This window comes from Astatotilapia calliptera, chromosome 12, assembly GCF_964374335.1.
Source record: "Astatotilapia calliptera chromosome 12, fAstCal68.1, whole genome shotgun sequence".
NCBI lineage: Eukaryota > Metazoa > Chordata > Actinopteri > Cichliformes > Cichlidae > Astatotilapia > Astatotilapia calliptera.
This window is the reverse complement of record NC_137433.1, coordinates 6280732-6352820: the sequence shown is the minus strand read 5'-3', so window position 1 is coordinate 6352820 and position 72089 is coordinate 6280732. Positions and strand designations below refer to the sequence as shown.

Below are 72089 nucleotides of genomic sequence, written 5' to 3'. Positions count from 1 at the left end.
ATGCATATACTATTATATATTGTACATATATTTATTAGTTTCAGATGTAGCCATTCTTGTATTTTGCTTGTTTACATTATTGTATTTTGCACAACTCTGTTGCTTGTGAAGCTCGCACACAAGAATTTCACTCACATGTGCTGTACCAATGTACCTGCACATGTGATGTGACAATAAAAGTGATTTGATTTGATTTGACATACAGTGGGGCAAAAAAGTATTTAGTCAGCCACCGATTGTGCAAGTTCCCCCACTTAAAATGATGACAGAGGTCAGTAATTTGCACCAGAGGTACACTTCAACTGTGAGAGACAGAATGTGAAAAAGAAAATCCATGAATTCACATGGTAGGATTTGTAAAGAATTTATTCGTAAATCAGGGTGGAAAATTAGTATTTGGTCACCTCAAACAAGGAAAATCTCTGGCTCTCACAGACCTGTAACGTCTTCTGTAAGAAGCTTTTCTGTCCCCCACTCGTTACCTGTATGAATGGCACCTGTTTGAACTCATCTCTGTATAAAAGACACCTGTCCACAGCCTCAAACAGTCAGACTCCAAACGCCGCCATGGCCAAGACCAAAAGGCTTTCGAAGGACACCAGGAAAAGTGTTGTAGACCTGCACCAGACTGGGAAGAGTGAATCTACAATAGGCAAGCAGCTTGGTGTGAAAAAATCAACTGTGGGAGCAATCATCAGAAAATGGAAGACATACAAGACCACTGATAATCTCCCTCGATCTGGGGCTCCACGCAAGATCTCATCCCGTGGGGTCAAAATGATGATGAGAACGGTGAGCAAAGATCCCAGAACCACACGGGGGGACCTGGTGAATGACCTGCAGAGAGCTGGGACCAAAGTAACAAAGGTCACCATCAGTAACACACTACAACGGCAGGGAATCAAATCCCGCAGTGCCAGACGTGTTCCGCTGCTGAAGCCAGTGCATGTCCAGGCCCGTCTGAAGTTTGCCAGAGAGCACATGGATGATACAGCAGAGGATTGGGAGAATGTCATGTGGTCAGATGAAACCAAAGTAGAACTTTTTGGTATAAACTCAACTCGTCGTGTTTGGAGGACGAAGAATACTGAGTTGCATCCCAAGAACACCATACCTACTGTGAAGCATGGGGGTGGAAACATCATGCTATGGGGCTGTTTTTCTGCCAAGGGGACAGGACGACTGATCCGTGTTAAGGACAGAATGAATGGGGCCATGTATCGTGAGATTTTGAGCCAAAACCTCCTTCCATCAGTGAGAACTTTGAAGATGAAACGAGGCTGGGTCTTCTAACATGACAATGATCCAAAACACACCGCCCGGGCAACAAAGGAGTGGCTCCGTAAGAAGCATTTGAAAGTCCTGGAGTGGCCTAGCCAGTCTCCAGACCTCAACCCCATAGAAAATCTGTGGCGGGAGTTGAAAGTCCGTGTTGCTCGGCGACAGCCCCAAAACATCACTGCTCTCGAGAAGATCTGCATGGAGGAATGGGCCAAAATACCAGCTACTGTGTGTGCAAACCTGGTAAAGACCTATAGTAAACGTTTGACCTCTGTTATTGCCAACAAAGGTTATGTTACAAAGTATTGAGTTGTATTTTTGTTATTGACCAAATACTTATTTTCCACCCTGATTTACCAATAAATTCTTTACAAATCCTACCATGTGGATTCATGGATTTTTTTTTTCACATTCTGTCTCTCACAGTTGAAGTGTACCTCTGGTGCAAATTACTGACCTCTGTCATCATTTTAAGTGGGGGAACTTGCACAATCGGTGGCTGACTAAATACTTTTTTGCCCCACTGTATTAGAAGCTGGCAGGACATGAAGAATACCAGGTACTCTAATCCTCTGAGACAGACATGAAATTGTGCTGATCCTAATTAGCAATTTACACCTCAAATTAAGTCATAATCGGGCTCAGACAAGTTCATGCTGTAATTTGTGCGACATTTAAACATTTATGGCGGTTTTAATGGTTAATCACTGGACTGTTATTGTCTGCTGTGCTTGATTTGTCTTGTGAACCTTATAATACGCCTTAAATACGTTTCACAAGAATTCTAATCCAATTAAATTTTAAAGTTATGCAGCTCCATATCACAACAAGAGTTGTCTAAAGCAGCTTTACACTGTAAGGTAAAGACTCTACAATAATACAAAGAAAACCTCCAGAATTAGACAACCCTCTATGAGCAAGCACTTGGTGACAGTGGGAAGGAAAAACTCCCTTTTGACAGGAAGAAATCTCCGGCAGAACCGGGCTCAGGGAGGGGCGGCCATCTGCTGTAACTGGTGGGTGAGAGAAGGAGCTAGTAGTTGAATTTCTGCCAGTCATCTGATTATTGTAGCATCTTTATCCTACCATGCATTGGCTTCTGGCGACTGTTACTTTGATTTGGTGCGATAATCAATAAACCTGAACTGGGCTGGATTGAATTAGCTGGCTCTGCGACTAGCAGCCATTTCTACACACTCCGCCTCCTGCCCTCTTGCAGAAAGTTTTCAAATTTGCAAGAAGCAAAGCATCCCCACTGAAACAGTACAAGTAAATCTTCATTTTATGGGCACAGAGAACATAAAATAGTTCTGAAAAACCTTGAAAACTTTGTTCATTTCTTTCCATTCTTGTCCATGTCTTATATTTCAGAGCCTCAAGCCAAATTACAAATTACAAAAAGGGGTCAGTTTGTCTTAATTACGCATGTTTCCCATGTTCCTAATGAAGTCTTTGATGGGAGATAGCGTATCAGTATAATGTTAAAGTCCATTTATGCAAACAAGTCAACCATGATGTGAACTGCAGGCATATTTTTCTTAACCAATCTTCCAATGAGCACAAACTGGAATTTCCATCCTCTTAAATGATTAAAAAATTATTTCCACCTGCTTAAATTATTCTGCTTGCACCTGTGTATTACAAAGACATCCGTGGTTACTTCCACAGAAGTAAAGTGAAATTAATTAATGAAAGACCAAGACAGACTTTAAATTCATTTGAAAGCCTGATGCTTAACATCGTCCACCCCAGCTGTGAAACTCAGAAACCAGTCTTGTTATCATCTATCGTCCACCTGGGCCTTACACAGAGTTTCTGTCTGATTTCTCAGACTTTATATCTAATTTAGTTCTGAGCTCAGATAAAATAATTATTGTGGGTGATTTTAACATCCATGTAGATGCTAAAAATGACAGCCTCAACATGGCATTTAATCTGTTATTAGACTCAATTGGCTTCTCTCAAAATGTAAAAGAACCCACCCACCACTTTAATCACACTCTAGATCTTGTTTTAACATATGGCATAGAAACTGAACATTTAACAGTGTTTCCTGAAAACCCTCTCCTGTCTGATCATTTCCTGATAACATTTACATTTACAATAATTGATTACACAGCGGTGGAGAGTAGACTTTATCACAGTAGATGTCTTTCTGAAAGCGCTGTAACTAAGTTTAAGAATATAATCCACCCACTGCTATCATCTTCAATGCCCTGTACCAACACAGAGCAAAGCAGCTATCTGAACGCTACCCCAACAGAGGTCGATTATCTTGTTAATAATTTCACCTCCTCACTGCGTACGACTCTGGATACTGTAGCTCCTGTGAAAACTAAGGTCTCAAATCAGAAGTACCTGACTCCGTGGTATAATTCTCAAACACGTACCCTAAAGCAAATGACTCGTAATCTGGAGAGGAAATGGCGTGTCACAAATTTAGAAGATCATCATTTAGCCTGGAGAAATAGTTTGCTGCTTTATAAGAAAGCCCTCCGCAAAGCCAGAACATCTTACTATTCATCACTGATTGAAGAAAATAAGAACAACCCCAGGTTTCTCTTCAGCACTGTAGCCAGGCTGACAAAAAGTCAGAGCTCTTTTGAGCCAACAATCCCTTTAACGTTAACTAGTAATGACTTCATGAACTTCTTCACAAATAAAATTTTTATCATTAGAGAAAAAATTACCAACATCCCACAGATGTAATATTATCTACAGCTACTCTTAGTACCATTGATGTTAAGTTAGACTCTTTTTCTCCAATTGATCTTTCTGAGTTAACTTCAATAATTACTTCCTCCAAACCATCAACGTGTCTTTTAGACCCCATTCCTACAAAACTGCTCAAAGAAGTCCTGCCATTAATTAATTCTTCGATCTTAAATATGATCAACCTATCTCTAATAATCGGCTATGTACCACAGGCCTTCAAGCTGGCTGTAGTTAAACCTTTACTCAAAAAGCCATCTCTAGACCCAGCAGTCTTAGCTAATTATAGGCCAATCTCCAACCTTCCTTTCATATCAAACATCCTTGAAAGAGTAGTTGTCAAACAGCTAACAGATCATCTGCAGAGGAATGGTTTATTTGAAGAGTTTCAGTCAGGTTTCAGAGCTCATCACAGCACAGAAACAGCTTTAGTGAAGGTTACAAATGATCTTCTTATGGCCTCTGACAGTGGACTCATCTCTGTGCTTGTCCTGCTAGACCTCAGCGCAGCGTTCGATACTGTCGACCATAATATCCTATTAGAGCGATTAGAACATGCTGTAGGTATTACAGGTACTGCACTGCAGTGGTTTGTATCATATCTATCTAATAGACTCCAATTTGTGCATGTAAATGGAGAGTCCTCTTCACACACTGAGGTTAATTATGGAGTTCCACAGGGTTCAGTGCTAGGACCAATTCTGTTTACATTATACATGCTTCCCTTAGGCAGCATCATTAGAAGACATAGCATACATTTACACTGCTATGCAGATGACACACAGCTCTATCTGTCCATGAAGCCAGATAACACACACCAATTAGTTAAACTGCAGGAATGTCTTAAAGACATAAAGACCTGGATGGCCGCTTACTTTTTGCTTCTTAATTCAGATAAAACTGAGGTTATTGTACTCGGCCCTGAAAATCTTAGAAATATGGTATCTAAGCAGATTCTTACTCTGGATGGCATTACCTTGGCCTCCAGTAACACTGTGAGGAACCTTGGAGTCATTTTTGACCAGGACATGTCCTTCAACGCACATATTAAACAAATATGTAAGACTGCTTTCTTCCATTTGCGCAACATCTCTAAAATTAGAAATATCCTGGCTCAGAGTGACGCTGAAAAACTAGTTCATGCATTTATTACTTCCAGGCTGGACGACTGTAATTCATTATTATCAGGATGTCCAAAAAACGCACTGAAAAGCCTTCAGCTAATCCAAAATGCTGCAGCAAGAGTCCTGACAGGGACTAGAAAGAGAGAGCATATTTCTCCTGTTTTGGCTTCCCTTCATTGGCTTCCTGTTAAATCCAGAATTGAATTCAAAATCCTGCTCCTCACATACAAGGTCTTAAATAATCAGGCCCCATCATATCTTAATGACCTTGTAGTACCATATCACCCTATTAGAGCACTTCGCTCTCGCACTGCAGGCCTACTTGTTGTTCCTAGAGTATTTAAAAGTAGAATGGGAGGCAGAGCCTTCAGTTTTCAGGCCCCTCTTCTGTGGAACCAGCTTCCAGTTTGGATTCGGGAGACAGACACTATCTCTACTTTTCAGATAAGGCTTAAAACTTTCCTTTTTGCTAAAGCATATAGTTAGGGCTGGACCAGGTGACCCTGAATCCTCCCTTAGTTATGCTGCAATAGACGTAGGCTGCCGGGGATTCCCATGATGCATTGAGTTTTTCCTTTCCAGTCACCTTTCTCACTCACTATGTGTTAATAGACCTCTCTGCATTGAATCATATCTGTTATTAACCTCTGTCTCTCTTCCACAGCATGTCTTTTATCCTGTCTTCCTTCTCTCACCCCAACCGGTCGCCTTGAGGCGACTGTTGTTGTGATTTGGCGCTATATAAATAAAACTGAATTGAATTGAATTGAAAGGTGTATATTCATCACGACACGTGAACACAAAGGCAGTCGGGTAGAATCATTTATTTGGTAGCTTTACACAAGAGAAACAAAACAGGCACACAAAACAACGCACATAATTAACACGTTAAACCTGAACACATGATGCAGACTGAACATGAAAAAAGCTCAAAGCGCAGTTGTGGCATGATAGCACACAGTCTGTAATAATCTGCCACTGCAGCAGCTGTTTGCGTGTTACAGCTCCTCAGCTACAGCCACAAGCAACTAGTGTCACAGCTGGTGTGCAAGCAGGCACAGTGTGAAGCAGAGCATGGCATACAGGATAATCTATAAAGTAGCTGCAGGATGTCATAGACTGGCATTCTGAATTTTTTGGGAATATTTTTTTAGCCTTTAAAGCAAATAGGAAAGTTGAGTGTGAGGGTCAGCTTGTCTGGATCACAATGAAACGCCCCAACAGCTTCTCCCTGATATCCAAGCTGCCCACAGGATTAATGCCACTGAGCCTCTTAATACGCTGACATTTTCTCCACTCCAGCATGAGGATGACTTTTACTGTGAAATGCCTCAACAACTCTTTGAGTTCATTAGAGAGAAATTCCCTCCGGCATTATCAGTAGAATAAAATTAATGTTGTTGATGAACTAAAAATTGAATCAAATTAAATATTTTAAAAAAGAATGTATATGAAAGATGCAAATGAGCGCCATGTGCCTTTATTATTCTTGAGTCTGCATCTAGACGTCTCAGCGTTAGTGTTTAGTCCACTGCCATACTCGTTTTAAGGAGCTGCTCTCAAGAGGCTTCTTCACTAAAAAGAAATGGAGATGTGATTAAAAAACAATTTTGCCATTTTCATAAAGGAGTCAGTGATGTTTGACTTCCTGCTGCCAGCTTCCTGTGGCTAATCAAGGAATTAATGGTAGTTTTAGCATAATTGGTCAGAACTTGGTTTCTATAGCAACACGTCTTGCTCTGGCTACAGGGATGGGTTGTAGCAGTCACATTAGACAGACACCCAGTGCTGCTGCTTTGTTTGTGGTTGTAGCTGAGCAGTGACTTTTTTTTCTACAGTGCCTTATAATACAAAAAATAAAAAATAAATGTTTTCACCACTGAAACATGAGCAATATAACTGGGCTTCATAAAACCGTCAGAGTTAAACCCTTTGTGACACGAATCAAAACAGAACCACAGGAAGCTATCGAGTACAAGAACACATATAAATCACAATAAGATAGAGAATATAGAGGCAGAGTTTTGCATTGTAAGCCACACGTATAGTTTGCAACATAGCTTTTGCTTCTCCTGAGTTGTCATCAGGCAATACTGACCACAAGAACACTTTTTTCTGACATCATTAATACATTCACAAAAAAATCAACAGTGATAACAAAGTCACAGGCCACTGTACAGTAAACATCCTCTGTCCATGACACTTGAGCTAGCATGCTTCAATTCTAAAACACGTTTAGATTATTTAATAAAAAGTACACAAAAGTAGTTCCTCTAACCCAGAGTATGGTTACGCCGAGCTCACAACATGATTTCAAATTTATGATGCCGGGGGCCTTCTCGAGGCTCTTCTCAAATACTAGAACAGTTCTGCACATGTTGACAAAGGCATGAACGGGTAACACATTCAACTTGTACTACAACAGTGACTGTGTAGCAATAAAGATGGCATTAAAAAAAGCAACACGAAACAGAGCAAAGATCCAAAACATTCTAACTGTAACATAAAGTACTGTGCAAAGGTTTCAGGCACTGTTTCTCCCTTATTATCCTGCAACAGCTGCTGTATGTGCGACAGAGATTTGGGGTCAAAACTACGACGCAAGTTCAACACACCCTGGATATTTTCCAGTTATGATTCCAGTGAAGCGCCCTAGAACCTACTCTCATTGCTGGCTAAACGATACTACACGTGCCTTACGACGTGTCTGTCGCCGTGATGAGAGGAGGTGGAAAAAAGATAAACTTCAGGTTTCTTATGATATGTTACGGACCAGCCGCTCACAGTTTCAAACTGCTGCTAGAATGGCTAAGGCATCTTTTCTTTCCAAAGTCATTTTGGCTAATGGTCACAACCCCCGTATGCTATTTAAAAATTTTAATTCTGTTGTTAATCCCGGTCCTGATATGCCTTTACTGTATTCACAAGCTCTTTGTGAGCGTTTTCAAATTCTTTTTTTAGATAAGGTTTTATCCCTTAAGCTTTCCTTTTCGTCTGCCTCTTATCCTGTCTTTTCCTCTGAGTGTAATTCAACTTTTCATCAATTTGAGCCCGTGTCGCTTTCGACTCTGAAGCAGCTGGTTGATCAACTAAAAAACACCAATGTTGTGTTTGATATTCTCCCATCACGCATTGCTAAGGGCTGCTTTGATGTAATTGGACCGAGCATTGTATTCTTAATGAATTTTTCTCTACTCTCTGGATCTGTCCCACTGGCCTTTAAGCATGCTGTAGTCCAGCCTATTCTGAAAAAGAAGAATCTTGATTGTTATGATCTTTTGAACTATCGACCAATCTCTAAGCTTCCGTTTCTGTCCAAGATCCTGGAGCGACTAGTTCTCTCTCAGCTTCAGGCGTACTTAGACGCGAACAACATTGCAGAGAAATTTCAGTCTGCCTTTAAGCCACGGCACAGCACTGAAATGGCCTTGCTTAGAGTTCTCAATGACCTATTTGTAAGCATTGACTCTGGACGCTCTGTGGTCCTGGTTTTATTGGACCTTTCCTCTGCTTTTGATATGGTTGATCATAGCATTCTTCTATTAAGACTTGAGCATACTGTGGGTATAAGAGGCACTGCCCTCAACTGGTTTAAATCTTATCTTGCTGACAGGTCTTTTTCGGTTAATTTGGGCAACTTCTCATCTTCCTCGGTACCTGTACGCTGTGGTGTGCCTCAAGGATCTGTATTAGGCCCTATTCTCTTTTCGCTATATCTGCTCCCTCTTGGAGCAATTTTTAAGAAGTATAATATTGCCTTTCATTGCTATGCTGATGATATACAGATTTATTTTGAGATTACTGACGATCTTGATATGTCTTTTCACTATTTTCATGAATGCATGCGTGACATTAAAGGTTGGTTCAAGAGTAATTCTCTTGTCCTGAACGAAAAGAAAACGGAGATCGTGGTGTTTGATAGTAAAATCCCCCACGACCAACTGTGCGCTGCTCTGATGCCTTTTGCTAGCTCTCCTTCTGATTATGCCAGTAATTTGGGCATACTACTTAAATTTGACAAGCAAGTGTCTGCTGTTGTGAGGTCTAGTTTTAATCAGCTGCACCTCATTTCTAAGGCTAAGCGCTATATTCCGCACACTGACTTGGAAAAACTCATTCACGCATTCGTGACTTCCAGGTTGGACTACTGCAACTCTCTTTACATTGGCCTTTCCTCCTCCCTTCTCGTTAGATTGCAGACCTTCCAGAATGCGGCGGCACGCCTTTTGACAGGTAGCAGGAAGTTTTCTTCCATCACTCCTGTTCTCGCTGGCTTGCACTGGCTTCCAATTAAATACCGCATTCAATTTAAAATGTTACTTTTCACCTACAAAACCATTAATAACTTGGCGCTGAGCTACCTCAATGAGCTTCTCAGGTTACACACTCCTGTCAGAGCACTTAGATCTGCTACCCAAATTCTTCTGGAGCAACCTCGTTCTCGACTGAAGTCTCGCGGTGACCGCGCGTTTGCTGTAGCTGCCCCGGTCTTATGGAACAACCTTCCTGTCGCCATCCGGGCGTCTGATTCTATGCCACTGTTTAAATCACGGCTGAAGACTTATTTGTTTAATCTTGCCTTTCCACATTTGGTGTGCACATTTTTATCCGTTATGCTTGTGAACTACTTTTATATCTTATGATTGTCAAGGTTTTTATAATTGATACGTGCCTGGTCCTTCCTCTTTTCCCTCCCATCTCCCTTTTCCTATTTTATTTTTGTCAAGCACCTTGGTATACCCTTGGTTTTTTAGTGTGCTTTATAAATAAAGTTTATTATTATTATTATTATTACTGAGTGCAATCACAAGTCTGTTTACTTAGTGCTACAGTTAACTAGAGAAAACAGTGGTTTGAGCCCGCGGCACGACCATGTGCAATGACCTTGTAGGCTGGTTGCCTTTGAAATAGTTGCTTCAAAGACAGGGACCAGGTCGAAGACCACTCACAGTCAGAGTGGCTTTGATCTGTCAAGATGATAATAAATCATCAGTGAGATGGAGTCACTTTGCTGTCAGTCTGCTAGCAGTTTGCAACTAAATTGGGTCAAGTTGGGTCAAGTAAATTGGCAATTACGTGCAATTTGTTTCCAATAATATGGCAATTAACTGAGATAAACTGTCAACTATGCAGTCTGTCATGCACATACACAGAAATTCACATTAACTACTTACATTCAAAGTCCAGATCTGAAGCAGATCGACAGGTCTAAAGCTACATACATCACACTAACAAAAATCAAAAATACGATGGCAGCTACAATAAACACAGCTGCTGCAGCCAAACTCAGGACACAAAGGAAATGCCAGCAGTGTGGGAGTCTAATTTGCAGAGCTGCACTGAAACTTAAAAGGTGTCGTAAAAGTGCAGAGTGCAGGTCATTCATTGGTGTACAAAGGCTTGGAAATACAGACTGGGGGCAGTCTTCCTCCACAGCACCAGTCCTACTGAAGAGCTGGCCTTTTCCAATAACCAGTGTGACCTCTTAAGGAAGTAACTAGCAGCTCCTTCCTTAAAGGAAAATTCATACATTGTGTGTCAGTGCTTGATTAATATAAAAAGATTATCATGTAACAGATTAATTAAACCACCACCAAAAGTAAGGATTATGGCACAGCCTTAAACGAACAATATCACTAAATACTAGAATTACTTTTTATGCTTCTGCAATGGTTAATCCACAAGTTTACACATGCTTTTATTATCAAAATGATATTTCTAATGCTAAAGTATAATTACTGTTGTTATGCATGAATTTTCCTATTTAGCCAAAAGCAGAAAAATATAGCAAAGCACATTATTATTATTATTATTATTATTATTATTATTATTATTATTAATTTAATAAGATTCCAAATTACAGTTAATTACTTGCATTCCTTAATAGAAATATTAGTTTTGGTGTGATTGTTATCCTTGATTAATTTCTGATTTCTAACAAGTTTTTAACGTTGTAAGCAATTAGTAAAATTTATTTACTCTCTCTACATTTGTAGACATCGGTCTTGCTTCCTCTACCCACTTCCATACGTAGGAATGCAAATTGTAAAGAATTGACCTTTTTAAAACAGTGTAATCAAAGTAGCATTTGCTTTCAATGTATGATCTCTAGATGAAAGAAGAACTCCACATAGCCTGTACTCATAAGCCCAAGCTGGAGAAATCAGGGTTCGACTCTGTCTGTCTGCATATAAGCTGTATTATGAATTGGTCTTTACTTAAATGAACAGAGAGAAGCGAGTGAGGCTAAACCCTTGTCAGAAGAAAATTGTACATAGCGTGATCAGCTACATGAAATGTGTTTTTTATTGATCACTAAGCAATCCGCATGTCTACGTGACTTTTTACATGAACTCTTGTGTGATAAACTTATTTAGCATCTAACAGCTTCCTCTTATCTAAGAACATACAGACTTAGAAAAGGGGAACCTCAGCTCTAAGTTCTTGGAATAAATTTGTTACTTTTGTACACACACAAGCTTGTATAAATAAAGAACGCAGACAGTGACAGAGCGCGAGTCCGTGAGTGCCTCCTGTGAGGACGAGCGCTCTGTGACTGCCCTCGCAAGTAAAGACGACTGTAGTGTTTGTGTTTTCTAACTCAGGTGTCTCAGCTGAAGAACTGTGGGGCGATTCTTAGAAATCCCCTGTCATTTAAATTGGTCCTTCGAGCTCAGCGATGGAAACAACAGACGCGTTTCTGTGACTCCAATCCGAGGTCTGACTGCTGTATCCTGACGTTGTGGGAAGCCAGCACCGAAGTCTGTCAACAGCCCTCTCCAGGTAGAGGAGAAAGTCCTGGGACGTGAATTTGGGTCCAGGCCGGTGAATTAGTTCTGGTCCACGACGCTGGGATCCAGCCAGACGACCTGAACAACCAGAGGGTGAGAAAACACTGTTTAGGTCTAACCCGCCGCAATCGTCTAAGTTTTGCGCAGTAGGTCTAACCCACTGCAAGGGTCCAAACAGGTCTAACCCGCCGCAAGGGTCTAAAGGGGTCTAACCCGCCACAAGGGTTTGAAGAAATAAACACGTGAAATAAGTTTAAGTTCGCCGAAAGGAACTGTGTTTAGACTGGTTTTAGAGGTAGCCGTCAAATACTTCGTAACAAATTAGCGCGCAAATGTCTATGTGTGTATGTGTTTGGAAGTAAGTTGATTTTACAGCACAAATAAACTGCTGAACTACTTCCATCTTTGTGTATCCTGCAAAAGCCCATGTACTGGTGACAAAGGGGAAAGGTTGAGTTCCGCCCACGGGCGTAGATTTGGCATGGACGGAAGGGACACGTCCCCACCAATATCCAGCGATTATCGAATCGTCCCCACCAATAATTAGATCTCTTCGAGTAAAGAAAAACAAAACCGATAGAAAGAAAAGAAAAATGATCTGTCAACGTCTCGTTCACCTAGTGATGCAGAAAGAGTTAAATTACGTTCTCTACTGGAGTCCTACCTCATATGACAAATATGGCCAATGTGATTGGCTGTGCCTTTCAGGGAGCTCTGTTTAGTTTTATCAGCGGCAAGCCTGCGCTGCGAGGACCTGCAAGGAGGCGAGGAGGACGGCAGCAACAAGGAAGAAGCTGGATATAAGAGAGTGTTTCAAAGAAACCTGTAATTCATGTAACCATGAATAACGTGTTTTGGAGGAAACTAACTGCACAACATGCAGCACTATTGGTTATTTCAGTCTCCCAGAGTAGCATTTCTAATTTTGATTGAAACTGTCAGAGAAAACGGCAGCCTCGAGTAAGACAGGATATTAGTTTACAGAGGCTGTTAACATTATATGTCTAATGTTAAAATGTTGGTGACACAATAATTTCATCCTAATGGTACTGACATATTCATAGGGTTAATGTTTGAGACAAAATATCATGAAGTAGTCATGATTTTGCAAATATTCCACCTTGTAGTGCAGTTTGCACAAATTGTTTTAAAAATGCACTCACCCTACAAACATTACTGATGTGTGACTCATCAGCAATGTTTGTATAGTGTGCCTAAAAGGTTGCATAATTTTGCTGAGAGATCTTTTACTTTGTGGTAATCTTAGATGAGTAGTTTTATGGACAAAAACCACCAGGTCATTCAGTGTTCCCTTAGTGCTAATGTGTAAGAGATGTTTGTGTACTATAACTGAACTAATGCTGTTAAGTCCTTAAAGTCATATTCTTTTATTGTCATGACTCTATTTGAAGCTATTTTTATTTTTGTATGATACCTGATTTATATGGAATATGGCTGAAGTAAATAAAGTCTAAAATACTTAGTCATTTTTTAGTAGTAACATTATATAATTCACATATAAAACTATGAATTGTAATTTTAAATGGTTTAAAAGTATGCAGAATAGCACATGTAGGCAAGTATATTCTCCTTTTTTTTATCAAGAAGCAAAGACAAAAAGGAAGAAAAAAAAAGAAACAGGGCAGGGTTCGGTGGTTGAATCATCCGTCCCCACCAATGCCAAAACCAAATCTACACCCTTGGTTCCGCCTCATAAAACTGACACCGCTCTGTGAATAGCGCGGAGTAGAAGGGCGTGTCAGCCACCACCCCCGAGTCAAGTGTACCAGAGAAGGCTCTGCAGTTCTGTGACAATGGGGAATCAGCCCACCAAACTCACTGCTGACGAGCAGTGGCTAGAAAAGAAATGTCCAGGCGCCGGACAAATCAGTGCTTGTAGATGGAAATAGCTTGGGAAAGGGTGAAACTGCAGATCACCCAAAGCCCTTGGTGGATACAAAATATAAATAAAATATTGTAATATACCATTGCTGTTATATAAAAAAAAAAGATAATAACATTAATAATGACATAATATTAATATGAAGAGGCACTTTAGTCAGTTATGATGTGAGGTGGATAATTGTTAGAAGTAGTCTGCATCAAGCTTAAGGTTTGCTAAAATTCAGTATAATGACATATGAAATAAAGAAAATACCTAAACTAATTAAGTGCATAAGAGGCACTTGACCTGCTTGAAAACCTGTCATCCTGGATGAGATTTTGCTGAGATATAGAGCACACCTATAGTAACAACTAATAAGCTAAACCCTGTAGACAACAGCTAAAGCTACAAGATTGAGAAGCTGAATTAAATATGTGGACACTGCTAAGCTAATGAGCAAGTTACACTTTTTTTTAAATGTATTTATTATTTGTATTTTTTTAGAGCAGGAGCTGCATGCTATTAAAGTTCACACATGCAGCTGTCTGTGAGCTCAGTTTTTTCCTCAAACTTCTGATTTGTTTTTGGCAGCAGCTTTTTTTTTTTCTTCTTTTTGTGTCCTGACTCCTGTGTGTAGCAACTTGTTTTTTTTGTTTGTTTGTTTGTTTTGTTGGTTTGCAACACAAATTTGTGATCATACTTGTGGATCACAGTGACACATAATAATTAGGCATATGATTTACTAATGTCTAGTTTTAGAGCTGTGAGCAATGCATCCACATTGAGATTAAAAGCCTGGTCCATACTTTATATGAAGCTGCTATAGAAAAAATGGAACCTTGTGGGAAAAGTTCAAATAAAGAAGTTTTTTAAATCCTAACTTAAAAGTTTGAAATATGTAAGATGTGTGAGATGTGTGAATTCTTTGAAAAAAATAGAAATGACCCAAGATATCATGTTGCATCTACCAAAAAGCAGAAGAAGCATTACAGACAAATACAGTTGTAGCATTGCCTGACTATGATAAGCCTTTCTACCTATACTGTATGTAGATGGAGGAGCAGGTTACATGAAAGCAGTTTTAACACAGGCATTTGGAGAAAAACAATGCCCGCTTGCATTTTACTTGTGCAAATTAGACTCTGTTGCATCAGGCCTGCCTACATATGTGCAAACCTGTGTGATCTCAGATGCCCTCATGTGTGAATTATGCAGCCAATAGTGTGGTGCATTTACCATTAGCAAGTAGGCATCATGTTTGCTGCCTCCTATATAATCTTGGCTCTATCCTCTAGCTTTCCTGGTGCTCCCTCGCCTGATCCACACAGACTCTTTCCAGTAGAATGAACGTGACAGCTCTGTGCTACATATAACAGATAACTAATGTGGAAAATACCCCTACCTGATTCACCTCCAAATTGTCTAAATTTCACACAGTGGCTCTAGGCTGTATATAAAAGACATATTATCCAGGACATGCCGTCACGTGAAAAAGACAATTTTCACAGGACTTGAAGTAAAAACTAAGTACTGCTTCCATAGGAACAAAGAGGGTAATTAGTAGAGATGGACTGATCCGATATTACGTATCGGTATCGGTCCGATACTGACGTAAATTACTGGATCGGATATCGGAGAAAAATAAAAAATGTAATCCGATCCATTAAATATCACGAAAGCACCTCACAAAACTTGCAACACGCCGTAACTCGCCTCAGAACGTTAGCACGTCGGAGCAGTATGCATCACGTGATAGAGCGGCTGTGGCATGCGGGACCTGTCGGTGGTCTGGATAGCATGTGGAGCTTCGCTAGCAACCCGGCATTTCATCTCCGACAAAGTTATCCCCGAGAGAAGTAAAGCAAGTGTGTAAGTCCATCTCTGAATGTAAAGCATTCCTGCGTTAAGCTTAACAAGCAACTGCCTCTTCTTGCTGCTACTTCAATCATGAAACTGCTTAATGATCAGCTGATCAGCTTTTCTGTCGCGAGTCTGTCTCTTTTGTTAGTTTTTGGCCCACTTTGCACCAGAAAGAGGAAACCAGCGGCTGAACAACAGCAGCACGTTTAAGCTTGATCAGCTGTTGTTAGAATTTATTTATTATTACTTTCTACTCGAGGATCCTTTTCTATGTAGCTGACGGCTGGTAACTGTGCAGGGGCGGATCTAGCAAAGTTTAGCCAGGGGGGCCGATAGGGCATGAACAGGGAAAAGGGGGCACAAAGACATACTTTTCTTTCTTATTCTCATTTAAAATGTCTAGCTTTTAATAAATAATTATCTGACAGCCAAAGTTTTAATTTGATGCAAAATGAATAGAAGTCCATTATTGTATATAGTAACTATTAAGTCTAATATATATATATATATATATACCCTAGTAAGCTATAGTACTTTTTCCTTTGTGAAGGTACCATCTGTGCAGTCTGCAATTTTGTTGAAGAAAGATGTTGAATCTATTTAATATTTCTTGAAAAATAATTGATTTCTGTGCATTTTTTTTCACACTGCATCAAATTAAGGTTGATTACGTCGATTAAGCATCATGAGGTGGAGCGTGAGGGGTGGTTCCCTATTTTTTATTTATTTATTTTTGTTGCTGGGAGTTGGAACCCTATTAGTTAGGTTGCTTAATATTTATGCTAAGTACTCTTTAAAATACCAGAATAGGGAGGATGGTGTAGGTTTAAGTTTATTAGATTGATCAGTATTGCTGAACTATGAAACATTTTTTTTTTGCATACAGGTATAACAGAATAGCTTTAGTGTAGTTGTTGTTTTAAACTTGAGTATGAACTTATACAAAATGCAGCAAGATATTTAAAAAAACAGTTTTGTTGATTAAAAAACACTATATCGGATTCATATCGGTATCGGCAGATATCCAAATTTATGATATCGGTATCGGACATAAAAAAGTGGTATCGTGCCATCTCTAGTAATTAGCAGCCACATGCTGTTGATCAATTATATTTGATTAAGTGATTATCACCAAATGTGAGTACCTCTATAAAACCAGAAGGTTGGTCAGTTTGTTGGTCTGAAACATTCATGTGTGTGATAACATGATGCCACCCTCTTCCTAAGAGAGGGCGTTCATGCAAATTCACCCCCAAGGTCAGACCATGCACTGCAAAATGTTTCAAAAAACCCAAGAGCTCTTCAAACCTCATTAGCATTTCAAATGTTAAAGTTCATGGCAGATGAGACCAAAGTGGAGATGTTTGGCTGTAATACAGAGTGTCATGTTTGGTAAATAAACAAACTTAGCATGTCAGCACAAAGAACTCATACCAACTGTCAAGCATGGTGGTGGAGGGTTAATGATTTTAGCTTGGTTTGCAGAACCTGGGTACGTTGCAAAACATTAAATTGAACATGAATTCCTCTGTGCATGAAAGTTTTCCAAAGTCAGATGTGAGGCCTGACAGGGTCTAACAGCTAAAGCTTGGCTGAAATCATGCAATAGGACCCGAGCACAGCAACAAATCTCCAACAGAATGGCTGAAAAAGAAAAGAATCAAGGTGGTGCAATGACCAAGTGTGGCAGGATCTTAATGAACTGTAGCCCAAATTCCTCCACAACACACTATAAGGTGCACTTAAAATTCTTTAGTTTTCTCAAAATTTGACAGTGCGCCTTATGTATGGAATCTGGTTGTTTTTGCTGACCTCAAACCAATTTTATGTAGTACACAGCGCTCAGAAATCTGTCAAAAAATGTTTCAATACGACTTAGGTTGTATTAAGCTACGAAGCCGCAACGGTTGATGGATTGTCAGAGCATTACGGCTACCAGAGTCAGGAGCCTCGCTGACTTGGAGTAATCTGGGTCCAAAACTCCTTCCTCTTCAGGTCCTAAAGTCAAACGAACACTGCAGCATCACTGAGAGTTAAAAACTGTCTAAATTCTTTCATCTTTAACAACATAATCAGCGTTGCTGCTTTGCCAGATGTAACAATTAAGTTTAACATCCAGGCATCCATGAAAACAGAAGTTATTAAATTTAATGGAGTTAGAAGTTACCAGTTAGCTCGCAGGTTTCCATTTAAACATGATAGACCATACCTTCCCAAAGTGTGGGAAGGGGGGGCGCAGAGCCATTGCAGGGGACGCAGTACGAAAAGGAAAAAAACAAAAAAAAAAAACAAAGCTTGGACACTGCTAGCATGGGGCTAGGGTTGCCAACCGTCCCTTAAAATACGGAATCGTCCCGTATTTCGAAACAAAAGTACACGTCCCATATTGAGCTAATAAGGGACGCACTTTGTCCCGTAATACAGTGAGAATCAAAAGTAGTCTATAAATGTTAATGGAATTAATACTTTGTTTGAAATCATAATTGCCAGCCCCTCTCCTGCTTTGTGACCAATGAGCTGACAGCACACTTATGACAATTCGAGTATGACAATTCAGATTACCGCTCATCTCATTGGTCGAGGAAAGGTCGCTTACGGAGAAAATACCGGAAGACAACAGATGACCACAACAAGAAGCATGGCCAACAGGGAAACAAACACCGACACTGCGGTGCAAGTCTCGGACGACAGTAAACCTAAAGCTGGGCAGACACTGTGCGATTTTTTCAGTCACGTTATTCAGCTCCTGCTCAAACTGCACGATTGACTTGCAGGGGTTAGAAGTTGGTAGGTCACGATGCAGGTCTCACACTATACCGCCCGATGCTCTGATGCAACCTGAGTGCTCACACTGTGCCTCCATAAAATGAAGGTTATAACAGAAAATCTGTCGCTCGCTCTCTCTGTCTCTCACTCACACAGACACACCACCACCATCAACTTTGCTAAATTGCTAATGAAAAACATGATCAGGCAGCTGTGATTGAGCAGCAGTGTAAATCCAACAATTTTCACGGTTGTTGTGGTCGTGATAATTTTGTGATGCCACATCGAAAAGGCTCGGATGAGCTTTTCAAAGTTCTACAAGTTGTGCCTCCATCGCTTGTGTCCAGATCACACGCTGCACAGCCGTGCTGCTCCATCTTTTTCACGACGTTTACGTGTTTGCGCGCGAGCAGTGTGAGCGGCTGTGGTGAGACCCTCACGAGCGATTGATGATCGGGAGCTGGTCGTGAGGTGTTAATCACTTCTCGTTACCCCACGTATACTACACGACGCACGATGAAGGCCAAAATCGGTCCGATCACTCAAAAATCGGCTCAAAATGGGCCTAAAACCGCACAGTGTAAGCCCAGCATTAGAGCAGCAATGTTTGTTCCCCTCAGAGAAAGGGAAGAATGGGAAAAGGAAAACACCTGGCTGGAAAAAGTTAATATGGGCATGTGCAGTGAATATCAGCGCTATGTGGCCAGAAGTGTGATAATATAATTTATTTTGTGTAATAAACAACTGCAAGGATAGATGATTACAACAAATACATAAAAGTAATACATAGATGAATAATGATGATGAGTAATGATGCGTAATCATGGGAACAAGCGGGTTTACAAACGGGAGCAGCTGATTACCATTAGAAAAGCTGAAATAATACCTCAACTGAAGCCAATTGTACTAAATGCACTAAATGTGCACTGTTACAAGAATATTTTTCTTTCTATTGTTTTCTATTATTTTAAGTTAAGCAGGACAAAGTTCTTTTAAAGAAAGATTTACTTATATTCTCAAAAGTTAAGCATGACAGGCTTCTGTTTAAGAAGGAGACCTGTTTTATGTGTTAATGTTGTCATTTTGAGCTAAAAATAAATGGCTAAATGATCATTTGTTTCACATGTGTTCATATCACAAAGAATAGAATATGCATCTACTTAAATCAAATTCAAGTCAAAGGGTTAAAAAAAATAATTTCACACACAAAAAAAGAGCTAGAAAATTCACCACACTGGGAAGGGTGAAGACAACTGGGTCGCCCGGCCCTGGCCACGAGGTGTCCCTTATTTATTTTTCAGGGAGTTGGCAACCCTACATGGGGCGCCTCCACAAACGCAAATCAGGAGATGAAGAATCTCTGAATATGTTTCCAAACCAACTTCATTCTAATCCAAAGACTAGAAAACCTGCACAATTAACTTGCACAAGTGCCGAGGTAGGTCTCCCCTGCAGAATTGGTTTTCCCTTTGTCGGGAGCACGCACTGGGCTCTTCAAATCACAGACAAACAGTATTCCACATTCCTGATTTTAAGTTCACAAACACTTGTTGTAATGACTAACTACTCCTGACATTTTGGAGATGTTATCTCTTTATACAGTAAAGTTACAGTGGAGTACAAATAATATCAGGCTCATCCTGCCACGATTTGTTCCCCATGTCTAAATTCCGGACAAACAGTATCCCACAGTTGTTTATGTTTTTGAACCCATTTTGCAGAGGGATTGAAAAATGTATTGATAGCAATGTTGAATATTATTACACAGGAAAAAAACAACTACATGTAAAATAATTACAATAACGTGGCGCACAGCGTGACGTGAATAAAGGCACATACCTTTGACGTTGCGTGAGGAACTCTGTATTCCTCGTCCACACATAAACGCAAAAAAGGAGATTTAAAAATTCGAAACGCCGTTTACGTGTGCACGAAACAGCTGCGTTTTCAAAAATACCCGTGTAGGTGCGGACGTAGTGTAAAAGAGTTAGTAGTTTATTTTCTTACTACCTGTAATTTATTGCAGATTACTTGTATTTGCTTAATTGTTTACTAAATGTTTGAGGTGTGAAATAAACCGCAATGGTGCAAAATATGGGTGTGTGTGGTTGGAGGATGTGTTCGTGCGTGCGCGTGCCGGGGGGGGGGGGGGCGAACATTTTTCTTGTAAAACAAAGGGGGCCTAGCAAAAAAAGTTTGGGAACCACTGTGATAGACCATGTTCTGACTGAGAGATTTGTGAAAAAAACAAAATGTACAGCTCTGCTATCACTTCTAACATAAATGAAGACAGAAAACCAAACAGCATTGACTTTTGTAGGGTTACTGAAGTTGGACTAGCTGGTATATAATGATGTGCTATGTGATCGCTAACGATATAGCAAGGTTAGCATAACCAATACAGTGAAGCTGTAGAATGAAAGCTAACTTTTTTCCTCTCAATAAAAAGTTAACGTGAGGCAGGGCTCACAAAATCGCTAGCCCGACGTCCCGGGGCTAGCGATTTTTCCAGTCGGGCTACCAAAATCTATCTCTGCCCTGCCCGTCGGGCTGTCATAGGAAGGAAAAATATATGTCAATGCTTTTGCATTCTTTTGGAAATGTAATTATGTCATTGTCATCGGTGAGCCACTGTCAATATGTGACATATTGAAATCGCGTTTGAATTTGCGCTTGTTTTTTGCTTTCACTTTGCAATCGCGCGAACTGTGTATAGAGAGCGACAGCACTGATCTGTGAGTGATGATAATTTGCGCACCAATTCCTCTGACATCGTCTTATCGATCATTAGCTTACTATGCAAACATGACAAGTGAAATCTCCCGCAGCTTAAACATGTGAGAGGTTGATCGCGCAGAGAATCGCTGAGTGTTATGTGAGTGTGTGTGTAAAAGCAGCAGGATATATATTTTAGTTCTGCTGAGCCAAATAAGACAGGTCAGGGTGAAGATGTGACCACAAAACGGAAAAGTTATGACAAATCAGACTATAAGGCAAAAAGAAAGTGCAGCTTTATGGTTTCATGGACAAAAGAATTTCTGTGGCTGCAATATGAGCTATATAACCAGGGCTGCACATAAGTGGTCCGCAGGTGCGCATTTGCTGTCAAAATAAAAAACGCGCACAAGATAACAAGTTGCAACGTGTGTTTGCGTACATAAGATTTTCTGGAGGAGGACAGACATTTGTTTAGAACTCTTAAAGATGTCGAAGAAGCTTCTTTAAGCAATTACTTTGGTGTTCCTCCACCTCCAAACAAATGTCAGAAGGACCACAAAAGAAGCACGTATTCTCGGGAAAGTGGTTGCAGGAGGTGAGCTGGCTTCAAACAAATGATGAACGCACAGAGATGTGGTGCAGAATGTGCCGTGAAAATCCCACTCTAGCGGACAACAACACTGCTTTTTATATGGACGCAAACGCGCGTTGCAACTTCTTATCTGGTGCGCGTCTTTTATTTTGACAGCGAATGCGCACATGCGGACCACTTATGTGCACCCGTGTAAATAACATAATGTTCTTCCGGGTGTGTTGTTGGTTTTCTCTCGATTTCTGAGTCGAAAAGCGCCTTTGTTACTGGGACCAGTCATTTTAAGAAAGGCCCCCATTAGAACCCATGAGAAATGCAAGAAATGCATTATTGCTCAGTCTGCAATATCTTTCCCAGAACAAACACCAATTGCAAATAACATACTAAAAATAAACCTGAAAAATCTGTTTAGAACAGCGTACTATGTTGCAAAGAGTGAACTACCACTGGCAAAATTTAGCAGTCTTTGCAAACTTCAAAAAGCAAATGGCCTCGATCTTGGTTCCACTTGCCTCTTACCCGTGACTTCATTGGAAATTTCAAGTTCAGGATCTGACACAGACTGATTCATGTCCTACACAGTTCTTACAAATTCATAGAAATGTCTGTTCAATTAGAACCAAGTATTTGAGTTGATGACTGTAATTTTTATACAGTGTTGTAATTTGTGTTTCAACAATTTTTTGATTAATGTTTTGTTTCCGTTACAATATTATACATTAAAGTATAATATTGTAACGGAAACAAAACATGAAACAAAACATCAATCAAAAAATTGCTCTCTTTCTTATTCGGGCTACTTAAATTTATTTTGGGCTACCAAAAACTGAAGAGTCCCTGCCCGAAGGGCTACCAGGGATTTTGAAATTTTGCGAGCCCTGTGAGGGTTCCCAATGGTTAGCGACAAATGCAATCATATGGTGGGATGCTGTAAACAGAACAAACCTTAGTCAGGAGAACAACTGAGATAAAAGATCCACAATATGAGGTTAGTCATTAATATAATGCAACAACAGTAGCTGTGAGAGAATTCAACATTAATGAATCAATGGTACAGAAGTGGAGGAAGCAAGAAGAATGAGTAAAGTTTGGCTTATCTGACTGTTTTGTTTCACTTAATGCGCCTTTTGTATGAGCAGTGCACCTTATAATCTGGTGCGCCTTATGGTCTGTAAAATACAGTACTTGCTTTAATTCAGTTACTTTATTGCTGCTAAAGGTGGTTCTACAAGCTTTTGAATCATGGGGTTGTGAGAAATGTTCCTTTGCACAGAACTGTAGTACATTCTTTTAAATGGCCAGCAGGAGACGACATCTTTGATTGCAGAAAAGAAATCCAATTGCATAAAACAAGTCGTCAAGTTAGGGACCCTATCGCTCGCTTTAATTAATATCTAGTAAACACTTTCCTGAAGACTTTATGGTCTCAATCCCTTGTTTTGAGTGTGAAATAATTCATCATGATGTTCAAGATAAAGCACAGTGTAATTTAGGCCCTGATTACCTTGTGATGAAGAGTTTGCTACCATATGAGTGAAGTGTCCTTGTCTTCTCAGTCGGATCCACTTCTCATTAAAGAAACGTGATGACACAGTAATGATGTCCATTTTAAGTGTAGTGAAGAGATGATGTTTGGTGATGATGATGTCTTAAAGATCTAGGGAAGTCGAAACATAACATCCTTATTTTACCCGAACCTTTGCACAGTACAGCATGTGTAAAGATAAACTATCCTTATGTTGCATGCTGCTCTTTGGTTCAGGCTCCTGGGGACAACATTTGTACAAGCACACATGTTTTCATCCATATATTTCTATAATAATGGTGATATCTTTCTTGCTGTGGAGGATCACAACGCTTGCATATTTACTAGTTAAATACGTTGCTCTAAAATACATTCTTTTCAGATCAGACCGTCATCTGAAGGATTTAACAGTGGTATTTTTTAATATATCACAGTCTGTAACCAAGCACCTCTATTCTAAAAACAACACTAGATATTACAAGGTATTAACACTGGATAACAACATATGTTCTGAGTCATGAAATTAAGTGCTTGACTTAGTAACAGTAAGAAAAAAGTTTTGTGTTGAAATGAAATCTGATTGGTTTGTAAAAGTTTTTAAAATAATTTTTATAAGTCACATTAATGTAACAACCTTTGAGTTACCCAAAATCTTTGTTAAAGTGATGCCGAATATCACACACAAAAACCTCAGCTATAAGCTTACAGCTTATTAGCCCCATGATGCTTTAGTGAGGACGTCTGAGGCTGCACATCACAACTTTGCCAGTAAATTCTCACTTTAATTTACTCCTATTAGTAAACTTTATCATCAACTTTGCTGGTGATTTTAACAGTTGCTTGCAAACTGGAAAATAATGAGTGAGGAATCACTATTAAACTATATGTGTTCTTACATAATCTTACGTGTTGTGACTGCACAGTGTTTAAAGGGGATCCAGTGATTTTAGTAATGTTTGTTTTTTCCATATAACACGGGGGAAAAAAGTTCTGCTCATATTTTAGCTTTATGCTCTCTTTCCAAACATATCTGCCAAAAATATAATTCAGTCAGGACAAAGATAATGAAAGAAGATTGATGTATTGATGACAGAACAGAAATTTACATGTAAAGTGACATAGACACTTTTAAATAGCAGAGCAACCAGAATATAACCACATGGCAACCAACTGAGCCAAGTCCCCTACTTCAAAGAGGCGGGTTGCACACGGGTTGCAGATGAGTCTGCAGACCGATGCAAACTGATTGTAACATATTGTCTAAGTTAAAAAATCAGACACCAGTTATTTGCAAACCTTAGCCAATCTGCAAGACTGCAGTTGTTTGGAGACAGGTTGGTTCCCACATGTTTGACTTGCTTTAACATCTGAGCAACAGCTGGTGGTAGAGTAGGTCATCTACCAATCAAAAGGTTGGGGGTTTGATTTCTGGCTCCTCCAGCCCATGTGTCGAAGGTTCCTCGGGCAAGATACTGAACCCTGAGTTGGTTGAGGCTGAGGGTTTTGAACACTCAAACTCAACCAGCTGGTTGCCTTAACTCTTGGCAACATTCATTGCAATGAATGGGCAACCAACAATTTTTGTGGTTACAAAGGACATATGTATATTTTTCAACTTAAGGTCATTTTTAGCTTACAAAGCCAATTTCTTCTAGCTACTTTCTGTGCGTAAAAAAATCAGTGGAAATCCCCTTTAAACTGAAATCTATATTTTCAGAAGAAATACCAGCTTTCCCCCAAGAAAAACAGAATGCTATTTTGAGCAAGTAATCATTTTTAAATAATGGCCACAGCCAAAAACTGTAATCATAACACCATTAAGTTATTTGTTCTGGAGCAGATAACAGCAGGAAACTAAAGTTAGCACATCTCACATTCACATTTTGTTTTATGCTGTTCGTTCCTATATAAACATCTAGCACGAAAAGGCAAAACGAGAGTAATGCTGCATTTGTAATAAAGCAACTGACTGCAATGCTGTGGCGAGAGGTTTGCTGTGATTGCAGCAACACTGCATCACTCTGTATTCAGTTTCCCTGTAAGAAAAATGTAAATATGAATCTGGCCCTGCGTCATTATTCATGAGTTTTTTGGGGGAGCTCCTCCTCTTTAATTGCTGCATTTTAGAGAAACCAAACCATGTGCAAAGAAATGCATGTTGGGTACTTTTGTCATCCACATTGGCGGTATCTCTCTCTCTCTGTTGTTTTACTTCAGATGTTGCGCAAATTGTGATTAGTACCATTTCTAGAACTCGTTTTCTGTTCCACTTGTGTGATTTCATTTTAGTTCTTCAAACTCTGTCAGTATCATCTTCCTCCTCCCTCAATATATCTGTGGTTTCATTTAATATCACATTCACTTCATATTATTTCACTTAATTTGTGGACGTTCTAAGGTTACCCTGTAATTTTAACAACTTCCATTTGTTTCACAGGGGGCACACTTTCTGCTCGGCTGGAAAATCATCAGTTGCCAAAGGCAGCTGATTAGAGCCTTTGATACTGATTCATCCACGATCACCACTGCCAGCCTCGACAATCTAACATTCACACCTACCTACGCACAGTAATTGGCTGTGGTGTGTGTGGGGGCGTGCAAGCAGCTTTTTTTTCCTTTTCCTTTTGTCTCCTGTGATGCAAAGTAGTTTTTTTAAGCATAACCGTGGTTTTTAGCACATTACGAGATACACGCTCCATATTTATCAGCTTTACTGGCATCAATCACCAAGACTAACCACTGATTGGAAAATATTTGTAATGACTTTCTAATGAATAGAAAGAACTTCAGCATATTAGAATGAAATTATTAAATGGTATTTGTGCTTTTTTTATTCATCATTTTATGCCACTTAAATGTTTTAGAAGTTTCATAGTATTAATGAGTTTGAGGTAGTTGACCAGTAGCTTCCAGTATGAATCTGAATTTGCTTACATTTGTACATTTGCATGATTGTGGAGGTAGCGTTTCGATTGTTCTTTAAAGGCAGTTTTTCAGTGACTGCTGGATGTCTTCCATTAAAATATTCACGTTTGCTAAGAGGTGCAAAACTAATACACTGATGAAGTGTTTTAGATATTATGTGGTGTAGTTTGTCATTCATAATCATTCACTGGCGCCTATGCAGCATCCTTTATGCTACACTTTTCCCTCCATTTGATGCGATCTATCAAGATAATGTAATGTTTTATTCTCATGTACTGTTTACACAAAACCCTAGGCTACGTGGAACAAATTTCATATCACAAGACGCAAAGCTGAGCTATATTAACTGCCAGATGATTGAATACAAAGGCTAACACAATATCTAATCTGTCTTAGTTTATCTTCCAATATTTTTGGGGGGTGTTTCTATTAATAACGCTCATAGTGGTTTGTTTAAACATGTTAATTTTCACTCTGGTTGTTTTATCAGATGACTAATATTTGGCTGTTGTGCCATATCAGTTTTGGGATAAACAGGCTAAGTGTACAAAGTGCAATGAAGAGCTGAAAAACTTTTTTTGTAACAAAAATGTCTTTGTGTGCTCAGCACAAAGGCTGGATAATGAGATACACAGACAGAAAAAAGGCTATTAGTCTAATTCTTATTTCAAATAAATAGAGACAAAATACCGACCAAGCCTTATGACGGCAAAGATCGTGCATGGATCTTAAATTAGGTCTGTATATTTAGCCTGCATAAATACTGGCATTGTTATCTTTTGATGTGGTCACACGTCTTTGTGGCTCCACACGTGATCAGCCAAACCTTTTGGTAGCAGGGCGAGGACAGACGACAGGACCTGCTTACCTTATTGGATGTTTGTGGTTCAGATACAGGAAAATAATATGAAAGTGACCAATATAGTCAGATTGTCTTTAGTTTATGGACTGTTAGAAGGGTTAGTTAGTCATACTGTTATTTTCATTTCAACTCCTAAAACTTATTTTAATTGTAGAAAATTAACATGTGTACTCTCTAACCATCATTTTAAAGTGTAACCATATTTAACCTGTGACATCAGATAGTTAATGACTGTGTCCTTCATGGGGCGGTAGTGTAACAGTATGGCTTTGTTTCGGGTTTCTCTTGCTAACACTGTAATTATTCAATTATCCCACACCTGATACGGTGAAATTGCCAGTGAACTAACTTTTTCTGATTCTTCTTCATTACTGCTTTTCTTATTGACAGCAGTCATTTCTAACTCTTGATCCGTAAGCGCCCTTCCCGAGTGGACCACCGCACTCTCGACTCTTGCACTCCTATTCACCTCAGCCGTGTCATTCAACTTGTTGTCATTATGGACTCGATTTCTTAGTCCCAACACAAAATGGTTGTGATTAACAACTTCTCTAGAAACAGTACCTTCACAAGGTGCTTGCACAGACCTTCTTTTCCTCCTCCACCCAACAATTCTGCTCCACAGCTGGCTCTGCACAATGCAACAAAAAGGCTTGGACTTGCATATCGCCTCGAAGCCCCTCTTAAAATTCTCATTGTAGTAGCCATAGATGATGGGGTTGACGCTGGAGTTCGAGAAAGCTAGCCAGTGTGCGAAGGGGAAGATGTAGCTGGTCAGAAGGTCTAGCTGGTTCCCATCCAAGTCTGCATAGTCTGTTATCATCATGAGGGTCCAGAGAGGCAACCAGGACAACATGAAAAGCAAAGCTACCAGAATGAGCATCTTTATCACCTTTATCTTTTTCCTCGATACCCTCGGATGAGCGTGTCTCCTGCTTCCTTCCTGGACTGTAACATTGGCCAGGTGCGGCTCCTTGTTTGCAAACACAGAAGAACACAGTTTGACTCCAATGCTTATGTACATCAGTGAGATTACTGTGAGGGGCAGCAGGTAGATGTGTGCAAACAAAACCACTGTGTAGACATTTCTCATCCGAGGGTTGGCAAAGTTTTCGTAGCAGGTGTACAAGGGCAATGTCTGATTGAAGTTGTTATTATATATCATGTAATGGAAAGGGACTTTCTCCACAGTCAGGGCAACTGCAGCAGGACACATGAAGGCCACAGCTAACACCCAGATCGAGACGATGGCTAATTTGGCAACGAACACCGTCAGCTTGGGTCGTAGTGGGTACACAATACAGCGAAACCTGCAGGGGACAAGGAAACAAAAGAAGCATTGTTATGAATTAATGAAATAAACTTGTGGGTTTTCAGAGATAAATATCATAACTTGTTTAATTAATTTTTTTTTAACCCTGTGAGATAAATCCATTACATCACAACTGTTTTACAGGAAGAAGAAAAGAAAAAGTGTAAATTGTTTCCGATGTGTCATTCCTATGTAAAAAGTCTGTGGTTGTATATCAATTGCATTGAATTTTTTCATGTTTGTTAAAAAGTAGTTTTAGGTATGAAATGATTTCCTAGAGGTAGAGCATGCAATACTTTCAACTTCTGGCCAAAAACTTTCTATTCCAAGGTAGTAGGCAACCTGTCTCAAACACTTGCGGTCTGACTTTTACCGACTGCAGTCTTTGTCAAACTGGCAAAGGTTTGCAAATAATTAGTGTTTAATTTAAAAACACAGACAGACTGTGTATTGCATTTGCACATTTTGCATTAGTCTGTGCAAAATAGCAAAAGACACATCTCTCTGCAATATGGGACTTGACTCAACTGGCTGACTACTGGTTGCATTCTGGTTATTTCTATATGAAATCAAGGTTGTCCTAAAAGCAGTGTCCATTTAATATTGCAGTTCAGTTGCTCTCCTGCAGAAACTGCATCATTGAGGAGGAACTTCTTTTTCATATGTATGTCATTTTAGTTGGATTCTAGTTGGAGTAGCTAATTTGAATTTCTGTGAATGTAGATGACAACACTCATCTCAATTTTTGCTGATTTATAACCGTTAATTGATGTATTATCAGACAGATTTTATGTCATTTTGAACTTAACTCCATTCAGTCACAGACCTATTATCAGACTGACTGCGTCTGCTTGCCATTTTGTTGTTGTCTTAATGCACCAAGGTCACGCTGAAGATGACAAATGAATATGAGTGGATGCAGATCTGGGGCCCGTTCTTCGTACCTCGCTAAGTAGGTTAGCCGGATTAGATTGTTGACGATTTCGCGTGATCCTGGATCAGTCGGTTCCCCGAAGCTCATCCGGGACTTGCTGTCATAGCAACAGAGCCGTAAGCGTAAACCTGCTCGGGAGCAGGTTCACTTTATGTAAACAGGATTAGATCGCGGCCACGCAGGTATGTCCGCGTCATCATACGAAAGCAACAGCGATATTCCACCACTGTTTCACCACAAATAAATAACATCAATGTAACTAAAGATAATGCAGCACTTGATCCTGTTATTGATGTCACACAGATACATACAGGTCATTTCCTAAAAAAGGGAAATGTACTATTAACATTCTATTACATGTATGTGATTATTACAGATGTAATTCATGATTCAGAGTAGCAATTGTAAATTACTTCGTGTAATCAAGATGAGAGACCACGGCTATAAAAGCGAAGGTGGATTTGGGAAGTCTGTCGCAGCCATGTCCTGTCCGTATACGCGAGCCACCCATTGCGGAGGGTGCAAGATTGATAAGGAGGGTCCTCAGAATTCAGCGTATATTGCGGGACAGACAGGATCCTTTAGCTCAGCGCGACAGTGTGCTCATTGAGAGATATCGATATTCCCGTGAGGGTATTATTCACTTAACCAACATGTTGACGAGGGGGTGCAGGACCACCACCTGTCTTTTTGTGCTCTGCCCTTTTCTTGGTTGCTGTTATGAACAAACAAACAGAGTATTTCAGGGTCTCTGTCCAAGAGACGAAAAGCAATATAAGTGATAAATATTACCATTCTGTAGAATATTCTTATATTTCACTTTTACTTGTTCCCATGTTCTAGTGGGTCCTGTTGTGGCTCTAATGTGAAAGGGGATATAATATGACAATATAATATAATGTAATATAATATTGGATAATATAGTGTAATATAATAAATCTATAAATAGGCTAAATAATAAAGTGACTGAATAGTGGTATTGTCATGCGCTTTGGGTGCCTTGAAAAGCGTTATATAAACCCAATCCATTATTATTGTTATTGTTAAATTACTTATGAGTTTAATTTGTCAGCAACTTTCTGCCAGCCCTCTCTCCTTGCTTTTGCAGCCTTTGCAGTGTTCCCTTGCGTTTTAATTACACTCTGAAACTCCTGAAATCCCTCACTCAAGAGTTCTTGCTCGAGCAGTATTCGGAAAATACCGAACGCGCTCCTTCGACATTTTCGCCGACCAATCAGAGGCTTGCCGATCACTGTTTCTGCTATCGATGCGTAGCCCCTTTTACGACACCCAGTGATGTCACATTACTGCGTCCAGCTGTAGTAATCGTCAACAGCAGGTGTGTTCGGGGAACCGGATTAGCGAGCTCACGGTTAGCGCGATGATTTGATCTTGGATGTGTCATTTGATCTTGGATGTAGTAAGCGACGTACGAAGAACGGGCCCCTGATCTTCATTTTCAAAAAACAAAAAAACAAAACAGATTTCAAAGGCAACAGGATCACAAGTTGACTGCACATCCTTGCATTAATGTTGGTTGCAAGTTCCTAGAGTGATCTTAGCAATAAGTGACAAAATAAAGCTGTTAAATATTTTGGGTTTTTGTCAGTCTGGGTATGGCTGGTTGGACTGTCCAACTTAAATGTATAAATAAAAACAACGGCGTTCCCAGAAAGGTTCGGGTCCTCTGTAAAATGTAAAAATAAAACTGAACGCAGTGACTTGCAAATCTCACATTTTATTCACAGTAGGCTATAACACAGAAAATGCATCAAATACTTAAACTGAGACAATTTCACATTTAATGGAAGATATCAGCTCAATTTGATACACTTTTCATACCATCAATAGGCCAAAGGTGTATATTTGTCCGCTGCTGTTAGTAAATAGTATTGTTCTAAAATGAAACAGGAATAGAGCAAACATTGCACCACTAGAATTATTATTAGAATTTTTATATATTTGTCCATTAATTATTTCACTGTTATTGTGTTATATTCCATCAAGAACCAAAGAACAATGTGCACTTACCTTTCAACAGCAATAGCCACAAGGGTGAAGACTGATGCAGACACTGACACACCCTGCACAAAGCCGCTCATCTTACACACAGTGTTGGAGAAGGGCCAACCTGTTAAGAAAGCAACATCATTGACAATACAAGGAAATAACTGTCCCAGTGATTTTAGAAATCCTTAACATCAGTCTGATTATATTGCTGCAGGAAGAAAATTGAGGTTGGCAATCAGTTTTTAGACTTCATGCTGTACAATCTTGGACAATGCCATGTCTTTGTTGTCAAACGACAGTAGACACACAAAGTGAGACGTGGCATTTAGAATGGAAGACGTATCCGTTCACATTTTTCTTCCTTCCGCTTCACGGTGATTGTTTCATTTTTCAGCGGCAGCAGAAACAGAGTCTTCAAACACAGCTGAGAGCGTGACTATAGCCTCCCAATTTCTTTTCTATGATGAACGGCAAATTGCTCGAATTGAGCGCGATGGGATTGTAGCAGTGGGTTGGTGTGCTGAAAAAATTTGAAATCAATTGACAGTGACCTCGGGGTGTTGGAAAATTGCAGCTCTATAGGCAAACATTTCATGTCAAATAATACTGTACCTTCCTCACTCCATTGCACACCATCAGGCAGAGGACGTGTGAGGTGCTAAATACCTCTATATGATTATGGATTACAACAGTGCATAATAATGTTGATACTTTTCCAGCATTGTATGTAATTTCTGCAGGACAAATAAGCAGGTGAAATTTCTGAGTTCAAGCAAAGCGGCATTTTCTCCCTGCAGAAACTTGCTGTGGCTAAGAATCCTTGTGTGAGAATGATCATTAGAGCTTATAGGCTGAAAATCCCAAAGTGCTAAAAACAAGAAAACACAAACAAAAGATTTTGTAAGAAAAAAACCCTTAGGGACAAAAAGGTGCGACAGAGGACAAAATATAAAAGAAACTCCAGTCAGCATTGTGAAATGCCTAGAAAGGATTTTTATTGTGAATTTAGGGGTTCACTGGCTTCTCCATCAGACCTCTTAACATAAGTTCATCATTTATCACTTTTTCCTCGGGTCATTTAATAATCAACACCAGAAACCAATCGCCCTAGATTCAACATACAGAATGAAACTTCTTCTCTGGACCAGAGCTCATTTAAAATGGACTGAGACAAAGTTGGAAACCGTTCTGCTGTCAGACGAATCAAAATTTTTAAATTCGTTTTGGAGAACACAAATGTCACGTCCTCCAAACAAAAGAGGAGAGGGACTGTCTGTTATCAGCAGATTTCAAAACCCTGCATGTCTGATGGTATGGGGGTGCATCAGTGTCTATGAAAACCACAGCTTGCACATCTGGAAAGGCACCATCAGTGATGAAAGGTACTGTATATAAAGGTTTTAGAGCAACATATGCTCCCACCCAGAACACTAAACTTCATTCTACAGCTATTGCAGCAGCATCGCCTCATATAAGATGAGTCCGGGTGTTGAACTGACCTGCCTGCAGTCCAGACAGAGCAGCTAGAATCCTACAGTACTGATTGAATTGAATGGATTGTTGTTAAAAGAAGATGGCATGGTCCCTACTGTGTGATGCTACAATGAGCTGGCATTTTGTATAGCAAAATGGCTCAATTTAAACACTTATATGTTTTCAGTTGTGTTGCGATTCGGGTCCCAACTTTGGAATTGTGGATGGAGTTGGAGTTGTATGATAATAATAATTATAATAATGGCAATTCTTTACTGTATTCTCCCGATGGTTCTTGCACAGAGCTCACTGAGCTGCCACCCACACGTTCCACCTTTTGTCACTTCACCATCTGTACATTTAAATGATTGTGAGCAGCCCTAAAATAAAGACAATGACATCAATAGCATGGTTCATCCTCATTATCATATCATGAGACAAGTTCAGCCAATTCCATTCTGTTCAGTTCAAATTTATTTACATAGTGTCAAATCACAACAACTGTTGCCTCGAGGTGCTTTAAATTCTATATCGCAAGGTAAACACCCTACAATATTAGAAAGAAGACCCCCAGGAATCAGACGGAATGAAAAGAAAATGTTGATTGCTGCTATCAATTCAGCATCTTGTGAAATAATCAGACTGCTGTAAAATTTAAAAATAAAACCCGCAGTAAAACTTGCATCTTGCTGTTTGGTGGTGGACACTGCTAGAGGACTAAAGACCCATCGATCAGCAGGCTCATTGCTATGCATCTCCATTCACAAGGTGCTTTGCAAAGTCTTTTTATGGTTAAATGCCATGCCGAGCGTGAAATAGGGATCCACATATGCATTTAATTTATAAAGGGGAATTGTCTGCAGTTTATATAAACCTGATTATCCTTTGACACACAGATTTTAGTCTCTGTGCACATATACACTTCTAGTATGGTCCCATGTGCTGTTTTGTAAATGAGGCCCCAGGTCATTGTTTTAATAATGCATCATCAGAGTCACTGTCACACACCATTGCAACCAAACCACTACAGGAGGGGCTCAATCTCTCATAGTATAAAACACAGAGGACAGGCACTGAGTCACACTAGGCTGCACGGACAACATACTCGCTGTTGGTTTACGTTGATTCACAGCATACTGCTATGTGCTTAAAGTGAAATGCTTATGAAAAACAAAAACTTTTCAGGTGGTGATGATTTATCACCGTGTTTGACACTGGTTTTAAAGGCATCTATAGTATTGTGTGCGATACAAACCTGTAGTAGATGGAGAATTTCATTATTTTCATTCATGGTTATTCATGCTTTTGTCATGGTCCTGGGTCAAGCGACCCAGTGTTTGAGTTTATGTATCTTTTGTATTTCTGTTGTGCCTTAGCTTAGTGCACCTAGTTAAAATTTCTAGATTGCTGTTTAGTCTTGTTCCTTAGTTGTTTATGTCATCTCCCCCTGTACTAAGTCTCCCTGATTCATGTGTCACGTCTGCGTGGTTATGTTTAGTTCATGTCATGTCTAATCTCCATGTTTCCTGTTTTACTTTGAAAGTCTGTATTCATGTCAGTGTATTCAGTTTCACCTCTCCTGTCCTGTCGTTATGGTTCATGTGTGTCAGCTGTGCTCCCATGTGTGACCACTTCCCCTGATCATCCCTCATGTGTATTTAGTCTCTGTGTTTCATGTAGTCTGGGTCGCGTCGTCTGTGTTCCCACCCCCTGTGTTCCGTATCTCCAGCCATAGCCTTTCCATAGTTTGTCCAGTTTAGGTTTCTGTTGAGCTACTACTCTTATGCTGCCCTCACTCTGGTTTGTTCCTTTTCATCAGCCATAATAAAAGGCTCGCTTTTGTTTAATCCACTCCTGTATCTTTGCTTGTGTTTGCACCTGGGTCCACCACACACATTTCCGCACGGTCTGCCTCCGCAGATCATGACAGCTTTTATTTCATCTCGCTTAGATTATTGTAACACTCTTTTTCTTTGTTTGAGCAAAAGGAATCTTGACCGTCTCCAGTTAGTCCAGAATGCTGCTGCAAGGCTTTTAACAAAGACACGAAAAAGAGAGCATATTACACCAGTGTTACGTTCATTACACTGGCTTCCAGTACATTTTAGAATTCATTTTGGTACTGACGGAATGCTCTCCCTCCATCATTACATTGCCTTGACTGTATTTATTCTTTTAAAAAGCAGCTTAAGACTCATTTATTTAGATTGGCTTTTAATTAGATTTGTACTGTCTTCCGTGGAGGAAGCAGAGTCTGTGGATGAGAGAAGGGTCTGGCTGCAGCCTCCGGGGAGCGCCATATCCGGTCGTTAAGTGTTGACGTGACGAATCCTACTTCCGGGCCTAAAGTGGTCTGCGTTTAACTCAATTTTGTTGTAATTTCTACTCAAAGTTGTATGAATCCAATTATAACGCAAAGGTCGCTACCCAATTTATTGACTCTGTCAACAATGTTGAAATGATTAAAAGTGCTGATAGGCTTTTTTGTGACAGTCCAATTACTGAAAAAGAGATATTGGCATCTATTGAATTTCTTAAAAACAACAAATCTCCAGGCACAGATGGGCTGGTGGCTGAATTCTATAAATCATTTTCTTCTCAGCTTGCACCCTTTTTGTTGCAGGTTTATAATGAAAGTATTGAAAGGGGCACTCTTCCTCCCAGCCTTACTCAAGGACTTATTACTTTAATTCCCAAACCTAAGAAGGACCTACTTTTTATAGACAACTGGAGACCAATAAGCCTCCTAAATAATGATTATAAAATATTAGCTCTATTGCTAGCTAGAAGAATTAAATATATTTTGGATGATATTGTAGATGAGACACAGTCTGGTTTTATGACAAACAGACACATCTCCAGTAATATTAGACTCGTCTTGGATATTCTGGACTACTCAGCATTAATATCTGATGACTCATTTATCCTTCTCCTGGACTTCTATAAAGCCTTTGACTCAATTGAGCATGAATTTATATTTCTTACACTTCAGAAATTTGGTTTTGGTGATATCTTCTGCAGAGCTATCAAAACTCTGTATTCCAATGCTAATAGTTCTATTAGAATGAAAAATGGCACCACTTCTCGTTTTAGTCTTAATCGAAATGCCAGCCAAGTGCCAATTGCTTTACATGTAATAGAGGATTTCTCAAAAGGGTCTGGATTGGTCCTAAACTTAAATAAATGTCAATTATTACCTGTCAAAGAGTGTAATGTTCAGAGTATTTGTAATATAACAGTTAAAAATGAAGCAACATATTTACATCTGATTATCTGCAAAGATCCAAAAGACAGAATTTTACTAAATTTCCCCCCAATTATTAAAAAATCTCAAACCAAATAAAATCAATGGTTGCAGAGAGATTTAAATTTAAGAGGGAGGGTATTGCTCTCAAAAGCAGAAGGTCTGTCTCGACTGACTTATGCGGCAATTTCTCTGCATGTGGACGGCAAAACTTGTAAGGATATTGACCGAATGCTCTTCAACTTCCTCTGGAAAAACAGGACACATTACATCAGAAAAAGTGTATTGATGAATGACTATGAACACGGTGGTCTCAATGTTTTGGATTTTACTACTCTAAACAATATGTATGTATGTATGTATGTATGTATGTATGTATACATACATACATACATACATACATACATACATACATACATACATACACACACATATATATATATATATATATATATATATATATATATATATATATATATATATATATATATATATAAAAAAAAAACACCCAGCACGCCCCTGCGGGCGGTTTATCCTTCAAGCTCGGGTCCTCTACCAGAGGCCTGGGAGCTTGAGGGTCCTGCGCAGTATCTTAGCTGTTCCCAGGACTGCGCTCTTCTGGACAGAGATCTCCGATGTTGTTCCCGGGATCTGCTGGAGCCACTCGCCTAGCTTGGGAGTCACCGCACCTAGTGCTCCGATTACCACGGGGACCACCGTTACCTTCACCCTCCACATCCTCTCGAGCTCTTCTCTGAGCCCTTGGTATTTCTCCAGCTTCTCGTGTTCCTTCTTCCTGATATTGCTGTCATTCGGAACCGCTACATCGATCACTACGGCCGTCTTCTTCTGTTTGTCTACCACCACTATGTCCGGTTGGTTAGCCACCACCATTTTGTCCGTCTGTATCTGGAAGTCCCACAGGATCTTAGCTTGGTCATTCTCCACCACCCTTGGGGGCATCTCCCATTTTGACCTCGGGACTTCCAGGTTATACTCGGCACAGATGTTCCTGTACACTATGCCGGCCACTTGGTTATGGCGTTCCATGTATGCCTTGCCTGCTAGCATCTTGCACCCTGCTGTTATGTGCTGGATTGTTTCTGGGGCATCTTTACACAGCCTGCACCTGGGGTCTTGCCTGGTGTGATAGACCCCAGCCTCTATGGATCTTGTACTCAGAGCTTGTTCTTGTGCTGCCATGATTAGTGCCTCTGTGCTGTCTTTCAGTCCAGCTTTGTCCAGCCACTGGTAGGATTTCTGGATATCAGCCACCTCCTCTATCTGCCGGTGGTACATACCGTGCAGGGGCCTGTCCTTCCATGATGGTTCCTCGTCTCCCTCCTCTTTCTTGGGTTTCTGCTGCCTGAGGTATTCACTGAGCACTCGGTCAGTTGGGGCCATCTTCCCAATGTATTCTTGGATGTTCGTTGTCTCATCCTGGACTGTGGTGCTGACACTCACCAGTCCCCGGCCCCCTTCCTTCCGCTTAGCGTACAGCCTCAGGGTGCTGGACTTGGGGTGAAACCCTCCATGCATGGTCAGGAGCTTTCTTGTCTTTATGTCAGTGGCTTCTATCTCCTCCTTTGGCCAGCTTATTACCCCAGCAGGGTACCTGATCACGGGCAGGGCGTATGTGTTGATGGCCCGGATCTTGTTCTTACCATTCAGCTGACTCCTCAGGACTTGCCTGACCCTCTGCAGGTACTTGGTGGTTGCAGCCTTTCTAGCGGCCTCTTCATGGTTCCCATTTGCCTGCGGGATCCCCAGGTACTTGTAACTGTCCTCTATGTCTGCAATGTTGCCTTCTGGTAGTTCAATCCCCTCAGTTCTGACTACCTTCCCTCTCTTTGTTCTGCATAGGCCTGAACCCCCTCAGTGAGATCATTAACATATATATATATATATATATATATATATATATATATATATATATATATATATATATATTTTTTTTTTTTAAAACATTATGTTTATTGACTTTTATATCACAGAACAAGCAAAGAATAATAGTACAGTTAACATGAGATTTATATTAAAGAACATAGTCCCCAAAGTAAACAAATATAAATTGAAAGAAACAACAATAATAATAATAAAAATAAATAAGTAATAAAATAATACAAAACCGATGCACAGCATGGGTAAAACAAACAAAGTAAGACACGAATGAAAAATAAAAACAGCAAAAACAAAGAAACAGATAACAAAGAAAACAACAACAACAAAAAAACAAAACAAAAAGAAAACCACACACACACACACAAAGGAACCCAAAACTCAGCACCAAGTATCACTTTCTAAATTAATTCCCTTCATAATGTCTCAGACACTCAGTTAAAGGTAACCATATTTCTTCAAAATCTACTCCCTTTCCTCTGACAATATAAGTAAGTTGTTCCAATACAATACATGATGCCATCTCCTTCACCCACATATGACTTGAGGGTACATCCACTTTCTTCCAATACAAAGATATTAAGCGCCTAGCTTGCAGGAGGCCAAAGTCAATTAATTTTAGCTGTCTGGTGCTAAAGTCACAGTTCTTTGGATATATACCCAACACACACATTTTTGCTTCAACAGGTATATTTACTCCAACAATCTTAGATAAAGTTTGCGTGATTAATTTCCAGTACTGTTGTAATTTTGGACAGCTCCATACACAGTGGAGCAGAGTGCCTAAACATTTACTGCAGCTATCTGGGATGACAGGCGACCAGCGATTCAGTTTGACTGGGGTTATGTAAGTTCTCATCAACCACTTATATTGGAGGAGTTTCATCCTTGTATTAATTGATTGTCTTTGGGCTTTTAAACATGCAGTTTCCCAGTCCACCTCCTGTATCTCCTCTTGGATGTCAGCCCTCCATGCGTCCAACTTGTCAGTGGCAGATTCCCCATCATGTGTTAACAGAGCTGTATAAACCGAAGAGATATGACCTCTGCCCACTGGCTTTTGAAGTATGACATTCTCCAATTGTGATAATGGTGGCTCAGATACAATCTGTTTATATTTTGACATAATGAAATGTTTAACTTGTAGATATTTAAAAAAAAATGTTTTTTGGGGATGTTGTATATTTGGCATAGCTGATCAAATGTAAGAAGGTTGCCATCCTTATAAAGATCTGCCACCTTCTGTACACCTTTATCTGCCCAGATTTTGAAACCCCCATCCGCTCTTCCTGCTTTAAAACATGTGTTGCCCCAAATAGGTGAAAAACGGGAGATAAGTCTTCTATCTCCCATATACTGATGGGCCCTATACCAAACATCTTTTGTGTTTTTTAAAAAAGGGTTATTTGTCATTTTTTAAAAATTGCTCAGGCTTGCAGAATATAAATACAGATTTAACTGAAGATTTGTTACTGATGTTTGTTCAATTTGTAACCAGGCCGGGGGTGTCTCAGTGGAAAAGTAGAACATGGCTGAGCACAGTTGTGCAGACCAGTAATACAGTCTAAGATTAGGGAGTTGTAACCCCCCTCTTTCATTCGGTGGGTACAACAAGCGAAGTCTTAGTCTAGGTTTTTTATTATTCCAAATAAATCTATTAAACATACCGTTTAGTTTATCAAAGAAGAAAAAGAGCTTCATTTTGATACGCTTCTTCATACATGTTAAAAAGTGGAATTAATAATTTGTCTTGGAAAGTTTTATAAAATTCAATCGGAAAGCCATCTGGCCCAGGTGCTTTACCACTGTTAATGCTTTTGATAGCCTGTGATATCTCTTCAGTAGTTAGACGTCTGTCTAATTCCTGCTTTGTGTTTTCTGTTAGCGTCTGAAACTGAAGTTGATCTAAGAATATGTCCTGTTCTTCTGAGGTTTGAGCACATTCTGATTTATACAATTTTTCATAAAATTCTCTAAAGCTGTCATTAATTTCCAATGGATCTACTGTTACATTCCCTGAAGAGGTCTTTATGCTACTAATTGCTCTTTCACTCTGCATTTTCTTAATTCTCCATGCCAAAAGTCTACCTGCTTTCTCTCCTTGGTCATAATAAGATTGCTTCAGCCACATTAGACTTTTTGCTGCTGCATCAGATGATAATTTATTATATTCAGTTCTCAGACGTAGCAACTCACTTTGGTTTGTTGAGTCATCGCTAACGTTTAAGTCTAATTCCAAAGATTTAATCTGTTTATCCAGGGTTTCCATTCGCTTTCTTTGCTGTTTATTCTTTGTACTCATAAAGCTAAGAATTTCACCTCTAATATATGCCTTGAATCCTTCCCATCTCACTGAGGCACAAGTTTGATCTGTATTTAACTCAAAGTAATTTTCTATTTTCTCCTCTACAAATTTAACAAATTCAGGATTCTGCAGCCATTTTGTTTGAAACCGCCAGTGAGGGGGGTTATGGATAAACTTTCCTAGATGGATACTCAGTGAGATAGCTGCATGATCACTGATCACTATGCTATCATACTGACACTGTTTGATTCTTGATAAAAGTTCTCTTGAGATAAGAAAGTAATCTATACGTGAGCGGGATTTATGTATACTTGAATGACAGGAGAATTCTATTTTATCAGGATTTTGTTCTCTCCACACTTCTACCAAGTTGATATGTATCTGAACCTGTTGAGCGATCCATACTCGGATTGAGAGTACAGTTAAAGTTTCCTCCAATTATATACAGTCCTTGCAAAGCAGATACAGTAAGAAACAGATCTTCAAAAAATTTGGGCTTATTTTCATTTGGGCCATAGAGACTCACCAAGTTTAAAGTAATAGAAAGGATGGTACCCTGAGTGATTATGTACCTACCAGCAGGGTCTTTTATTATTTTCGTCATTTGGAATGGTATGCTTCTATGAATCAAAATAATTACACCTCTTGCATAGTTATTGTATGATGCGTGGATCACCTGGCCAGGCCATCTGTTCCTCACAGACTTTAGTTCACAGTCTGTCAGATGTGTTTCTTGAAGAAAAACTATTTTTGATTTCAATTGCTTGATCCTGCTTATAACCTGTTTCAGTTTGATTAGTTTCCTGATACCCCGGACATTCCAACTAGTGACTTTTATGTCAGAGATATTGCGGGTGTTTAGTTGGTCCATACTTTTCATTCTGTAATATTAAGATAACAACACGTGATGCTGATGTTGAGTAAACAAAAGTGACAAGTAAACTTTGAATAAAATAAAATAGAGAAATAAATAGTGAAAAAAAAACCCTGGCATTGACCCATAACACTTGGCCTCCTTTGGAGATGAAAACAGGCGTATCTTCCCATCGTGGAGGATCCTCAACTTGCACGCGGAACACTCCTTCGTCGGCAAACACTTTCCTGATCGCGTTGAACTCGGTTCGCTGCCGGATGGTCTCAGCTGAGAAATCTTGGGCAAAAAAGAGTTTGTTTCCGTCGTGCTCGATGTTACTGTGTTTTGTGGAGTGGAAAACAAACTCCCGATCTTGGAAGTTCAGGAATCGGATAAGGACACCTCTATGTTGGTTTGGCTTTGGAGGTGGTAGAGGTGGTGAGCCCTCTCAATAACGAACGATCTGTCGGTCTCAAGCCAGCGCGGTAACACCTCCCTTATAAACTCCAGCAGTGGCCGCTGATCCTCGGCGCCCTCCCGGAGGTCAAATGGCCGCAGGTTCTTCCTTCGGCCCCGGTTCTCCAGGTCGTTGGTTTTTGCCTCCAGGTAGGATATCCGCTTCATGGCATTGCAGAGATCGGCCACGCTCTTTCCCAGGAGCTCCTCTGCCGACATTATTCTATTTTCAGCTTCCTCCAGTCGTGTAGCATTTGCAGCAACATTTTGCTTTACCTCCGTCATATTTGTCTCCAAAGCAGCAACTGACTTCGTCATTTCGCCCATACGGTTATCTGTGCTGTCCAGTTTAGTTCCGAATACACTAAACTCGGAGCGCAACGACCGAAGTTCAGCTAACACCGTGCTAAGGTCATTCATGCTACTAGCGCTAGCAGCTCCCTCGCTGCTTTCAGGCGTTGCCAAAATATCAGTTTTAACTGGTTTTTGGGAACCGCGTTTTCGGGTGAAAATATCACAGTCCTTGAGATTAGTCTTTTTGACATTTTTCAATAACAGTTAAGTTTCTAGTTTTGGGTTGTTCTGGGTTTTTAATGCAGGTTACACGGAGCAACCACTTTATGCAGCCATCTTGGTCCGCGGCTCCATAGCGTCCCCCTTAACAATACATTTAAGATTAATTGGGCTAAACATTTTCTTAAAAATCCGGTATCCATTTGGAGTTTTATTCCTCACTACATTTTCTCTAAGTTTGGTGGTCTAAGTTTTATCTTAGGCTGTGATTATAGTATAGATAAGCTTCCAGAAAACCTTTCGATGTTTCACAAACAAGTTCTATTAGCTTGGTCCCTTATATGTAAACACAACTTTACACCCCATACGTATTCAATTTGGAATAATAGGAACATAGTGTATAAAAATAAATCATTATTTTTTTCTAGGTGGGTTGAGAAATGGATTGTTTTAATGAATCAGCTGTTTAATCTTAATGGGCAGCTTATGTCCTATTCAGAATTCTTAAACGCCTATAAATTTCCAGCCACACCCAAAGAATATGCCATATTATTTGATGCAATACCTACGGGTATTATAATGCTTTTTAAAGGTATTCAACCTTGCATATCATCTGTTTCTCTCCCCAACCCTTTAGATTCACACATAGGAAGAATCTGTCTAACAAACCTAGTAAAAGTAATAAGAATATTCCTGCTTTGTTCCAGACAGAATCTCTAACTATTCCACATGTGGTCTCTTATTGGAATTTCTTTGTCAGTGACATTAACTGGAAAAGAGTATGGACAATTCCTAACAAGTATCTGGTAACGAATAAAGTGAAGGAAGTCTCATTTAAAATACTGCATAAATTTTATCCTGCTAATCATTATATGACAAAGTTCAAAAGGGACATAAATGTGAACTGTGGATTTTGTGGAAGCCATCCTGAGACTGTGCAACACCTCTTCTGGATCTGTTCATACGCTAGAACATTTTGAAAAGACTTCAGTATATTCATTGCTGGACATCTCTTTAATGACTTTACTGTGAAATGGGAAAATGTATTTTGTTTCTTTCGAAGGCAAAAAAAAAGGAAGATGTTTACTTTATAATAAACTTGTTAGTTATCTTAGCTAAATTTTATTTTCACAGATGCAAATACAGTAACAAAAAGCCTAATTTTAAACATTACTATGATGTTTTATGTTACATAAAATTGATTCATGGATCACTTAACAAAAAGGCTATGAAAACTATTACTATTTGTAGTAATTACAAATTATTTGAATGTATGTAATTCTTTGTATTACACCCCCTGGCATATGTTAATTTTGTTCTGGTTGTATACATGTTCTGTACACTGTTTCTTAATAAAGTTGAATAATTAAAAAAAAAAGTAGTCTGCGTTTAATATGGCTTTTGTGTTGTTAAAATGTTTAATGTTTTGCATTTTCTTCTATTAAATCTCAAAAAGCTCCTAAAACAGTCAGTGATCACTGTTGACCTCACTCGGCTTTTGTTACCGCTAATCATTTATCATCAAGTGTGTTTTCATTAAATATTTTTTTCTTGTTCACCACATTTCTTGACAGCTCTTGTGATCCACACCATTTTTCTTTCATTACTGAGGATGGCTTGGACATTTTTGTTAATATGTACAATCTGATTGTTAGATAAACTGACTGCATTCTATACAACTGCATTTAAATTACATATTGTTGTTGTTTTTCTTTTTTTTCTCTCTTACAGACAAAATGATATGCCGGTGCACTTTCACTGCCCTGTCTGTAACATGACAATCATACAGCATGGGGATATGGCGAGGCAATTACTGTCAGGTCAGCATTCAGGACTGCTCTCCACTGAACTCTCACCGTTCTCTCACAGTCCAAAGGCATGCATTTCAGCGTTAATGGAGCTCCTGTTGGTTGATATGAGTTAAACAGTTGCCCCTCTCTCTGTCTAAGGCCTGTGATGAACTGGCAATCTGTCCAGGGTGTACTCAACCTGTCAGGTGGAGTATATAAGTATAGTTTATAAGAGGTGGTTTTTAAAGAACTTTCAGCAAAGAATAAAGACTTTCAACACTTTAAGCTCAGTTCATTCTTTCAGCGTGCACTAATTAATACCAGACTTCCCCTCTACTGGACTCAAACAAGGTACAAAAACCTCTACCACAGCATGCCATTTCAATAATTAAATCAAGCCTTTAGGTAAGTAATAATACGGCACACCTCCCATTTCCATCAATTATCCTCTCCTCTGCTGCTCATTTGCACAGACCACTAAACAACCTGCAGAGAGCACAGTAATCAAATAGTATATGGGCTAAATAATTTCCTGTAATTACCTGATATTTATTTTAATTGTATTTGACTACACATGAGTAATGCCATGAGATGCTCTGTGTCTACGTACAAACCCACATCATAAATGTTCAAAAAAACATTTGGCGCTTCATGAAAAATATAGAACAGCTAGAAACCTCTATCAGGCAGGAATGAGAGATCATTTCTTTCAGAAAAAAATTACAACTGGTCTCCTAAGTTCCCAGATGTTTGCAGACTGTTAAAAGAAGAACAGTGGCTCTACTTTTATGATATGTGCTCCTGCTATCAAATTTCAAGTGCTAATATTCTTCATGAAACAGGAAGATGTCTAGGTTAAAACATTTGATAAGTTTTCTGTGCTCTGTTTTGATTAAAATGTTGCTTCTGTTACGGTCCTGGGTCTGTGACCAGTGTTTCTGTTTCTGTATTACTATTGAACTTTGATTTTGTCATTGTTTATCTTTCCTAGTCTTTAGGTTTCTATGTTCCATGGTTGCTATCTCACCTAGTCAAGCCTGCGTCTGTTATGCTTCCTGTTTTACTTTGAAAGTCTGTGTCCTATGTCAATGTATTGAGTTTTGCTTCCCCTTGGTCTTGTCATATCTGATTACTCCCAGCTGTGTTCCCCTTCTGTGTCTCATTCCCTCGTTATCCCTCTGTGTATTTAAGCCTTGCGTTTCCCTCTGTTAGTTGCTGGTTCGTCTGCATGTCAACCCCTGTATTTTGGCCGTATTTTTCTCCATGTTCCACGTCTCAGGTTTCTCGTTGTAGGTTTTTGTTTCTTTTCATTGTGAAAGGAAATAAAGAATAAAGTTACGTTGAAACCAAGCACACCATTGTTTTTCTTGTGACATTACCAATAAGTTTGATGTGTCACATGGCCCTCTTCCTATTGAAAAAAACAAAAGTTGTATCTAATTGGCCACCATGGTCACCACCCATCGTGAGGAGTTTGCCCCCTCACATATACTAATGTGCCACAAACAGGACTTTAATATCACCAACCATTCCCATTTTATTACGGTGTATAAATGGCCCACCCTGTAGATTGATGTGCATTTTAAAAATACAGTGGGGCAAAAAAGTATTTAGTCAGCCACCGATTGTGCAAGTTCCCCCACTTAAAATGATGACAGAGGTCAGTAATTTGCACCAGAGGTACACTTCAACTGTGAGAGACAGAATGTGAAAAAAAAATCCATGAATCCACATGGTAGGATTTGTAAAGAATTTATTGGTAAATCAGGGTGGAAAATAAGTATTTGGTCAATAACAAAAATACAACTCACTACTTTGTAACATAACCTTTGTTGGCAATAACAGAGGTCAAACGTTTACTATAGGTCTTTACCAGGTTTGCACACACAGTAGCTGGTATTTTGACCCATTCCTCCATGCAGATCTTCTCGAGAGCAGTGATGTTTTGGGGCTGTCGCCGAGCAACACGGACTTTCAACTCCCGCCACAGATTTTCTATGGGGTTGAGGTCTGGAGACTGGCCAGGCCACTCCAGGACTTTCAAATGCTTCTTACGGAGCCACTCCTTTGTTGCCCGGGCGGTGTGTTTTGGATCATTGTCATGTTGGAAGACCCAGCCTCGTTTCATCTTCAAAGTTCTCACTGATGGAAGGAGGTTTTGGCTCAAAATCTCACGATACATGGCCCCATTCATTCTGTCCTTAACACGGATCAGTCGTCCTGTCCCCTTGGCAGAAAAACAGCCCCATAGCATGATGTTTCCACCCCCATGCTTCACAGTAGGTACGGTGTTCTTGACAAGAGCTAATCCAAGTTCCTAATTTGTGAAAAAAGGTTCAAGGACACTATTGAAAAACGGAAACAAGGGCAACTGAAAGTTGAATACATCAGGTATCTTTTTACATTTAGATATTTAAATTGAAACTATTTTTCTGTCATTGGACTCATTTGTCATTTGCACCATACTGCATGACTCTACGAATGACTGATGTCTAGCTAAATGAAACCAATGATTAAAAAGAAAAATCTCTTTCAGTTCACTTTCAATGCACTTTTTCTTTCATGAAACCGACCGTGAACTACTACTGGTAAAGTTTATCAGCCGGTTGACAGTTTTTGCTTGACTAAAGAAATATGTGTTTAATTTGATTTCCTCTTTTCCTCGATATGAGTCACACATCAATTATAATTTACTGCTTTCCCTGTAGTTGAAGGTCATGACTTTGGAGTCCATGAAGTGGAGCTTTAAGTGTCTGTCTGCTCTTGTAACATTTATAGGATTGCAGCCAAATTACGAACAACCTTATTTCTTCTGTACACAATCAGAAAGGTTGTACTATCCGGAGCGTTGTCTCATCTTGGCTTTTCCAAATGGCTCCTCATAGATTGGCTTTTGGGTCGAAGCTATACTGTGGGTATATGGATCTGTGGATATATGGATATGTGGTATGGGATCTCCACTAAACTTTGTGGGGGGGAAAGTCACAGCAGTTAAAGGTAATGATATTTGGATCACTATCATTCTATCCCCTGACTAAGTCATTGAAAACTACTGAAAGGCATATTTAAATAACTCCTTAATGCTACCGTATTTTCCACACTATAAGGCGCGCTTAAAATCCTTTAGTTTTCTCAAAAATTGACAGTGCACCTTATAATTTGGCTACTGTTGTCGGGAGCCTCGCAGAGTAATCTGGGTCCAAAACTGAGGATGAATGCTAACTTTTAGCACTCGATAAAAGTTAACGTGAGGGTTCCCGATGGTTAGAGACAAATGCAAACATATGGCAGGATGCTGTAAACAGACCAAACTTCAGTCAGGAGAACAACTGAGATAATCCATCCACAATACGAGGTTAGTCATTAATATACTGCAACAGCAAGGGAATAGAGCAGCTGCGAGAGAATTCAACATTAATGAATCAAACTTCTGAAGTGGGGGAAGCAAGAAGAATGAATTAAGTAAAGTTTGACCTTTCTGACTGTTTTGTTTCGCTTAATGCGCCTTATAATCTGGTGCGCCTTATGGTCCGAAAAATACGGTACATTCAGCTAACTGTCTTTAATGTACTACCAAAATGTTGCAAGATATCCTATAAGATCAGCTGGTTTCCAATAACAAATGGCAGAGACTGGGATGGCTCAGGTGACTGTGGAGAGGATATAAAGCCATATTTTACATAGGTTTAGTGATAAAATGTATTTTGTTTTGCTTTATTGAAAGTTGGCTCATTTTATTCTGTAATATAAAATATTAATTGGAAATGATCTATTTTCTTGTTACCAGCAACATTGTTCACAACAGTTGCCTTTTGTTCAGATGGACCCGCTAGACTCCTGGCACCAGCTTTGGGGAGTCTTCACAGGGTCACATCTTGACCACTGAGCTGATGAGCAAGCTACACATTATCAGATCGAGAGCTGGCTGAGAACTCCTCAAAGAGAGGGAAACAGAACTATGATAACTATGATAACTTGAGTGTGCAGCGTTTCCGTGAGCAGTTTTCCTGCATCTTGACTCATGTGTGTGGAGTGTTCATAGCATCAGCATCATGTTTCTGTTTATTTGTTTTGTTGGGTTAAAAATAATTAAATAAACTTGTGATCATACATATGGATCACCATGGCACATAACATCAGCCATATGATTTATTTATGCAGATGAAAAAGTGAGTGTGAATGTGTCTGACATCACAGTGTCTTTGTGCGCTGTGTAAAAGTAATTGCCTCTGATTGTGAGAGCGGTGATTCTGCAGGTCACCAGCTATTGTAAAGAAGAAAAAAAAAAGAGTGCAAAAGAGAAAGAATTTATATTGTAGATGAAAAAAAAATCATAGGAAAAAGGTTTTGTGTTGATCAGCCAAAAACAACTACAATTTCATTTTCTGCTTTTAAGAAAGGACTGTTCACAAAAACAGAGAGAGAGATGTGTGTTGATTAAGCAGTGATGATAATAATAAAAATGTCTTAGTTTGTCACTTTCAGGTGCAAAGCAGACCTGAATCAATTTTCCACATGCAGCGGTCAGAAGAAAGTTATAGTTTAACATCATCGGAAACATTCAGGCCAAGTTTCTGGCTAATTTATTTACAGCACCATGTGTCTCTCAACCTAACAAGCGAGCTCTCACTCCTCCCTGAAGACAAGGAATGCAGCTCCAAAGAGCAATAACATGGCAGATAAAGAGACAGCAGCAAAGTCCTGAGCAAAGAGTCCCAGCAAGCAGCAGCAGTGTGGACAAACAGCATCGGAGAAGAAGAGCAAACCCATCATCCTGCCTGATCGGATGAATGGCACTGTGTTTACAACAAGCTGCAAATTCACTGTGCATGTGAAGAAAACTTTTGAGGAGAACTGAGGAGACTGTTGGAGTTTGACATTTGCCACCTTTGGAGTAAAATGGCAAGAAGAGACAGTGGAACACAGGACAAAGCTGAAGGAGAACTGCCGGCTGTTGGACTGTTGAAGTGGGAGAGGACAACAGAGTGAGAAGACTAGGTGAGAATACATAGGAATTATTTAATGTGGGAAATCAAAATTTGGGTTACCTGGGGAAAAGAAAACTGACTGCTTAAGTTGGAAAATTGTGAAGGGGTCTGAAACACTGCAAAAATAGAAACATATACAAAATCACACACACAAGCAGAACATGCATTAACCCTACTAACACTTCCAAACACAAGAGAACTCATGAAGATTAGACAACATCTTAAGCATGTGAGTCTGTTTATCATCTTGTCCAAGTCACCTCGTGTGATGCAAAGACCAGTGGACTCATAGCACATTAGTTAAGAAATGATCAAATAATAGCAGAGAAGTGTGTAGGAAAGGCAGCTTTAAGAACATGCTCTGCTGGATATGCAGCTCCACAGACATTGATTAAACCTGCCTAATAACACAAACACACATGCAATGAAGATCAGCTTGTTATCTCTCATCAGTGTTAAAATAGTGTCAATTTAGCAGACACTTGTTATCAAATGCTGAATTTATCCAACGCAAAAAATTGACTCTCTAGGTTGCAGGACAACAGTTTAACTTTTGTGGGGAAAAAAGATTCTGGTTTGACCAACCAGTGATCAGATAATAAATTTAGTTGTTAATAGAGTAAATTGGGAGGAGCTTCCTGCTTGATTGATGCAGCACAAGTAATTTACTGTATGAGGGAAATTGTCTTTTGTGATACTATTTTGAACATGCTTTTCGGTTGTCCTGTCATCCTAGTGGGTTAATAGCTGATATGCAAATTAGTTGATCGTTCTTAGATTAATGAAAGGTGACTGAATTCTAGCACGAGTGAATGGGATGTGTTGGAGTTTGTTGTGTGTTGAGTGGAGACTCTAAAACACTGAGTTTCCTGTTTTGATGTGCGAGTGAATCCTGTACCTAGATACATAACTCTGAATACGTCAGAACAAACTTCTTTTGTGAAGTGCATGACAGCATGTCACATGTTTTATGATGAAGGGAAAAAGGAAAATTAAATAAAATGGGTGTGTGGCCTAAATGAGTGAAGAGCACAGACCTGGGCATTAAACTCATAGCTAATAAGACATTAGGGTTATGTTGTGTGTTGTGCAGCTGGTGGTTGGTTTGGAGTGAATCTAGCTGATGATTTTTCTTTTGTTGTGAAGTTGAGCCTGCCAATTAGTATGATGGTATGATAAACCATGCTATATATAACAGATTATAAAAATAAAAAAACAAACAAGATACAAACAAAGTTAGCAAAAAGCAATTTTAAAAAGATGTGTTTTTAGCTGTTTTTTAAAAGTAATCAATGAATCAGCGGATCGTAAGTCCTGAGGAAGGGAATTCCACAGTCTGGCGGCCACAGTAGCAAAAGCTCTATCACCCCTAGTTTTCAGTCTCGTATACTGAATGACAAGTAGGCCCTGACTACTCGACCTCAGAGACCTACTAGGGGCATAGGGCTTTAAAAGTTCAATAATATATGGTGGTGCTTGTTGTTGAAGAGCCTTAAAAGTTAAAACCAAAATCTTAAAATGGACTCTAAATTCGACAGGAAGCCAATGTAACTGCATAAGCAACGGTGTTATATGTGAATATTTAGAAGCTTTCGTCAAAAGTCTTGCTGCAGCATTCTGAACGATCTGCAGACGCTCCAAAGAACCTTTGTTTAAACAAATAAACAGGGAATTGCAATAGTCCAGTCGTGATGAGATAAAAGCATGAATAACAATCTCCAGTTCGGTATAGGATATTATAGAGCTCAACAAAGGTGCAGATGAATTTATGTGTGTTTCCTTTTACAGGAGCAGAAAGATGACAGCCATATTCGAGGTTGCGTGATGATTTAACCTTTTAAATGCCACTTTCTGTGTCTGTGCATCTACCAGGGGTGTTATTCACTACCTTGTGTTGCTCATAGAGATCACTGTGAGAAAGTGTGTACACACCTGCGCAGCGCTAACATTTGCATTTCTTTTCTACAGCATGACAGTTCTTCATGTGAATTGATGATGCGATTTATACCAGGACAACTGGTTGATGTTTTTTCCTACTACAGGATTTCTGGGTTTATGTGTGAAGAAAACTGTGTTTACAGGTTATGAGTGGTGATGCTGTTACACTGTGTTTTTGGGAAAATGTGAAGGTTACTTTGATGATGTGAATAACCTTCTTTCCACAGCTATGGATGGCTAACTTTATGGTCTTTTTATGGCACCTCTGGAACCTGTCGACCTGCGTCTGACCTGTGTCTGACCACCGTCTGACCACAGTCAATGTGTATTGCTAATGTTTGTTTTATTAAGAATGCATGTAGAAGATTCAGCAGAAGTGGACAAGTGACATGAGAAAAACAAATACGAGATGCAGTGTTTATGGAATAGTTGAATATGGGCTCATTAGCTGGCCACTTTTGAGCCCATAGTAATATATGAGTGGAGTGACTTTGCTTAAGGGAAGTCACCGATTACATTAATGTTGACTGAGTACATGGGATGATCCATGTCTGAGGCAAATTATGGTAATAATTGTAGTTTACTGATTTGAGAAAACCTGCACATGACACTTGTCTTGCTGATGTTGAATGCTTATTACTTTTATGATACAATTGTTTACAAGTGTGAAGTTTGATTTCATTTCCAGATTTTGTTTTCCAGGCCATGCAAGGACTCCGTGAGAGACGTCTTTCTCGCCCTAGCAGCACCTGTCCACTCCTCCTTTTCAGTTCGCCTCAGCATAAGCTCATCATATTCTGTGATATGATTTACTCTGAGGTGTTTGGCAAGGTTAGTGGTGTTGCCACAACCCCTCGCTTTTTTGCCACATGTATCGCAAACCACGTCTCGGCTGTTTGTGGATGTAAAATACCTCCGCACATGACTCCATTTACGCTCAGCCATTGTTGTGAGTGCGCACACCAAGGGGCTGCGACACATTTATACAGCCGTATTTCGCACATGACTATGAAAGGCGGAAGAGGAAGTAGTTCCTTCGAATGCAGACAATGTTATAGTTTCCTTCCACTATGTTCCTGTTAATTATAAACTACAAATTTACCCTAAATTACTAAAATATCGATATTTTAATGTAAGAATTTATTCTAGAACATAAATGACTGGTATCAGAGGAATCGATATTTTAGTATCGATCCACACATTACTAGTAGCCTACAGCTCTGTGGAGAGAAGGCACCATAGACATCCTGTCACGGTCCCCATGTCTCTCTGGCTGGCTCACGCTGGCTACAGGTTTTGTTGTTGTTGTTCTTTTTTGTTTTTGTTTTCTTTGTCTCTCCTCCTCTCTGCCTGGGTGGAGCTCGTTACGGGCTCTCGCTCTTGGCCCAGGCACCTGTGTGATTGTCTCCACCTGCTGCTGATCTGGCTGATTTCCCCAGCTGCTATTTAAGGCAGTGGCACAGAGCAACTCACCACTGGAATGTTGAGCCTCCTGAGTTCGTGCTCTCGGCATTATCAAAAGAATCCCCTGTGTGTATTTTGCTGTGGAACTAACGTTGAAATTATGTGTGTAGATATCCCTCTCCTGGACCAAATCACGGGACCTGCCCGGGTGTGGCAGCGTGTGTGGAGTTTTGGAGCAAGTGCGGCTGAAGAGGAGTGCGTGTGTGCAGAGGAGCTGTGGAGGTGACTGTGGGGAAGAGGAAGCGTGTCTGGATTCCCCCCCCCCCCCCTTCTCTCCCTGGACCCCCCCCCCATCCCAACTCACTGTACATATATATAGCACTGAGGTGATCCCTGTTGTAAATAAATAATCTCCTTTTGTTCTCAAAGAAAGAGCTGTCTGTGCGTGAGTCTGTCCAGTAGCCATGACACATCCTATGGGAGGCACTGTTAGGTTGTTTAGCCTGTGATATGATACATTGCTAAACTAACCCAAAAACAGTAGTCTAGTCTAAGTATCAAATTACAGTTAAAAGAAACATAAAGAATACAAGGATTATGACTGAGCAGAAGTGTTACTTAGGCTATCGATAATAATTTCTTATAGGTTACTCTACAATAGACTGCAAATAGCCTGAATGATTAGAAAACCGACAATGTCATTATAATTGTATATCTTTATATAGCCTATGTAGCCCTGGCTATATAAGTAGCTCATTATTTCAATTTGTTCATTAATATTGATAGTTAATTGCAAATGTTTAATGTGTTCAAGAATGTATACAAATGCCTGCAAAGTATGTGATGTGTGTCAGTTAAATGCACAACCTTCTTATTTGTATTTTGAGGTTTATGTCATTATTTTTGATATGGTATTGATATGTACTACAGCTCCAGTGAACCCTGAAGTAGTCTCAGATAGAGGGGTGGGAGTAAGTGGGGAGCCGTGTGCACTCTGCAGGAAGCGAGAGAGACGAGAGCTGAACAGTGTCGAGTGAACGCAGAGTTCATAGAAGGGCGACCGACGTATTTTCGGGTTGACGGATAGTTAACTGGAGTCGAGAACTGTTGTACCCTACTGTGAGAGGAGGAGACGGACGTCTTGCTGGCGTGTCAGAGAGGTCCCTTCTGCTGGTGTGCTGAAGTTATGTGTTCACGTGGGAGCACGTGGAAAGGACGACTGTGAGTGCTGCTGCCGCGGCCTGCTGGTAGCCGTGACCCAGTTTCCCCGCTATCCCCTTGAACTGCCTGGAGGTGTGAGTACTGTTGTTTGCACGTGCTTTTATTTTTACTGCTTGGCAACAAGTGAAGCGACCATATTGTTTTAGGTCCCAACGCACCCGAGCCACGACTCAGGCCTGCAACGAGGGGTTTGCTAGCAGAAAGACTGTAGCACTTGAGGTGTGTGTGTGTGTTTGGTGTGAGTGCGTGTGGGCCCACAATATTATTTGATTATTTTGTTTCTGTTGAGGTAGATACCTTACCATTGTTTAACAAACTTTATTGATTTTACTTATTTTCTTTTGTGTTGTTAATTAAGCATTCACTAAAGTGGAGTTAACTTTATAATTAACCTGCTTGTGTGTAATTTATTTCGATATAGTGTAGTTTTATTGCATATTTAATACCATAAGCATTAAAAAGGGAGTATCAATAGGAAAGTAACAACAGGAACCCAGGGCCCCTCTCAATAGAACGTGGGACGGGTGTTACACCTATAAATAGAGAAGTAACCTCTCAAGTTCACAATGACATATATACCTGAATTTGCATAATTTCATGAATAATGTTAAAAGTAGGTCCGTTGCAGGCCTACAGTATAAACTTGTTAAGTGACTTACATATAATTCGTGTATTTTTAAAAACAACTGACTAAAACTATAGTTTTTACAATATTTGCATGTCAAATTAACATAATTGTTTTGTTATGAGTATTAAAGTATTTCACTGTTTTTGTTCCCAATATTTGTAGTTTTAACAAATAAATTTGATTATAATCACACATTGATGTTGTAAATATAACAAAAACATTCTGTTTAATAGTTTACAAAAGTTCACTGTGATTGAAACAGAAAAATTGTGTTTTGGGGTTTACTATACATTTATGTAGGGATTTTACATGGTTTTTATATCAATTTTTACAGTGTACTATTTCTGTGTGAGGACTGTGGTGTGAAGGATAATCTGTATTGTTACAGTGTTGCTATAGCAACTCAGATATAATGACTCAGTGGAAGATGATCATGATAACAACCTTGAGAATCTGTGGAAGTCTGTGCAACCATGGATTCTTTGGTGGGGGTGGCTTAATTTTCACCCCAGTCTCAGAAAATAATGTGTCTGAAAAACATGTGAAATATGTCCTTCATTAATTAGCTCTGTCACTTGTTATTTCTTTAGAGGACAGATATGGAAGCAAGAAGCTACAGGACACCCTGAAGTAAAACTGAAGGCCACAATAAAGACCTAATATAGACCATAACAAACTTGAACAATAAAAGGGACAAACTGAATATTAACACAGACCTCTTCCTGTCCTTACACGGCCATCTAAATGGGCTCTGAAAAAACAACAAGAACATTTATTTCATCACTAGTGAAACATCCTTTTGGATATGTGTCAGGAATAGACCAATTTTGATCACAAATTTCATTCTCCCAATTTTATTTCCAGTTTAGGCTAAGAGCAATGATGTATGGTTTGCAGACAGTGGCACTGACAAAAAGAGAGGAGGCCGAGCTTGAGGTGGCAGAGTTAGTGATGTCGAAGTTTTCATTGGAAGTGATCAGAATGGACAAGAATAGAAATGAGTGCATCAGAATGTATGTTTATGCCACAGGCATCACAGATTTGTGAATTTCTGATGCTAAGCCAGACAGCATCTCTTGAGATGTGTGAATACCATAACAGAGGTGAAACAATCTTTTCACCAAGTAATCAACAGATGAAGGAGGATATCTAACGCTTTATACTCTTTTGTAATTAAAAGCAGCTGTTATACAAATTTCCAGAATAAAAGAACAACATTCAGTACTCATAAAAGAAGCAACAATACATTTGAAGGTGTAACATAAACCCTGTAAGACTTGCTATGATCACTTTAATACTACTTTAATATAGAAATACTGTGTTAACAGTGAGTTATGAAGTAATGAAGACATATTTCATTGAAGGAAATGATGCAATGTAATTAATTAGTCCTTTTTACATGATATAGGAACAGAATCTACAGAGACTGCATAGAGCACAGTGCTCTAAGGCAGATATAAGTGATGATGTGATATTTCACCTGCTACAATTTTATGTTTATGTAGACTATATGGTTAGAAATAAACAGTTTAAGATAGGCGCAAATGTGCATAAAAAAGAGAGTGTGAGAAAGCCCGGCGGGCATAGGCTGAAGTTCTGGTTAAAGCAAAATAAAAGTAAATATTTTCTGAAAATGAAAAATGAGAAATGCCATCAAAGAGTGCTCCATCAAAATACAGCTGGGTTCTTTTTGTTTTTATTTTGTGCACATTGCACTGAAAATACAATCAAGATTTACTCTCAATGTATTTTTGAATTAATATTACTTTTGCTCCATGGTTCATCACGCACGCACAGTGTTGGGGAGTAACGGAATACATGTGCCGCCGTTACGTATTTAAAATACAAAATATGAGTAACTGTATTCCATTACAGTTACCGTTTAAAAGGGTGGTATTCAGAATACAGTTACTTTGTTGAAATAAATGGATTACACTGCGGTACTTTCCTGTTTCATTTTGTCGCGGGTCAGGACTGTTTGGGTTTTGTTTGACAGCTACGTTCTGTTGTTCCAGGCGGCAGCGTTACGGTTGCCATGGTTACAGGGCGACGCCCTCTCTCTCTCTCTCGCTACTGTGTTTCCTGGGTGAGAGAGCACCTTTTTGTTGTTGTTGTTGTGCTAAGCTAACAGGCAGAATGCTACAAGCATAGCTCTAAAGAATGTAGCCTTATGGGCAGTGTAGTCCGTGTTGCAGGGAGAATGGACTGCCATACCCGTTATGTGTCTGTGAGCAAGAGGTGGGAGAAAAAAGGATAATGGAAAGGTACGAGCAGTCATCGAGAAAAAACGGGAGCTGGAAGCATGTAAATATAATAATAACCACTGCAGCCAAGAAGAGTGCCTGATGAGCCCAGTTGTAAGTAAGCTATTAAGACTCGACTGTACACCGTGTTCGTGTTTTCCTCCGAAACAATAAGTTCCGTTGGAGCAGCCTTTCAACGCCTCTCTCTGTCTCTCCCAAGAAAAGTTGACCCACACAACAAAGTAAAGCTATTTTTCGGCCGTATTAGTCAGAGGTCCCTTTACTAAGGTTCAGAGCCGCGGACCTTCAGTAATGGTAAATCACACAGCAATAGTACATTCACGTAGTTGTAAAAAGCATGATAATATATTAAGTAATCCAAAGTATTCAGAATACGTTACTGTCATTGAGTAACGTAACGGAATACGTTACAGAATACATTTTGGGGCATGTATTCTGTAATCTGTAATGGAATACATTTTAAAAGTAACCTTCCCAACACTGCGCATGCATGTGTACACACAACTTTAACAATTACTGCCTCCTGTTTGTTTCCAATTGGATCCCACAGAGCCTTCACTGACAGAACAGAAGAGACTTGTATCAGAAAGAGCACTAAAAACCAATAGGCTTGTTTTTTAGTTATTTAATTATATATTAAGGTATTTTTTCTGAATTAACAATTTAAGAACATAAGCCTATCTTAAGATAATTTTGAATTTCCTAAAAAAATGAATTGTTACCCACAGATTCTATTAAAAATGAGGAAATCAAATTAAACACATATTTCTTTAGTCAAGCAAAAACTGTCAACCGGCTGAAAAACTTTACCAGTAGTATTTCACGGTCGGTTTCATGAAAGAAAAAGAGCATTGAAAGTGAACTGAAAGAGATTTTTCTTTTTAATCGTTGGTTTCATTTAGCTAGACATCAGTCATTCGTAGAGTCATGCAGTATGGTGCAAATGACAAATGAGTCCAATGACAGAAAAATAGTTTCAATTTAAATTTCTAAATGTAAAAAGATACCTGATGTATTCAACTTTCAGTTGCCCTTGTTTCCGTTTTTCAATAGTGTCCTTGAACCTTTTTTCACAAATTATCAAGTTAGGAACTTGGATTAGCTCTTGTTTTTTGCGTGTATGTGTGGCTGGATGAATTAAAACAATAAATTGCACTAAAGCTCCACTAAACTGGAACAATTTACCTTTTCATATTAGAGCCATAATGTGGTGATACCTTGTCTTCATGCTTTCCGATTGGCTGCTACAGTATGTAGTGATTTTTAAATGTACTGTGAATTATTGACAAGCTGAATAATCTAACTTTGCCTCATTCCAACATAAGAAACATGTTAACACAATTTATCTGTCAGATGAGTACAAGCAAATCCAAACCACTGAAGCTATTCGTAAAATTAATCTTCAAGAAGTACTCATGTAACTGCGATTTGCATCACATTCACATCTCAAATTTGTTCTGTCTCAACATTAAGGGGTACTTCTATTCAGGAAGCAACACAGCTGGAAGTGTTCTCAGTGTGAAAGAAACACTTTTTAAATCAGAGCATAGCAACAGGTCTGTTAAACTTCTGGGATATTGATCTGGTGAGTTAAGTAGAGGATGTGCAGGTAGCCCAACTCCTGGGATGGTACATTAACATGTGACACAATACAAAATTCCAGCAAATACATTATCAGTAAGTTTGCTGTATCTCTCAGCACCATCTTAAGTGCTTGGAGGAGATTCTAGGAGACAGCCAGCTACTCCTGGAGACCTGGACAAGGCTTTAGAAGGTCCTTAACACATCGGCAGGACTGGAATGTTGCCTGACATAAATCCAACAGAGCACCTCTTGGACATTTAGTTTCGCTCTATCTGGCACCGTCAAGTAGCTCAGTGATGCCCTGGTTCAAATATGCAAGCAGATCCTCTTTGACACCATCTGTCATCTCATTATGATAATGCTCCAACGTTTTCAGGCATGTATACAAGCACACATACAAACTACTGAGTAAAATTTCAGTAGTATGAACAAGCCCAATGTTTCATTTTTTCACTCTGAATTTCTGTCTTTCTCTGAATTCAGCCCTCTGTAGGTTGATAATTTTAATTTCCATCAAACAGTGTGACATCCCTTCATCCCTAAGACATTACCCAGCCCATATCAGTATAGATATCCAGCATGAGTTTTTCCATTTGAACTTGTGTGGTGTTATTCTAGGAATTCTCTTTAGGTCTTTACTAGGCATTTGTTGATGTTGTGCAAGCAATATACCCTGCCTGTTTCACATATCGATCAAAGACATCCTGTAAATATCAGTGGTGAAAGTTTGAGGATAGAAATTTTGTGCAACAGGCTGATGTGCTGATGAGTTGGTGACTGGGAATGTCTGCTGCAGCTGACTGAAGATACGATGGAAACTGTTTGCTGTGAAACTGGGTGTTGTTGTTTTGCCTTGAAACAGCCTTTGAGTGCAGCAGTCATTGATTTATTATATTGGTTTATGTCTTTGTGTCTGTCAGTCAACAAAGATGACTAATAGGATTTTGGGAATGTTGTTTTTGGCTTATGTATTCTGAAATCAGGAACAGAACTTTGATGTTTTTGTGATTTATCAAACACACAAAACATGCTCCCTCTGTTCAGTTCTTTCCTGATCATACTGAAGATGCAGTGTGTGGATTTGTATTAGCACTAAGAAGCAATATAATATCAGATGACTAAAAAATTAGATTTTGGCTAATACAGTAAATGTGCAAAGCATGAAATACGTCTCAGTCAGCTCTCACAGTTACAGGCTTTGTTAGGCACTGTAATGACGACTGATGACTGTTAGATTTGTATTGTTTATTGTCATTTATGCTTAGAAATATTTAACCATATATGCTTAGAGGTGTATAATCGATTGTGTAGTGATAGGATGTGTGATCCTTAATAGTCTGCAAAGGCTTTGTGTGCATTCCAGAGTGTTCTGGCATTCACACCTACATCCTGGGAGCATGGGAGAGGTCGTACCTTGTCTTATTGTTTTATGGTAGGATAAACGTAGCTATGTCAGTTTTAGGCTAAGAGCCTTTTGTTTAGATGGACCGCTAGACTCCTGGCACCAGCTTTGGGGAGTCTTCACAGGGTCACATCTTGACCCCACACACGCACACGCACACACATACTTACACAACGCACAGGCAAAGTACTCTTTGTTTGTATGTAAACGTCATATGTTAATGAACCTATGTATATTCATGTAACCTCAATAAAAGAGTAGTGTTACGGGGTCAAGCGAAGGGACGGCATTTGTCCAGTTCTCTCCCGTGCACGAGAAACATAAAGAAATTTGCCTACTCGTGTCTTGCTTTGCTGTGTAATTAAATTGTCCTTAACGTTCCAGCAAATAGATTTATGCTACAAACCTATCAATGACATTCTGCAGTTTGCATCTTTTGTTGCAATTATCTGAATTAAGAGGATAATTATGGGCTTCATGCAGCTTCCTTGTCAGGGTCCCTGGGTCGGTGACCCAGTGTTTTCAGTTTTGTCACATTTAGGTTATGTTGCCACATCAATGTTCTCACTTCCTGTTTTTTTCCCCGTGTCAGCTTGTCTCTTGTCTCTCATTAGTCAGATTATGTTCAGCCCTGTACTCACCTGTTTCCAATCATTGCCATCATTCAACCTGTGTATTTAAGTTCCTCGGTTTCACCAGTTCTTTGTCGTGTCATTGATGTTCGTGTGATGTTGTCCTTCCCGTGTGTTCTCTCAGTTCAGTCAGCCATTCAGTGATCCAGCCAGTCAGTGTTCGTTCACCCTCTGTTCATCCACCCCTTATAATAAACCTTCACCAGTCTTCACCTACCTGCGAGTCCTGCGTTTGGGTTCCTTCATGGGGTGGCTGTAGCTCAGGTGGCAGAGCAGGTCAGCCACTAATCAGAAGGTCGGTGGTTCGATCCCAGGCTACCTCCTGGCTGCATGCCAAATATCCTTGGGCAAGATACTAACCCCGTGTTTGCCTACTGGTGGTGGTCAGAGGGCCCGGTGGCGCCTGTGTCCGGCAGCCTCGCCTCTGTCAGTGCGCCCCAGGGCAGCTGTGGCTACAATGTAGCTTGCCATCGCCAGTGTGTGAATGTGTGTGTGGATGGGTGAATGACTGAATGTAGTGTAAAGCGCTTTGGGGTCCTATGGACTAGAAAAGCGCTATACAAATGCAGGCCATTTACCATTTCTTCCTCGCCTCCACACAACGACAGAATGACACGACCTGTGCCACGAAGACACGATTGGAACCCAGCGGACTCGGACCTCTACGAGCGGCAGGAGGCAGCACTTTCCCGTTGGGCAGAGGAGCTCAGGGGAAAACAGCGGCTCTTCACGGAGAGAGAGCACGTCTTCGAGGGGACTCGCCTGGCTCTGGGCGGGCCTCGGAGATGCCGCGTTCCCCCACCTGCTGCCTCACCTGCACCGGAGCATTTGCCACGGAGAGTGGACGTTTCACGCTTCGGTCGCTCCCTCTCTCGCCGCTCCGCTCCTCGCTCACACACCCGCCGCCTCATTCGCCGGACCTCCACCTTTGCCACGGCACAGCGGCTACGCCTCCCACCTTGGCTCAACGGAGGCTACCGCGCCAGAGGCTCAGCTGTTTACCCCGGCCGCTTCCTCTTCCCGGAGAAAGCGGCGCACACGCCGCCATAATATGGACCATTTTCAGCAACACCCTTCATCTGATTACTCCCTTAAAATGCACAGTACACTCACTTCTGATTCATGGGGAGTGGACTGGACTGGGAAGACTTTTTCTGCTCTGCTCCCTCTGAGCTGGGATTCATTAAGGACAATCCCCGCACTTCAACACCTCCGGAGACTATTCAACTAAAGACTGTAAATGGTGATGGCAGAAAGGCCAGAGCAATCTCCGATAAATCTGTTACAGTCCGTGTGTATGCAAACCCTAGGCCTGCTCACTCTAGGACCGTTTTATCTGAGTCTGCTCCTTGGTCCACCTGTCAGCCTGTTCCGGTTTCATCAGCTCCGGCCACTGTTAAAAATACTCATGCACCCAAACCTGTCAGTATCACTCACCCAGTCATTATCTCCACTCCCGTCAGTCAGCCTATACCCACACCAGTGCCAGCTCCCAGGAGGAGGGCAGCTGCGACCCAGTCTACCTCCACACCCGTTCCTGTTTCTCAGGTGGGGGTGACTGGTGTCCAGCCACCTCCCGCGCCTATCCCAGCGCCCAGGCTGAGGGTGGCCAGGATCCGACCTGACCCCCCTAGAGGCTCGGCTGAGGCTCTCCAGTAAGCGCCCTCACACTCCGGAGGCACGGAAGAGCTAACCTGTCCACCTGCTAATTCGCCAGCCCGTCCATCTCCTCACTCAGCTTTCCATGCCCTAGCACTATCTCTAGTTAGGCTAGCTGACCTGTCCCCTGCTCAGGCACCAGCCTTACTAGCCCAAGCTACAGCTTTATCCCCCTCACTAGCTCAGTCTTTAGCTCAGCCATTAGCCGTACCAACCTCAGCTCAGCCATATCCTCACCGACCTCTGTTTATCCATTAGTCTCCTCAGTCCAGTCAGTTCACTCACCTGCTGTTCAGCCTTTACTCCAGTCCCCTGTAGTCCAGTCTCCTGCCCTCCAGTCCCCTGTAGTCCAGTCTCCTGCCCTCCAGTCCCCTGTAGTCCAGTCTCCTCCTGTCCTCCAGTCGCCTGTAGTTCAGTCTCCGCCTGTCCTCCAGTCTACTCTAGTTCAGTCTCCTGTCCTCCAGTCCCCTCCAGTTCAGTCTCCCGTCCAGTCAGTCCAGTCGCCTCCCGTCCAGTCAGTCCAGTCGCCTCCCGTCTGGCCGCCTGTAGCTCAGTCACCCATTCTCCTGCCGTCTGTAGTCCAGTCTTCTGTAGTCCAGTTACTCATTCACCATCCTGTTCAGTTCCCTGACCTGCAGCCACAGCATCCAGAGCCAGCTGCGAGCTCTCCCGCTCCTCAGCCAGGGGTTTCCGCGCCCACTGGCCCGGCCCGCTGGCCCTGCCTGTCTCCAGTCAGAGGTTTCCGCACCCGCTGTCTCTACAGCTGTTGCTCCGTCACCCCCGGCTCCCATGCCGTCGCCTGGTCCAGCCTCAGCTTAAGCTTCTGCTTCGCCTGGTCCAGCCTCAGCTTAAGCTTCAGCTTCGCCTGGTCCAGCTTCGGCTTCGCCTGGTCCCCCAGAACCGCTCAGTGGCCGCCGCCGCCTTCCTCGCGGCCGCCCACCTGAACTGTCTCTATGTGGACTCCGTCCCTCCGTCCAGGGCCCCCTCCGCTCGCCCTGTTCTGGTCTTTTTCTCTTTTGGCCATCGGGTGCCGGCCTTTGAAGGGGGGGGGTACTGTCAGGGTCCCTGGGTCGGTGACCCAGTGTTTTCAGTTTTGTCACATTTAGGTTATGTCACATCAATGTTCTCACTTCCTGTTTTGTTTTCCCGGTGTCAGCTTGTCTCTTGTGTCATTAGTCAGATTATGTTCAGCCCTGTACTCACCTGTTTCCAATCATTGCCATCATTCAACCTGTGTATTTAAGTTCCTCGGTTTCACCAGTTCTTTGTCGTGTCATTGATGTTCGTGTGATGTTGTCCTTCTCGTGTGTTCTCTCAGTTCAGTCAGCCATTCAGTGATCCAGCCAGTCAGTGTCCATTTACCCTCTGTTCATCCACTCCTTATAATAAACCTTCACCAGTCTTCACCTACCTGCGAGTCCTGCGTTTGGGTTCCTTCTTCCTCGCCTCCACACAACGCCTGACATTCCTTTGGCTCTCTTTCTTTTTATAAAGATAACATAACTTAATTAAAGTCGATGAATGCCAGCACCTGCAGTAATGCTGTGAAATCATTATTGCTGACACTTGAACGTCCTGTCTGTTTGTGTGAGGACTAAGAAAAGTGAGCATGGCATCCAGGGAATGTGATTGGAGGTCATATATTGTTATCACTTGTATGAATTATTCAATCTTACTTGTTATGTGTCCTCTGTGAATATTTTCTAAAGTAAGCAGAGTAAGGAAAATCATGTTTTCACAGTTTGTTCTTTTTTCCCTTTTTTTTTTTTTTAAATCAGGTAAAATGTCACCACATTTCTTGGTAATAAAAAAGAGATATTAAGGATTAGAAAGTGTGACGGTATTTTCATGTAAAGTTTTTGCTTCAGTGAACTAAAAAGATGACAGTATTGTTTACAGGATTCTGGTTTTCAAGGACAACATCACTTTTTCCAGAGAGTGCACGACAGATTTGATGCGACTTCTCTGACTGCTGCATCCTGTTATCACAGCAGCACAGCTGTTTAAGCTTTTCGCCACTGACACCTGTATCTCCAGACCATTGCTCTCATATAGAGTTGTTATAAAGTGGGCCGTGCACGGCAGCTACTGAAAGCCTTCTCTATTTCAGAATCTACCATTTAGACCGAGACTTCCTGTGGCACACAGTCCCCTTCCTACTGGGTGAAAGTGGAAGACATGAAAACTCCGTGATTTTCTGAAACAGTTAGGGACTGCAAATGTTACTCAAACAGGAGTAAACTTTATTTGTCGCCTCCACCAGAGACAGAGGGTGGATGTAATTGTAGGCAAATTGCTTTGACCATGTGAGCAGGTGTTAGATGACACAAAACCAATCCTGGACAACCACTGACCTGACTCTATGCAGGATTCTGTATTGAATTAATTGTAGATAGAAATGCTTAAAAACCTTTAAAATGACCTGAGGCCAGAAGTTGACTGATAGATTTCACAATAGAAGGGATATTGATTCATCTATTTTTGAGTGTTCTGTATCTTTTAGACAGTAATGTGGGGGTTTTGAAATTAAGGAATTGCACCACACCTGTTTGTAGTTTGACTTGATTTTGCTTAAATGCCTTTTTTTAAACTCTTTTATTAAACTATTGATAGTATAAAAATCTATTCTGGTTAATCTCATATTCTAATATTCTTCTGCCAAATGGATAAAAGTCTATTACTTTGAATATACGTTCCAAGTATTTAATTCCTTAACAACCCTAATCTGCGACGTTTGTCATATTATTGTGTTGTAAGATGTCAGGGTTGTTCCAGATGGGTAAACGTTTTGATGCATGTACTCATTTTTTCGTGTGTGATGACAACTAAAGACAATTTCTGAATGATGTATAGTATTATTTCACAAAATTGCAAATACAGCGGTCCCTCGCTATAACAAGGGACCGCTATAACGGCCTCGCTGTTTCACTCTTTTTTTTTTTTGTGCAATTTTGCATGTTTTTTGTTTTTTTGTTTTGTTTTTACAGCACATTGTGTTCTGCGTCCTTTTGGCCGTAGACCATTGTCAGTCAATCTCATGCCGTCTCTCCTGTACAGTACAGTACAGAATGCATTCAGCTTCTCAAATTTACATAAATCTTTGATCGCTAGCAGTGCGACTCTGAAGTGCTGTACTGTATGTTTGTAAGTTTTCTTCCCAACAAACCCAACAATGTCAATGAAACATTTTGCACCATCAAAGGCACTTACGGGTTATTTTTAGAACGTAACTCCCGCGATAAACGAGGGACCACTGTATAACTGTACTTTTCAGAAATTTTCACTAGTAACATCGAGATGTTTTTTTAAAATTAATCTGCTCTAAATCATAGAATTTTGATTGTAAGAAAGACCAATGAAAATTACTTTCAAACATTGCCTCAGACATTGTTGTGTGGAAAAAAAGGCCTGAAATGTTGGTCAGCTGAGTATTTTTCAAATCAAGTAAACATATAAAGCTAAAATTTTAGCTTCATATGTATTAGCTATATGTTCAAACTCTTTTGCAAATCAGAGAAGATCGAGAATAAGGCCTGTGATTTAAAATGGAATGACCCATTTGCTTATTGGAATACTCTGAGATTATGCTATGCATCCAAATGGTACATTGCACTGAATTGAAATGCACATCTGCACTCAGGTCCAAATTAACAATGATACGACTGCATGTACATTAGTCACAAGCTCAGTATTACCTGTGATGAGGTTGTCCACCAGTGTTGTAGGGATGCAGAAGATCCCCACCAGCAGGTCACTGATAGCCAGGTTGAGGATGAAGAGGTTGGTGACCGTGCGCATACGACGGTTTTCCAGTACGATGAGACACACCAGGATGTTACCCACCATACACAGCAGAAAGATGAAGGAGTAAGCCAGGGTGTAGATGGCAGCCACATACAGAGAGTGCTGATAGTAAGGGAAAAAGGTAATGTTGGTGACATTGGATACACCATCTAGGCTGGTGTTTAAAACGATGGATGTAATGTTTGATCCCTCAAGTGCCATCTCGTCTTCGTCCACAACGTCCAGAATATCCATCCTTGATATCAGTCAACACTGCAGAGGAAATAAAATGGCAATAAGCAGAGAAAATTTTAAGTTAGAACAAAGAGAAGAAGAGGTGTTGCAGGCTTTGTTCAGACATATGACAACTCTTCATTACCAGCTGCAACAGTACATTGGCAGGGGTTCATCTTCTCCAATGATGCAAGCATCACTAAAACCGGTTAATTTAAAGTGTTGCATATATCACACACACACACACACACACACACACACACACACACACACACACACACACACACACACGCACATGTATAAAATAAAAGTTCGCAGTTCGCAAGGTGCATTCGTTGCTTCCCACGCGTGTAAAAAACGACTGCAGTCTTTGTGTTTTCTAACTCAGGTGTCTTAGCTGAAGAATTACAGGGTGGTTTTTAGAAATCCCCTGTCAACAGTGTATAAAAATTTCAATTAATTCAATTCAAAAGCACTGAGTGTGATACTTTTGTAAAGCTCTTTGAAGTAAAGTTGAATGTCTGCACTTCAGTGTCATCTTGAGTATTTGATTTAAAAGCCATTGTGGTAAATGTATAGAAGCAAAAATACAAGAAGTGCCACTGTCCAAAAATCCTTGCAGCTACAGGAAGTGTATTTCAGTGAAAATAGACCAATTTGGAGAAAAAAGGTAAACAATTGAAAGAAAACCTGTAATGTAAACAAATGTCCATTTGTGCTGCTGGACATCCGAGTAGACATTTATTTTGAAAGTTGCCAAAGAAGCAAAATCTAGAGGTTTGTGATTGCAAAACATAATCAGGCAGATGGAACAGATGAAACAGGCTAACTGAGGATTAGGGCACATTTCAAATCCCACAAGGTTTCCAGATTTTGTCGATCATTAACTGTTAAATACATGTAAAGTAAGTTGGCAAGAAAGACAAATCAGCTTAGGCAGCAGCTGCTTTGCTGGCACGTTACCGGGTTTTGATTGCAGCAGACATTATCACGTTAATTAAAGGAGCACGCAAATAACCCAAATAGGGCATGTGGTGATATGTCTGTGACCAGACCTGCTCAGTGGCCGCCGCCACCTTCCTCGCAGCCGCTTTTTTTTAGGTAAAATATCAGTGAACATAAACTTGTCTAAAACAGAGTCAGAGTCAAAAATCTGTCAGCAAACGCTGGTGTGAAATTTATTGGACGTGACTGTAAATTACAAGATTTTATAAAACAAGAGATTTGGATGGCTTTAGTCTTTCAAACAAGTATGCACCAGTTCATTATGTCCTTAGGCAAGTTACTGAATGTCAATCTCAATGGCAGTAAATAAACAGCTCATTAATAGATGAAGTACACCAGTATGGGAAGACGAACAAAAAAAAGTGGAAGACGGGGTGTGGGATTAGACGACGTCCTCAAACAGAATGCTAAGGCTGTGGTTCTTCAGCAAAAGTTAATTATGAGTTATGCCTCCAACATTCTGCCACGTTGTAATAATTTACACAAGCTGCCGCTGTGATGGTTTTTGTTGACAGGGACTTCAGTGACAAGCCTTTTGGTAGATGAGAGCAGAGTGTTGAATGAATGCATTTAATGGGGGAGGATGTCAAACTTGGCTGACAACACCAATTTTGTATATTTACAAAATGTCAAAAAGTACCAATCTCTGCAGAGACCAAAAACCTGCCAGCAGTACCCAGACCCATGTGTTAGCAAATGGAGTGTACAGATGCACAAACACTGGAAATTCAAATACACAACGCTTGGAGCATCATTTCCTCAAGGCTGGCCAAGAATAGCTAAATCTAGTTGCTTTGTCAGATGCGTTTCACAGAGCTTTTCCTATCATCATGGTAATGAACTAGCCTCTCCTTTTCCTAAGCCATAAACTAAAAAAGGATTTATACTTCCTTTCCAAAAGACCTTGAAACCTCAGGCTTTCTGTTGCTACAAAAGTGTTGATTGAGACCTTAGATACACCCTGTTCCCTCTGAATGCATTTTGTAGAATGAACAACATAATTGACACCAAGCAGCTGTACAATCTTGTGCAATACTTTGTCTTACTGTGTTGTTGAGCATGCTGATAAATTATTTGCATAAAGTCCCACCATACCTCATCAATAACCAACATAAAGAAAAATGAAGTGTAAAATATTCTGGCATCCTAAGGAGGTGGTCTGTTTTTGCATAAACAGTTCTAGGAGCACAGTAAGTCATGAGCATGGCTGTCACATTGTGACATTTATTTTAATAATCACACACTTATGTGTTTCTTTGTTTTGGATGTGTGATGTGATTTATCTTCACACTGTGGCAACACAATGACTACCCTTCTTAAAGCTTTCAGAGACAGGCTAGTGCTGAACCTGGAAACGTTGTTGTTTGCAGTAAGTAGTGTCTGCTGCCAATTAACTAGGGGGCTAGATCCTACATGAAAAGCACATTTTCCTGATGAAAAGTGCTCCAGTATACACAGTAGCATGACAGGCACCATTAAATGTAGTCCCAGACTTCTGTAGAATATAATCTGCGAATGTCTCTGCCAAAAACAAAGAATTTTACCTTGACGAGGGCAATTTCCATGCGGGTTACTCTTACTCGTCATAACCATTGTGCTGATTTAAAGCATTTTTTAAGCCCAGTAAGATGGCAAAATAAGGTGCATGTTTAAAAATATAAAATTTTTCTTTTGAGGCCTTCATTTATGTCTTTAAGTTAAGTTTTGTATCTCTAATATCTTTAAATTTAGAAAATATTCAAGCGAAACAAAGGAGATTAGATTACACCTCTTAAAGAGTTTTAATTTTCAGGTTGTGAAAGTTATTGTCAGGGGTCGTGTGCAGAGGTGAGGAAGAGATGACCCACAAGCAGGACTCTTGGTGCAGAATGAGGTTTATTGGAAACGGAGACAAAAGATGACAGGATGGCTGGCTGAACTTAATGGACTGGTAGACTAACTGGCTGACTGAACTGAACACGCGACAGGAACAACATCATACCATCACATGTACATCAATGACACGACAAGGGCTGAAGGGAACAGAGGGCTTAAATACATGACTAACAATGACAACAATCGGAGACAGGTGAGTGAACAGCTGAACATAATGAACTAATGATAAATGGGAAGAGGACTGAACATAATGCACACAGACCCAAGCTAACACAATAAAACAGGAAGAGGAACAGGCAGAAGATAAACAGTGAACATGAACTGAAAATACTGGGTCAACGACCCAGAAACCCTGACAGTTATTTACCTAAGGTACACTCTGTGGTGGCAGATTTCTTTTCTCATGTATTAATCACATATTTCAATCATATCACATTAGTAAGAGTAGTGTCACTTTCTCACTTGTATGCATCTGCACTACAGATGGGCCTTATACTCCACACACACAGGCCATTGTAATGGGAGAAGTTAAACAGACACTGAGACTCCTTCTGCTTATTAGGGATGTAAATCCTTAGGTGACAGCCAAGCAGAAAACAAGTCAAGTATAAACTCACCACAGCAGTATATACTGTTAAAAATTGTGCAGAGTGTAAGTAATGTCTGACAAAGAGCTCTAACCTTGTGATACAATCATTTTTGTTGGTTGCTACCCAGGCTGCTGCTTGTTGACTGTAAAGATAAAAGCCAAAGTAATGAATGATTCCAAAATATTACATGTATCCACCCTTCCTTTCATCACCCTTTAGTGTCTTTGTCTGCCCTTTGAAAAAAAACAACAACTCATTCTTACAGGATTATTGCATGCAGGTGGTATATACAATAGCATACAGTGCTGTGAAAACGTATTTCCCTCCTTCCTGGTTTTCTTTTCCTTTCTTTCTTTCTTTCTTTCTTTCTTTCTTTCTTTCTTTCTACATTTTTTGCATAGTTGTCATACCTATATGTTAAATTATGAAGCTTTAACCGTATTTTTCGGAAAGCTGAGATCAGTTTCACTAACCACACTCAGGCCCGATTATTTCTAGACAAGTTGAGACAATAAATCCTATCCGAAATAGAACCTGTCTGACAAAGAGAATGCCAAAAGATCTTAAAAAGCAACGCATCATGCAACTGAGAAACAAAGCCAGTGAAATCTAACAGAAAGAAAGAGTTATAAAAATACATAAATACATACATAAATCTCACTGGACTGACGGAGGTTTATTGCGATATTGGAGCTGACGCTGAAGCTGTTTTTCTAGAATTTGATTACAGGCAGACACAGAATGAGTATCCATGTCCCTGCTATGAAACTGAGTCCTGCTGCACCACGGACACTAAGCAAATACTGTATTAGTGTAATACATAAGTTTGTATGTTTTAGCAATTATTGGAGGGCACCACAGGTGCATGGTGGTGGGTGGATAGGCATTTCCTTTCGCCAACACGGTACTGAACAAAGACTGTAGGAATCCCGCCTGCACCTGCTTTCAGCCTAATCTTCACATGCTGTTCTGCCTCACTTTGTGCTGGCATAATAAGTTCACTTCCCATGAACAGCTCACCTGGTCTACATCCATGCTTATCACATAGCAGATGACTGCAGCCGGGGGATTCCCATGATGCATTGAGTTTTTCCTTTCCAGTCACCTTTCTCACTCACTATGTATTAATAGACCTCTCTGCATTGAATCATATCTGTTATTAACCTCTGTCTCTCTTCCACAGCATGTCTTTATCCTGTCTTCCTTCTCTCACCCCAACCGGTCGCAGCAGATGGCCGCCCCTCCCTGAGCCTGGTTCTGCCGGAGGTTTCTTCCTGTTAAAAGGGAGTTTTTCCTTCCCACTGTCGCCAAAGTGCTTGCTCATAGGGGGTCATATGATTGTTGGGTTTTTCTCTGTATCTATGAAGCGCCTTGAGGCGACTTTTGTTGTGATTTGGCGCTATATAAATAAAATTGAATTGAATTGAATTGAGTAAACACATGAAACTTAACTACACTCATAACACATCTCAGATACAAGAAAGAACACGAGATCACATTAAACAAAACTCAAATCGTGACAGGGATGGATAACATTTGGTGGAAGCTTAAATTAGTGAATACACACCTCATATTAAAAGACAATTTCCTACCGAAGCTTCGTTATGTAGGTGTGGCTAAAATTTTTCTCCTGTCTTTTCCCTCAATCTCAAACATGCTCTTCTGGCACAAAAGCCTGAAGGGAACACAATGAAACCTGAGGACTCCCTGCAGCTGCCATTCATTTCTTTGTTCCTTGTTTATAATAAACCAACCACTATAATTTTCAGACTGTTCCTGCTGAATTTGAGACAACCATTTTCTTCTCCATGCCCTGTACATTTTCTTAAAACCACGCAAACCACAGTGGAGTGAAAACAGCAAGGAAAGGACAAACAGCAGAGAAGCTACTCTTTTCTCTTTCTTAACCTGACTGGGGCTGGAGGAAGACTCCCCAGCAGGTCAGTATTTGACGAAATGTGCCGTGTGGTCACAATCTGCCCGCTTTGTTTCAGAATTTTGTCTTTGAGCAATGGTTAAGAAAGCGTTTATGTCACAATGAAGTTGACCTTTTGCATTTAAATGTCATCACTTTGTAATTTTATCCTTTCAGACATTGTCACAATTTGAGTATTCCTGAGGTACAGCCAAAAAGCATTTGATGTAAAGCCACTGTGACCTTGACCTATACGATATGACAACAATCTGAAAAAGTTATGCCTCTAATTGTCCGAAACTATTTTGATTGGTACCTTATTATGGAAACTGATATTGTCATACAACCTGGCAAACAAAGCCTAAACCTAAGACGTACTGTATGAACACTGAGGCGTGTATCTTTACTCTGTTCTTGTATCAAGCACTTGATTTCTGTCTCTGTAAGCTGGGTCTGAATATGCATCTTACTGCTGAGCATGAATACACTCATCTTCAAATCAGCCCAGTGTGGCGACATGCAGTCAGCAGTTCTTTATGTAAATTCTAGCTGAAAGAAACACGTCGATGAAGAAAGCACGTTTGCACAATTTATAACAGACAAGCAGGTGGAATGTTTACGCTTACTAATACTCTCACCTAGGTAAGATAAAAAGATGAAGAAACAAAAATGAAACTATAAAACATATAAAGAAAATATGTTTCTCCACATGGGCAGCGTGGTCAAATCAGCGATATAGAGACAATCCTAGAAACAAGGAATGTAATGGCAAGCTTAGAAACACTGAAAGGCCTGAAAGATGAAAGAAGTATTCTTCTTTTAGTTGTGTCCTTAGAGCAGCTATCCAGGTCTAGAGATCGTGGGCATGTCTGGATGCCAGTGGAACAGAGTTGCTCATGTTTATTGATGATGTGACTGCTGATAGAAAAAGCAGAGTAAATTGTGAAGTTTAAAGGACTGTACTCTTTGTTCTGATTCAGAAAAATGTGCTCCACCGCTAATGGATAATAACCCAGTGCATACTACAAAAGCAATGATTTTCTCTGGGCAAATAAATGGGATATTCTTCAGTGCCCGAGTTAATCCGCCTCAGCCCAACGGAACATGTTTTTTTGAGATCCACAAAAAAGCAGCAAG

The 72089-nt window shown here is 40.2% G+C and overlaps 1 protein-coding gene across 1 annotated transcript; it reads right to left on the bottom strand.

Moving 5' to 3' along the window:
* Positions 1-27345: 27345 nt before the first annotated feature.
* npffr1l2 (neuropeptide FF receptor 1 like 2) lies at positions 27346-65588 on the bottom strand. Its single transcript, XM_026188196.2, has 3 exons — positions 65246-65588; positions 31319-31418; positions 27346-28351 (listed from the first exon to the last, which is right to left on the bottom strand). The coding sequence occupies exons 1-3, from the start codon at positions 65586-65588 to the stop codon at positions 27346-27348; spliced, it is 1449 nt and encodes a 482-aa protein (XP_026043981.2).
* Between the last annotated feature and the right edge of the window lie 6501 nt (positions 65589-72089).

Bases quoted from the DNA above. Each gene is read 5' to 3' on its own strand.
- npffr1l2 (XM_026188196.2), bottom strand. From the start codon at position 65,588: ATGGATATTCTGGACGTTGTGGACGAAGACGAGATGGCACTTGAGGGA. The intron at 31,419-65,245 runs GTAATACTGAGC...CTTTCTTAACAG, and splicing joins GGTGGACAACCTCATCACAG to GTTGGCCCTTCTCCAACACT. The intron at 28,352-31,318 runs GTAAGTGCACAT...TGTCCCCTGCAG, and splicing joins GTGGCTATTGCTGTTGAAAG to GTTTCGCTGTATTGTGTACC.